The sequence below is a fragment of the Neofelis nebulosa genome, chromosome 14 (genome assembly GCF_028018385.1).
Source record: "Neofelis nebulosa isolate mNeoNeb1 chromosome 14, mNeoNeb1.pri, whole genome shotgun sequence".
Taxonomy (NCBI): domain Eukaryota; kingdom Metazoa; phylum Chordata; class Mammalia; order Carnivora; family Felidae; genus Neofelis; species Neofelis nebulosa.
In genome coordinates this window covers 60309675-60381763 of record NC_080795.1, presented here as the reverse complement: position 1 = coordinate 60381763, position 72089 = coordinate 60309675, and positions in this window count along the sequence as shown.

The window sequence follows — 72089 nt, the reverse complement described above, 5'->3', positions numbered from 1 at the left end:
ATCACAGGGGCTTGCTATGTGCCCAGTCCTGTGCTTTGCACTTTATATACTTTATTAAACAATTACATTTGGTAGCTATTACTGTACCCATTTTACAAATAAGCAACTGAGAGTTGCAATCTTGGAGCAACTTGCACAACCTAAATGATTCAAACTCTAAGCTCTGATCCATCTTTGCTCTTTTGCCAGAATTGAACTTCTTAAAAGAGTTTCACTCACTTTATAGCTACCAGAGTCACCTTAATCATCCTTGAGAAAACGTCATCTCCCCTAGCACAACCCCCCCCCCCCCCCCATTTGTCTTGATTTGCTTAGCCATGAAGAACTCAAACAGAAATGCCAAGAAAACAGTGTCTAGGTCATTTATTGGCAGCTATGGTTTTGGTTTACTGCTTCCTGCTACTCAGCCCTTCCGCTTCTCCAAAGACAGCCAGTGGGTTCTGGCACTTACTCTTCTTTCCTAGTTGCTCTGATGCTCTGTGATTGAAACTAGCAGCTCCATGGTGACCGGGGAAAACAAACGAGCCCCATAGCCCATACCAGCCCTGGGAGCACTTACTGAACAGATTTTGAAAAGGAGTGAACTCCGTTTAGCTCCAGAGTTCCATCTGGAAATTGGCACTGATAGTGATATTAGCAGCATGTCCTGCCTGCCTTCCACCCAAGGATTCTGCAGCACCAGGCAAATGTTCAATCATTCTGGACTTCTCTCAGAAACATGTGAGCATTATGATATTATGATACTTATTTTAATGACGGGGACTCCCAGGCTCACGGGGAGAAGTTATGATGCACCAATTCCCATCTCGGGGTCAGTTAACTACAGAGCAGAATTGGAAGGGCATTCTTGCTTCAAAAATATACCCAGTTAAAGAGAGTTTCAAGAATCTAGGTTTGGTTTAAGAGAATTTTAAAGCCACAGCTAGAAGAGCAAGGAAATATGAAAGCTTGTCTAGAATACTATATTAATTTTGATCCTACTCAACCAAGAAAAGTGATGCCTTATAATAGAAATACCAGTGAATCTTATTTTTATTTAACAATATCTTTCCTTGGAAGCACAGGGACACTAAACACAACTGTGCAAAGCCTTCTGAGCCTTCTCAGAGAGGGATTGAATAAATTGCTCTGGAGGTATATTTGCAAGGGAATGAGCTAGGATCCCTCTAGATATAGATTGGTCACTCAGTCCATCAGTCGATTGGTAGGGCTACATTTCTAAGAATAAACAAGGAGTTGTGAGATATTGAGAGACCCATCACTCTATTGTCCTGATACTATTTTATGAAGTTAATCTTTATTTTTCTTTTAGTTTTCTAGAGATAAGTTCAGGCTTTGAGATCAGGGATTTTTCCTAGGCTCTAGAACGCTTCCCCAGTAGCCTGGCTTGAGGTAGGCAGAAAGATTAAATGATCTTGTGACTCTTTTGGGAACTAGCCATAAAAGACTAAGTTCTAGAAGATGGGGAAGAAGTAAATAATAAATATTTTGCTTTTTGAGTATCTAATAACTAATTGAATAAAATCAAATGAAACATTAATGATTTCTTTTACCTTGAAATAAATATTCATATTTAATATCAAAACAGGACCAAAATTTAAGATTTTCCCCAGGTTCAACTGAAATTGTTTTCTTCTTCCTGTCATTAAATTAGAGCTCCCCAAAATGCAAGAAACTCATGCACTTAGTGAAATGGTTTCAAAACATTTTTCATTAAAGTGCTGCATCCTAAAAAATTTTTCAAGACCACACCCCTAACGTTTGAATATTTATAAAGTACATTCAGAATAATAGAAAAATTGAAGAGATGACAAACATTTTAAGATAAATTTTATTTTACTTAATAGTGGTGCATTGTTAATGATAATAGATGTCAACTTCCAAAAGACCATTTCTTTTGCTGATGCCTTCTTATCAGCCATTACTGTTTTAATGACTTAGTATGGCACACAAGGAGTTCATCTAAAGAATAGAGAACATGCCAGTGCTGGCATTTTCTTATTTTCTTAAACTTCTGTGTTTTTGATGCCATATTCAATTCATGGTTTCTTTGTAGGAATTCTTTCAAGGCACTTGTTTATTTTATGAGTTCTTTTTGAAAATGACATTCCATAATTCATAAATAATCATAGTACACAGAGGGCAAACAAGGCAGATACCACATCAATCCTTCCACACTGTGGGCACCCCATTTTGTCCCAGGAGACACAGGGTGATTTTTTTTGTTCCTATGAAGTAAATGAACAGCAATAGAGAGATCAATTAAAAACATGAGTGTCCATCTGTACTTTGAATGTGGGTAGGGCTTAATTTCTTTTCGTAAAATTAGGTTTTATGTATACACACACACACACACACACACACACGCACACACGCACACACACACACTGATGTAACTACATATGTTTTCATCCCACATCTCAACAGTTAGTAACATTCACATGCGTTCTGAGTTGCAGACATTCCGCTTTGGGGACCACTCCCCAAGTTTAAGGACAGTAATGGCATCAGCAGTAACATATATAAAACAAAAAGTACTGTTTAACAGGCACTTGCTACGTGCCAAGAACTGAGCTAGGCAATTATATGCATTCACTTCTTACAATTTCCCCAGGCATTGGTTTTATTGCTTAGACTTAAAAAGAGAATAATTAGGCCCAGAATGGTTGAGTGATTTACCCAAGCTCACACAGTACTTAGTGTCTGAGCAGGACCAAAATATCTTGTAATCCATGAGACTATATTTGTTCTGAGAAACAGTACTTAGCTGAGAATAGGCCTCTTCCCTACACAGAATTCTCTTCAATGGAGGGCCATCTTTTGTGATTTCTGAGTGAGGAATCCTGACCCTTCTAAATCTGCCCAACTACCTGTTGCAGTTGAAATTCCCTTAATGCAGGTTAAACTTTTACTTTCACAATTAAAAAATGGTAACATCCAGACTGACTCATGTACACTACCATGTGAATGAGAGATACCTGATCCCGTCTTCCACTAAGAACAGAGGAAATGCAGGACCAGAGGCTTTTGGGTACTAACAGCTGGAGGAAGTGCTCGAGAGCCTAAAAGAACACAAAATGGAAGATTTGGATGCTTGAATACAATCTGTGCCTGTTTCCCACTTTTGCCTCAAGCCAGATCTGCAAAGCAAATATGTTGCAAATTCTGTGTCCTTTTATATCCGTTTTCTTGTCCTATGTTATTTGTCTTTCTGTGTAAACCTCTGGTCACCTTGGACCCTTGACTCTTATTTCTTTTATCAAAAGGGCATCAGCCTGCTAGCTTCTGTGGTTCTGTGGTTTCTCCATTGTGTTTTCATCAAATTCCTCTTGCCCTTTTTGTCCCCTTGTCATCTGGGTGCATGGGAAGGTTTCTTCTAATTTTAGATCCAAATTAATTTGCATTTCCCACAAATCTGATATTTGTCTCACTTCTCTTATAAATTATTTACACTGGGAAGGCTGAATCATGAAACTGAAACTAAAAATAATGTTACTTTCATGTGTTGATTTTTAAATGGAGGCATAGATTATATTTTACTCCCCACATATTTTTTTTCCCCACCATTTGCTTTTGCCGATATGACTGCCTATTATGATAAGAGAGGGTACAGCATTTTTCACATTCATCTCCCAGTCAGACTTTTCTCATTCAACAAATAGTTTTCAAAGGATCTACTGTGGGCCATTACCTGGTAGACTCAGCAGGGGTTGTATAAGAGAAAAGCAAAACGTGCTGCAGTCTAGAACTTCTCTAGAGGCCATAGGAAAGCCTATTACAAAAGCAAAGTTCACTGAGTGCCCTAGGTGGGGACAAAGTGCTTGGTTTCTGGGGAGGGAACAGTCACATTTGATTGGGACAGTCAGGTGATATACTAGAGGCACTTCCTGTCATGACTGCTTAGCTCTGGCAAACCCCCCAGAACACAAAGGACCACCATTTTCCACATGCTAACCCTTGACCCTTTGTCTTAGAAAGTTGGTTGAAACAAATGTGGGTACTTGATCCACGGCAGAGCCATGAACATCGTTTTTTTCCCCAAATTCTGTTATTTCAAACTGAGCAGCAAAAGATAGGAGTTGTTTGAAGGGGAGCCATACTGTCAATCCTGGAGTTAAGTACCCAGGCTCTCATACCAGGTTGAGTTCAGTGCCTTGCTCTGCCGCTGACCAGCAGTGGAATCTTGGGAAATTTATTTAACCTCTCATCTTTAGTTTTTTTAATTTGGAAAACAGGAAAAATTATGTGAACTTTCTCAAATAGCTGGTATAAAATGTAGATAAGGGAATTCATTTAAAGTGTGATATATATTCAATAGATTTTAGATTTTAAGGTTATTATGGCTGTCATTGTTATCATTAAGGAGCTATCTTCTGAACATCATGGACAGGGCAGATAGGTCCCTGAACCTCTCTCCCTTCATCAAGGATTGGTTAATCATCAACTCCTTTCAAGGTCTCTCAATAGTTTTCTCCATGAAAAAAAAAAAAAAAAAGAAAGAAAAAAAAAAGACTAACTTATTTTGCTGAAGTTATTCTGGATTGATTTTTGTTGTTGTTGCTACTTGAAATTAAAAACAAAAATTCTAGATCTTCTAAGGTAGTGGAATATATCTTGAATTTTCCTTTAAAAATTTTTTTTGGTCATTGCTATTGTTTATTCCTTGTGGCCATTTTCAGGGTATTAAAATTTTTTAAAATTCAATTTTATCCACATTTTGGGTGTATATCCACATCCATTAGCAAAATGTGTTAACTTTATAAACTTTGTGACACAGATGGCAAAATAAAATAAAAAACAAAAACAGACAGATGGCTATAGATGACCTAAATTTGTAACAGAAACTTATGCATGTGTGTGTGATTATACATATATGTGTGTGTATGTGTATAAATATATATATATTTATACTATATATATAGTGACCACATTCTATAAATCATTCAAAATTCTATAAATCATTCAAATGCTTGCAGTACAAGCATTCCTTGTGCTGTACTTCCATGGAAGCCTTATGTTATTCAGAAAGGAAAATACCTATTATGTTCAGAGTTATCCACATATGACTGCCTTTGAAAAGTGGTCAGGTGATATGGCTATGGGAGGAAAAATAGCAGATAAAAAATAGTTGATTTACATACACACACCTGACACGTGCACAAATCGTCAAATGAAATAAACCTCATAGTTATTCTATGGAATTGTATTGAAATCAGTGATTATTATGCTCAGGATTTTTGTTCTAGAAAAGACACCTTCAGCAGTTACATTAGTTACACAGAATCCTACAGATAGAAGCAGTACTCTGGTTGAATGTACATGAAATGACTGAGCCAACCACTTGTTATTTTAATTAGGTATTACTATATCCTTCATAAAAGGATCATTACTTCATAATTATGAAATTCCTTTATGAAGTAGTCCAGGACTGTCTTTATCATATGCTAGCCCACAGTTTTATTTTTTTCTTGTTCATTTAGTTGTCTAGACCTGGCTTCAGGTTTTATCAAAAACAATGATAACCAAAACACAATAAGAAATTAAAAGCATGAAGTTTACATTTATCATGAGATAATTCTTATTGGACAAATACTCCTGAGGAGAGATTGCATTTTAAGAATCCTGGTTGTTTAAAAAACAAACAGGAGTGCCTGGGTGGCTCAGTCGGTTAAATGTCCGACTTCGGCTCAGGTCATGATCTCATGATTTGTGAGTTCAAGCCCCACTTGGGCTCTGTGCTGACAGCTCAGAATCTGGAATCTGCTTCAGATTCTGTGTCTCCCCCTCTCTCTGTCCCTCTCATGCTCATGCTCTGTCTCTCGCTGTCTCTCAATGATAAATAAATGTTAAAACAAAAAACAGCAACAACAAAAACAAAACCAAAGTCAACCATTATAGTTGTGGTTGTACTCTTTTTGTGGCAATGGAAAAAAAACCCAACTTAAGAGTAGTTAGGGGTGCCTGGGTGGCTCAATCGGTTAAGTGTCTGACTCAATTTCAGCTCAGGTCATGATCTCACATTTGTGAGTTCAAGTCCTGCATCAGACGCTGTACTGGTGGCACAGAGCCTGCTTGGGATTCTGTCTTCTTCTCTCTCTGCCCCTCCCCTGCTTGCTATTTCCCTCAAAATAAATAAAAATAAATTTTAAAAAAAAGAGTAGTTAAAATGAGATTTATTGGTATTAATGATTTTAAAGCCCATATGGCTGCCAATTGGATTGAGCTCCAATTAGATTGAGGTGGTGAACACAGTAACCAAGGTCACCTCCTACCTCTGCTCTGCTGTCTCACCTGCCAGAGTTACCCTGACTCCATGCAGTTATTCTGGCCCCCTGGGGTTCTTGATGCATGGACCACAGTGAGATGTTGTCTGAAAAAGGGTTGGGCAGAGGCAAAGGCTAAGGACTGAAATACTGTGACAGAGATCAATGACTTAAACCTTAAGTTTCCTTTTTCCATTCCTTTTTTTTTTTTTGCTTCCGTATACACGTGGAGATTATGCAATAAAAATAGCCGCCATTTGTCAAATGCTTATTCAGTCCCCAGCATGATGCTAGATCTGTGGGGCACATGTGGGAGTTAATGAAGATGAATAGGTGATGTGTGGTATTAAAGGAATTCAAGTGGAGAAGCCAGAAGGTCAATGCTTCCTCTGGATCTGGAGCATTCACCCTAGGAAGGCCAGTGAAGATTATTCAGAACTCTGAGTTGTTGGATGTGTCCCTATCACTCTGTGTCTACAACTCACCCTCTCTTCTCCAGCCTTTTCCCAGGAAACTCAAGCCACATCCTTTTTTTTTTTTTTTTAATTTTTTTTTAATGTTTATTTATTTTTGACAGAGAGAGAGAGAGACAGGGCATGAGTGGGGGAGGGGCAGAGAGAGAGGAAGACACAGAATCTGAAACAGGCTCCAGGCTCTGAGCTGTCAGCTCAGAGCCCGACGCGGGGCTCGAACTCACAGACTGCGAGATCATGACCTGAGCTGAAGTCGGACGCTTAACCGACTGAGCCACCCAGGTGCCCCAAGCCACATCCTTCTTAATGTAGCCACAGTTTCCATAGAAATTCCAGATGGAGAAACCGTTAAGTATAAATTGAGCAAAATAATAATTAACATTTTAAATTCCCATCTGAAAAAGAAAAGTTTATTGATGGTAATCTCTCTATATAATGTCAGAGTTCATCAGATCACACAGCTTTTAATTAGTCTACAATTTTCAACACTTCATGTTTTGTTATTAAGCCAGTGAGATATATTATTAAACACGGAAATTTATTTCCTACTGGCCAAATACTCAACTTGTTGCTTTCAAAGTTCTACAAGTTATGTGTAACTAAAAGAAAATAAATTCTTCCATAATGCATTTTAAATGGAATGTTAGAACAATGTCAGCAAAGATGAAGTAGCATGTTGCTGCTAAAAAATAAAAATATTTTCACTCTGTAAGGATGTGGTTACCCTGGAATACACAAAATCCCATCCTAGACAATAAACTTACTCATAAAGAAAATTTAGAGAGAGATCTTTTACTCCATGGGATAAAAAAATTCAGATTTAAATGACTGCAACCAAAGGAAGTTTCTTCAAGTTAGCCAAACTCAAAGCATTTGGCTCACAAGATGGATTAGTTTTCTAAAGGAAACCACTTTTCTTTATATGGGATTCCTTTTGCATACACATTCAGAGCTTAAAAGGAACAATTTTGACTGTATGAACCCATCAGTAGCATTTTCTCTGAATATGTCTTTTTTTTAAATTTTAGTTTTTTTAATGTTTATTTATTTCTCAGACAGAGAGACAGAGCATGAGTGGGGGAGGGGCAGAGAGAGGGAGACACAGAATCCGAAGCAGGCTCCAGGCTCTGAGCTGTCAGCCCAGAGCCGCCGAGGGGCTCGAACTCAGGAACCATGAGATCATGACCTGAGCCGAAGTCAGCTGCTCAACCGATTGAGCCACCCAGGCGCCCCTCTGAATATATCTTTATGCTGGAAAAAACCTTAACGCCTCCCCCCACCTAAGGAATGTAGAACTACATTAAAATAAAAAAATTTTGATTCAGTCAGCCTTTTTTGATAAAACTGTCAAATATTTCTTACCTAAAAACAGCAATGTGATATATGAGGAAGATGAAAGCCAGACCAAGTGCAGCCTTGGCTATGCAGAAATTTAAATATTTAGCACCATTACACGGTTATAATCTGTCTAGCTGGTATACTGTCCTATACATTAGGGCCTCTTGGGTTGGACTGCATGGTTACAAAGCATGAAACTGGAAGACTGGCTTTCCTGTGAGGAAGTGTTGACTCACTGAGGTATAGATGTACTATATGGTCAGAGAGACTGAGGGAACCTAAGCCATATTTTAACCTCATAGGATAAAAAAAATGTATTAGAAGATTCAAATATTCATGAGTTTCCTAAATTTATTTCCTGGTCATAAGTTTCAAGTGTTAGAGTATCTGAATAATTCCATTTATAACCTAATCTGGAGTAATTCTGTATTCTTCCCCCATCACTCCCCGAACCCCCCACCTCCCACCCCCAACAGACCAACCGCAGGAGAGGGTCCGATTTGCTATAAGTACAATACTGATCAGAATGAAACACACGAAGGGCTTGTTGACTATCCTTTATTTTTATGCTATGTAATACTGAGGGTGCACTAACCATGTGTCAGATGAACTTTGGTGTAGTTTCTATTTGGATATAAAATAAAAATTGTTCATGCCTGCTCTGACTTTCTGGTTCCTCACTTGAGTAGCTCTGTTAATGGGTGGCCACTTTAATAAATTAAAAGAACTAACGTAACTTAAATATTAGTTGGCTTGATGTTCTGAACTTCATAGCATTAGAATGCAAGCTTTCACAGGGTAGACATTTTTGCCTGCTTTGTTTCTTCCATGTCCTCAAAAGTGTACAGTGCCTAGCGCATAGTAGGTGCTCAATAAATACAGGTTGAATGAATGAGTAAATTTGTTTTTGCAAGATCCACATGGAGAAGAATTATGAGGTGGTGCTAGGAAAGTGTATTCCCTAAAGGTCATTTATAAAATATACCAAATTGAAGATAAAACAAGGGTTTCATTTCATTCAGCAAACCTGGCTGATTAATAGTGACTTTCTTGGACCCTATGTTGAGAAGAATTCCGTGGCTTATCCAAGCTCAGTGGGAAAGAGTGCCGTAATTAGCTGATGGCGTCTGCTGTCTGGGAAGGGTGGTTCACGTGACAAATATTTGCTGCTCCTGCAATACTTTCCCACCTTGCCAGGTGTATGCTATTCAGACTTTGCCATTTTTAGGATGGCCTCTCATCTGACTGAATGAATGCCATTTATTATAGATATGTGTTGATCCTAAAGGTTTATACAGGTGTTAATTCAATTTCCTTCTCTCTATAAGATTCTATCATGTTTACATATTGCCAGAACAAAAATCTCTTTCTAAGAAATCCTATCTGCTGTAGAAACCTACTTTCTACTGAGTGTGCAAAGGAGCCTAAGATTATGTTCTATTCTCTCAGTTCCAGGAGAATATTAATGTCACACTCTCTCACCTGTAACAGAGTTCTAGGGCTCCCACCTCACGTTAGCATAATTTCAAGGTTCGAGGGTAGTTGTCCAAGTCTGTTGAAACCCACTTTCTTACAATGCATTTTCTCTATTTTTGTTTTCGCCAGAAGGAACAAAATTTGATTTTTGTCAGCTGTCAGATAGACCAAGATGTTAGGGGGGGAAAGAAGGTCTTCATACTTTCAATTCTTGTAACAAAAACAAGTGATTAGGCCATTGGTTGTCTGCCTGGGGAGAGGTTTATGTTTCTAATATTACATAGCACACTTCTCTATAAGCAGGAAGGTTGGTAATTATACTTAATTCAGATGGAGCCAATAAGCTATTGGCACCTTGGGAACAGCCGGCTGAAAATCCTAACTCCTTTATAAGCGTGCTATCAAGTGATTCTAACAGGCTTTATTGGCATTTCTAGACATATTGTGGGATGTGCTGCTGTTAAATTCTCAGGTCATGTTTGTGAGTGTGCAACACTGATGCGACCCATGGATTCCACTGCACAACTAGTTCTGCCAACACGGCTTTGACCTGCGAAGTGATTCAGACTATTTATTCAGTCACAGGGTTGAGTCTCCTCTAAGTTAGAAAACTACCACTTCGGCAAAATATGGCAGATCGCAGAGTGGTTTATAGCCATCTTAGCCTGTAAATTCAAACCAATATATATGTATTTTTTATCAGAATTAGATCAGTCCTGCCAGCTCAGTTTTCCTTTAGCAAATGTTATTTCTGTGACACCCGAGTGTTTTTATTTCCACTGACATCGACTCAGACTATATAAAGCTATAGTACATCTGCACACTTCTGATATGAAGAATATTTTTCCTTTTTTAGGACCTAAATTTAATTTGTGTTTTAATTATACCACGTATAAGTATGGTTTCAGTCTCCAGAATGGCTTCTCTCCCTTTACCACCCACAAGAGCAAAACTGGCCTGTGGGAAATTTAATGGATCCAACTGGTGAAAAGATTAACATGGGAACAAAGGCAGCTTGATCTACTCCCTGGTTTGTATTTGCAACAGCTCATAATGTTTATCTCACAAAAATGGGCTCCCCAGATCCCACCAATCAGATATATTGACTGTGAAACTCATGCCTTTTATGGTCCTAGTAAGGTAGCCCCAGACACTGGAGCTTGTGTTGTATAAGTAGACTCCTTATGGGTCTACCTGAGTTCAGATGTTGTTTTATTGGCATCAGAAGCGTGATCCTCATTCTGCTCTGCTCTTACAAGTAAAAGCAGCACCCAACTAACTTTCCCAGTTGTTACTGATATGCTGCTATATGTTTCAGAATCATCTGGGGTGCTTGTTGGAAACACAAATTCTTGATCCTTACTATACCCCAGTACTGAATTACAGGTCCATGACTGCTATCTTTAGTCCAGCTGCCTTGGCCCATAACTGTAGAAAGCCCTAAGAGAAAGATGAAGCTTCTCCTTTACCTGATATAAACCACCACTGGATCTTGTTTTCAACTTGAGATTGACATTCAGCCTTCATGCACAGATATAGCTAAATAACCTATTAAAAGTTATTTCCTTTTTTTTTTTTTTTTTTTTTTTAAGAAAAGCAGACTTCCACACTCAGTGCCCCATTTGGATGTGTCTGGAGTCTTGGAAGCTTGACTACCCTATGTTGTCCTACAGATGGACCTTGAGAGCTTGTTAGGAGGTTCTAGCATGGGAGCTCAGCTACTAGTATGTCCTTGACTGAAGAACAGTCCTCCTCCATCAGGGAAGGTCGTCCTCTTTGACGTAGTGCACAGCTTTAGGAGGGACACATGTGGAGTGGTGAGGGAGGAAGGAGACACCTGCCTAGCCAGTCAGATTAGCTGAATCGACCCTGGCCATCAATGGGGTGACAAATGCTGCAGCCAGATCACCCTCACATCCTTAAAAAATATTTACAATCAAGTTGCTACATAGCCACTTCCTGGAGTTCGTTGAGTACCCTATTTCTACACCAGCTTCTCCCCTGGAATCCCTCTGGCCAGTCTTCAACCCACACTCCAGCAACCAAAGGGTTAACACCAGGCACAACAGCTTTCTCCTCACTCAGCTTTTCTGTCTGTGTGCCCCTGTGGCAGACTTTATTCCCATGGCTATAACAATTACATCTTTGGTGTCTAATCATCAATTCTCATCTTCTGGTCGTGCCTTCTTCTGGGCTTAGCCATCAGCTCCAAATATCTAACTATCTGCCTGGTGGGCATTTCAGTGGCATGTCCATAGTTAACAAAAGCACATCTGTGTCAAAAAACAAATTCAACATCTTTCTGTCTAAATTCAGCTCCTCCTCCCAGCTTCCATCCTGATCGCTGATTCTTATTCATTCTGCCACGATTTGCCCAGTCAACTAAGCGTGAAACTGAGTCATCCCTGACTTTTTGCTCTCTCCATTCAATTAGTCATCCAATTGGTTGAATTTTACTCTAAAATTTATCTTGCAGACATCATTTCCTTTCCATTCCCACTTGCCACCACTTTACTGCAAACTCATTGCCTCACTTTTAGATAAACAGTAATTTCCTTATCCCAGTCTTTTGCTTTATGCCACCCCCAGATGAATCCTCTTAAAACATCATTTTGATCATGGCAAGTCTCTCTTCAAATGCCCTCAACTGGTCACTTCCCTTGAAGAAAAAGTCACTTGTCTTAGACTGGCACATAAAACTTGTATAACTCCCAAAAAACTGTTTTAGCCCTCTCCAGCCTAGCTTTCTGTGGCAGATCTTTTATTAGATATTGTATAATTTAACTATAATCCTTACTGTTCATATAATAAATTAAACTCTAGCAGGAAGTACTCAAGTGATAAAGCCAGGGTAACAACCCAGTTTCCCTGACTCCTTCCACTACCTCACATTCTTGCCAAGCCTTCCGTAGAAACTCCAGACCTAGCTTTGTCAAATATCCACTTTGGTTTTTACCCTTACTGTGTTTGTCTTACTGATACTGCATTGACCTTTTGCTTACCTCCCCCTCATTGTTTTTCTCAAGACTTGTTCTGATTCAATTCTGCCTTGCTCCTTCTTTCTCTCATTATACCAGGGGCCTCATCACTTAGTTGCCCAGGTGAAATTATATTTGTGTGTTTTGTATATCACCTGTAGCCGCAATACTTCCTCATAGCTGAAGACTTTACTTCCTATTTTTTTGAAATGCATAGGAACAGTCATGAAAGGACTTCTATATTAGAGTGGTTCTCAATCTGGGATGCACCTAGAATCTGCTGCATACCAAAAGAACAAAAACAAAAGGGAGCAATAGTTAGTCTGGAACCCAAACCAATTAAATAATAAGCTCAGGGTGTTGAGTAGAGGAGAAACTAGATATAAATATTGTAAAATATTAATGAGAACCACTGTTCCACAAATACCTATCACCACATTTATCTACTTGTCTGTATCTATTCTAATATGCTCTGCTTCTCTTTGGATGAATGCTGTGCTTATAGTTGAGGTCATCCCTTCCACTTATGCAGAAGATTCATCCTCTCTCATCTACTCGTGGATATCACTTCAATATCTATCCATACTCCCACATTTTTATTAACATGCAAATATGCCATGTTTTCTCCTATTTGGAAAAATAGTAAGTTAACTAACTAAAACTCTCTTGACACTTACATTCTCCCACCTATCACCCTATTTTTCTGCTCTCCTTTACCATAGAACTCCTCCACACCCCTATTTGAGAATTATTCTTTTCATTGTCTGCAGTGATTTTCTGTTAATTCATATGATAATTTTCAGTCCTTACCTGAATTAACAGCAGTATTTAATTCAGTTGATCCGAATTGATTGCCAAGTATCAGCTGATTGCCGATACTCTTGCTATCCTTGGATTACAAACCCCTCATTCGTTGCTAGGCTTCTTCTTACCTTATTGGTTGTTCCTTTTCAGTCCCCATTGGCCCTTGCTCCTCATCTCCCCGTGTCTAAATATTGGAGTACACTGGACACCAGTCTTGGATTTTTGCGCTTCTTTATTCCTTTGGTGACCTCATCCATTTCTATTTTAAACTTTTTTGTAATTCAACTGAAATAAAATAAACTGCATATGTTTAAAGTGTACAATTTTGATCAGTTTTGACATATGTATACACTTTGAAATGAGCACCATTATAATCCAGATTACAAACATTTCCATACCCCCTCATGAATGTCTTTATTTCCCTTTGTAATCTTTGCTTTCTTTCACTCCAATCCACAGGTAACCATTGATTTGATTTCTGTCACTGGAGATTAGTCTGTATTTTCTAGAATTTTATATAAATGGAATCATATGATATATACTTCTTTTTTTTTTAAGCTGGCTTCTTTTATTCAATATAATGATTTGGGGAATCATCAGTATTGTTGGGTATACCAATAGTTTGTTGCCATTTTCCTGTCATGTGATATTCCATTGTATGGATATGCCACAATTTAACTGATACCCATTTAACTGTTGTTAGACCTTTGGGTTGTTTCTGGTTTGAGGCTATTACAAATAAGGCTGCTGTGAACATTTGTTTACAAGTCTTTGTCTGAACCTATGTTTTCATTTCTTTCAAGTAAATTCTTAGAAGTGGAATGATTGGGTATACTTAATTTTTGAAGAAACTGCCCAACTGATTTCAAAATGTTAGTACCATTTTATATTCCCATTAGAATGTATAAGAGTTCCAGTTACTTACATCTATGTGAAGAAATTATATTAAGGCAGCCTATGCCCTGAGATCTAAATCTGGTTTGCCACTTGTGTTTTAAAAAAAAAAAAATTTAACGTTTATTTATTTTTGAGAGAGACAGAGCATGAGCAGGGGAGGGGCAAAGAGAGAAGGAAAACCAGAATCCAAAGCAGGCTCCAGGCTCTGAGCTGTCAGCACAGAGCCCGACGCAGGGCTTGAACCCACAAACGGTGAAATCATGACCTGAGCTAAAGTGGGACGTTTAACTGACTTAGCCACCCAGGGGCCCTGCCACTTGTTTTTTTCTTTTCAACGTTTTTTTTTTTTTATTTTTATTTATTTTTGGGACAGAGAGAGACAGAGCATGAACGGGGGAGGGGCAGAGAGAGAGGGAGACACAGAATCGGAAACAGGCTCCAGGCTCTGAGCCATCAGCCCAGAGCCTGACGCGGGGCTCGAACTCACGGACCTCGAGATCGTGACCTGGCTGAAGTCGGACGCTTAACCGACTGCGCCACCCAGGCGCCCCCCTGCCACTTGTTTTTTTAAGTAATAAAGCTATGCGCATTTGTTTAGTTATCATCTATGGTTGCTTTCATACTATGACTGCTGAGTTGAACAGTTTTGGCAAAGACCATACGGCCAGTTAAGCCTAAAATATCTGGGATCTTTATACAAAAATGTTTGCTGACCCTTGCTTTATATCGTCTTTTTTTTTCTTTTAACTATTCTAATGGGTTATAGTGGTTTCTAATTGTGGTTTTAATTTGTATTTCCCTGGTGACGGAGATTGAACATCTTTCATGTGCTTATTTGCCATTCACTTAGTTTCTTTTGTGACTCTCTTTAAAAAATATTTTTCCCATTTGCGTTTTTTGTCACTTGGTTTTGTTGATTTCTTATTGAAGTATTAGAGTTTCCTGTGTACTCATGAAATAAGCCCTTTGTCTGATATATATGATGTGAAATTTTTTTGCCATTTGGTGGCTGGCATTTTAATTTCTTACTGACGTTTTTCATAGGATAAAGCTTTTAATTTTAAGGAAGTCCAATTTATTAATTTTCTTCTTTATGGTTAATTTTTTTTTATTTCTATCTAAAAAATCTTTAACTGTGCTAAATTTACAAAGATTATATCCTATGTTTTTGTCTTTGTTTTATCTGTTTAGGCATTACTTTAGGCCTGATGTTCATTCACAGTACATTTTTGCCTATGATGTGAGGTAAGGGTCAATTTTTACTTTTTTCCATATGGATATCCAGTTGATCCAGCAAGATTTGTTGAAAAGTCTTTCCTTTATAATACAGTTGTATTGTACAATTGTACAATACAATTGTATTGACTTAGCAACTGTGTCAAAATGTAATAGACATATGTGTTTTTCTCAACTCTCTTCCATTCAATTGATGTATATATCTGTCTCTTGGTCATTACCAAACTGCCCTGATTATGGTAGGTTTGTAATAAGCCTTGAAATCAAGTGGTTTTTTTCCCCCCTCAAATGGCTTTACTATCCTATGTCCTTTGGATTTCCATATATATCTTGGAATATTTTGTAATTTCTTTTTTTAGAAAAAAAAAATCATGCTGGGGTTCTGACTGGTATTGTATTGACTCCACATGCCAGTTTTGGAAGCATAGCCATCCTGATTTTGAATCTTCTAATTCATAAGCACAGTATGTATTTCCATTTATTTAGGCCATCTTTAATTTTTCCCGGCAATATTTTTTGCTTGTTTGTTTGTTTAATGTAAAGATCATGGGATTTTTTTATTAGCCTTATTGCTAAGTAGACAGCATAACAGTATTTTTTGACATTGCTATAAATTGTATTAGTTTTGAAATTTCATTTTTCAGTTGTTTATTGCCAATATGTAAGAATGGAATTTATTTTTGCATATTGTGTCTTATGAACTTCATGGTCATGTACAAGTTCTAGTTTTGGTTTTGAAGATTCCTTGGGATTTTCTCTTTAAAAAAGTCATATCATCTACAGACAAAGTTTTACTTCTTAATTTCTGATCTTTATTATTTGAATTTCCTTTTCTTGTTTTCTTGTACTGGCTAGGACTGCTAGTACAGTGTTGGTTAGAAGTGATAAAGTGAGCATCTATGCTTTGTTCTTGATATGAGGGAGGAAAATATTTAATTTTTTTACCATTAGCTATGACATTAGCTGTATGTTTTTTGTAGCTTCTCTTTAATAAGAGAATTTTCCCTGGTATTCCTGGTTTGCTTAGAGTTTATTCATGAATAAATGTTAAATTTTGCCAACTACTTTTTCTACATCTATTGAAAGTATTTTATTTGCCCTTTATTTCCTTGATATGGTGAATTACACCAATTGATTCTCAAATATGAAATAATCTTGCATTCCTGAAATAGATTCTGCTTGATTACAGTCATTTTAGTTTTTACACTTGTATGTAATGTGGCATTTTTCCTTAGCTGCTTTCAACATTTATTTCTTTATCTTTGATTTTCAACAGTTCAATTATGATGTATCCAGGCATAGCTTTCTTTGAGTTGATACTGTTTGAGATTTGGTAAAGTTTTTGAATCTGTAAATTTATGTATTTTACTGAATTGGGGAGCTTTCAGCCATTATTTCTTTTTTTTTTTTTTTTAATTTTTTTTTCAACGTTTTTTATTTATTTTTGGGACAGAGAGAGACAGAGCATGAACGGGGGAGGGGCAGAGAGAGAGGGAGACACGGAATCGGAAACAGGCTCCAGTCTCCGAGCCATCAGCCCAGAGCCTGACGCGGGGCTCGAACTCACGGACCGCGAGATCGTGACCTGGCTGAAGTCGGATGCTTAACCGACTGCGCCACCCAGGCGCCCCCAGCCATTATTTCTTCAAATACTTATCTTTCTGCCATCTTTTTGTCCTTTCTTTATGGGACTACATCACTCATGTTAGATCAGTAAATATTGTTACACCGATCCCTTTGGCTCTGTTTATTTTTGTTTACCTCTGTATGTTTTGCTTCTCCAACTTTGAGACCTTTCCATATGCCGCCTGCTTTTACGTACATTTTATTGTCCTCAGGTGGCTATTTGTACCATTTTTTCCAAAATTTTTTTATTTGTAATTGGAGGAAAGGTTGAGTTCTAGTATATTTTTTGTTGCCATAGCAGAATCAGACCTCCATTATCCAGTTTCATAAAACTTTAAACACCATCCTGTATCTGATGACTTCCAAATCAATTGGATAGATCCAATCAGACCTCTTCCCTTCACGCCAGGTATTGTATCCAACCATCTGTCTGACATCTCTAACTTTAATGTCTAATAAGCATTTCAAATAAATTTGCCTAAGGTGGGGGCGCCCGAGTGGCTTAGTTGGTTAAGCAACCACCTCTTGATTTCGGCTCAGGTCATATTTCTAAGGTTGTGAGATACTGCCCTAGGCCCTGCTTGAGATGCTCTCTTTCCCTCTCTTTCCCTGCCCCTTCCCTGCTTGTCTGCTCACATGTGCTATCTCTCTCTCTCTGTCTCAAAAAAAATTTTTTTTTTCAATAAATTTGTCTGAGTGAAGCCCTGATCCACCTGAATTCCTAAAACTTGCTCCTTCATCTTTTCAATTTCTTTGGATTCGTCCTTAACATTTTCTTCTCGTGCCACATCTGAACCATTGGCAAATCCTGTTGTCTGTATTTTCAAAATATTTAAGTATTTCCATCACTCTCCCCTTACTAACCAGCTTTACTCTTGCCATTACCATATCTCACCTGCATTATTACAATTGTAGTCAGACTGATTTCTTGCTCATAAATGTTGAATTAATGGTCCACCAGCCCTAGATGCCTGATACATTTGCACAATATTTAATTGTTAGGACTTGCCTTACAATGTTGACAAGTAAATGATTGAAAAGGTGAACATCATTTTCAGCTAATTGGATCTGTGGTTATAAATCAGGAAGGTAAAAATCCACAAATCTTACTAAAATGGGTGGGACTCTCTCCTAGGGCTCAGCCTAAGTAATTGCTGAATTAAAAAATTCTTTAGCAAAGATGTATTCATATAAATCACACATTGTATTAGCTTTACTTACAACTGGGCCACACCCAAACACTGGGAGTGTGTGTATCCCTAAGCGGTAAAATCATATCATCAGAGTCTCGTTATCAAGTTTCCTTCAACTTTGTATGGTGTTTGAGAGGCCTTGAACTGTCTGATTGATTAGTGGATATATTAGAGACACTTCAGAAAAATATTTACCAAAATTAGCAATCAGAAGTTATAAGAATCATTTACGGTATTTTCTGAGCTTGGATATGTCCATTTTCCTACTTTATCCCTCTTCACCCTCACCAGCATTCTGGCATGTTCCCCAGAGGGTATGTATCAATCTCTGAGAGATAGAAACATTTGGAAAACTTACCCAAATAATTTTTGTAACTGCAGAACCCTTTTTCCTCTACCCTGACTAAATTGAGTCCTGTTGGTGATAATGCTGATTTTTTATGGCTCTTATTAAACTGTTCAAACCTATATACATACACACATATTTTTACAGCACCTCTTCTAGAGGAACTCTTTCTCTCCCATTCCTCTTCCTATTTTGTCCTGCTACTATTTCCTACCACTTTTTTTAAACTAACTCATTTTGTCAAAACAAACTGAGTCCAAGTCTTTAGGCAGCCCATCCATATTTCAGTCAGCAACTTTTAGGATCCAAATTAGGTGTAATTTTGTCTCCTCTAGAAGTTTAAACACTCCAGTGACTCAGTTAGTTTAAGGCTTTTGTTGTACTAGATTATCCCACATAAAGACTGTATTGTAACTAAATCAACAAAGACTTCTTTGAAGTTTTTTGTGGGGGAATTTGATGGGAAACCATAACTCTTCCATTACTAGGAAGAGTTCTATATAATGAAGCTTCTCCCAAAATCTATTATAATATCACTTTGTTCTAGTTACAGAACTTTTCTCATTTCTTTACCACTTAGCTATTCTAGGCTTATAACTTCCAGAAAGACCAATGTCAGAAGTTCCAAAGTACTGTCTCTGTTTATAAGACCTGTATCCACACAAATTCCATATAGTTGTTTCAAAGTATTTGAATTCTATTTTCATATCTATAAATAAGGTCAGGCTAATAAGCATCTGTGAGAGGTCAGGAACAAAGAAAAGGAGTAAAAAAAATATTATGGGTACCTTAGCTAATCCCTCCATTTTTATTGAAAATAAGAAAATTGTAGAACTGGGGATTGGAATCAAAGATGAAATCAAATGATGATTTGGGGCTGGTTTCTTGAGATGGGAGATTTGTGGATTCTTCCATTCTAAAACCTACAAATCATTTTGAACCTTTATATAGATATAGTCTATGTTATAGTAATTAAATATACTTTTAATAGATAATTAAAGGCAAAAAGCATATCTACTGAAAACAATTCAGTCAAATACTCTTGCTTTATTTAAGGTCAAGTACTTAAAAATAATATGATATACAGTTCCATTTAAGTAGGATGAAATAAAGGGTATATTATAATCAAGATTTTATGTGCCTAATGTTTGTTGTTTAATATATTTAAATCAGAGATTTGACTTTATATATACATATCTTTTTAAGTCGATATTTTGAAATACTATCTTAGAACTGAGATTACCATGCAGATCTCTGAATATTTATAAAAAATAGCATAAATTAGGCACGCTGTCTAGTTTTTATATTATCTTTGAATGTTTTATAAAGTAATTTTATTGAAATACTGGTATTTTGTTTAGTGATGACAATGGAGATGCGTAAATGGAATCAGTTTCATTTTGGAGACAGAATTACAAGATTTGCAATGGATTATATCTAGAAGGAGAGGATAGAGAGGGTTTATAAAGAGTAACTATTTAGGTTCTGGCCTGAATATTCGGGTGGATGTTGATGCCATTTCATTAGATGAGAAGAACAAGGAAGAACAGTTTAATACCAGGAAAGGTAGAGAATAATAAAGTTAAACAAAGATCAAGAAATGAATTTGCATATAATGATTTTAGTGATCAGGCTATCTACCACTCATCATGTACGTACTAAGCATTTAACATCCATCATATTTTTCAGAAGTGTCAATAATTCTGTGAACTTGATGGTGTTCATCTTATAAAAGAGGACATTAGGCTTAGAAACGTAAAATAGTTTGCCTAATACTAGTGAATGGTGGAGCAGGATTCACATTCAAATTTCATTTACAACAAAACCCATCCTCCTTATGATTAAGCTGTTACAGATAATTACACTACAAAAAGGGTAATGTATTTCTCACTTATATTATTTTAGTTTAGAGGTCATGAAGATAAACATAGTAATGAATTTATGTAAAAGTAAAGAAATTTATTTCATGACAAAGAAGGATTTTCATGGTAATTCTGGGAAGGGAGTTACCACTAACAACTATTTCAAAACATAAAGAAAATTTGATGGATGTCAGTTGTAGATCCTATGTTACAACTAGCGAAAACAACAATAAAAATGAGAACATAAAGTCAAAATATCTTGGCCACCATTTGATTAGATCAACATACATGGTTATGCTTTATGATTATTCACCAACAATTAATTTTAATATATCACTTAATGAGACGTCTTGGTGGCTCAGTTGGTTAAGCATCTCAATCTTGATGTTGGCTCAGGTCATGATCCCAGGTCATGGGATTGCATCCTGCATCGGGCTTTGCACTGAGCATGAAGCCTGCTTAACATTCTCTCTCTCTCTCTCTCTCTCTCTCTTACTCTCTCTCTCTCTCTCTCCCCCTCTCTCCCCCCCTCCTTCCCTCCCTCCATCCTTCCCTCCCACTCTCTGCTCCTTTCCCCTGTTTGTGTGCCCTCTCTCTAAAAAATAATAATAATAAATAATATGTCACGTAATAAAGTTCTAAGTGTTTTGAGTACATTTCTGAAATATTCAGAAAATAATTATTTCAAAATTCACTGGATTAGAGTCATAAAGCTAGATTGACAGATCTATGGCCAACAGATTTGACATTATGCTCTTTGCTAAAATTAATAAACAAATTTGCTGAAACTAATAAAACAACATGGAACACTGAGAAGCATTTTGACCTGTTGAAATGCTAGACCTGAGTTTGCTCCTGAATCTATTAATTGTGGGCTGTGAGACTTTGGACAATTAGCTTAAACTCTTTGAATCTCTACTCAATTATGAAATAAGATAACTTTTGCAGGTACCTGTGAGGATTTGAGAGAAAATGTGTACAGTGAATGGCAATTTAATTATAATTAAATCTTATTTTTGTGACAACAGTGATCATGATGGTGTGATGTTGATGATGACAATGATGCTAATAATGATAACTATTCTTATATCTCAGTAGAAATGTGGTTAGGAACATGCACTCTAGTAGAGTCTTTCATTCACAGCTCATTTTGGCTACTTACAGATCATCTATAAAATGGTAGTAATAGCTCATACTTCACAGGATTCTTGTAAAGATTATGTGACTTAATTAATATACAGCAGTTAGCATTGTACCTGGCATTTAGAACGTATCTAATAAATGTTGCTATTGGTATTTTGTGTGATATCAGAGTAGGCATTATGTTAACAATAATAAATCTAAGTAGACATAGTAAAACTCTGTAAGTAAAAAAAAAAAACTCTGTAAATGATAAATTTCTGAAAGAAAGATCTTATTAGAATTACCTCTTAAACACACCTCACCTACCTTGGTGAATCTGCCTCAATTTCTATGACAGCAACAAATGATGTTTTCATATTTCTTAGTTTCCACATTTGCTTTTATTTATCTTTAATGAATTTAAGGAATGCATGTGAAAGTGCTTTTAATGTCATAAAGGACAAAGTAAATATAAAATATCATTCAAGCAATATTAATAATTACAAAACATTCTAAAACCTATGTACTATTTTTCTATATTCTATTTACTGCTTACCAACCTATTTATCCATCATTTTTTCATCTTTAAAAGCACTCCCTTGTAGTGTCACTTTGTACTTAGAATAATGCAATAAAATTAGTAGGCAATTGATATTATCCCTATTTTGTAAATAAAAGATGGGGCATAAGAGATTAATTAAAACACCCACATATAGGAAATTTATTTCATGGCAGAATATCATCTGCAAATCAAGATCTCTAACTTACCTTTTATTAGAATGAACCTGCTTAAATCTGTATTTTACATCTACTTTGAGTCATCCATCATAGTCTATTCATTCACTCATCCATTTATTTAATTCTTCTATTCTTTTATTCACTCTGTTCATTCAACAAATATATGCTGATGCCACTCAGAATACCCAAACCTTCACAGATACAGAAACACTTAGAAGAACAATGGAGTAGAAATCAGAAAACCTGGGATCAATACCTGACTCTACCATTAACTCCCTGTCTGATATGAGTCTTCTCCATATGGATGGCACACCAGCATCTTCTAGTTTAAATGCCCTCTCTTCCTTTGTGAAACGTTCTGAGATCATCCTATACTGTATAAACAGTTTTTCTGTGCTTCCATAGCATGTTGTTCCTATTTCTGATCTCATTTACCGCCTATTTAATACTGCCTTGCATAATAGTATTTGCCCTGAGTGAGTTAGATTTTCACAATAGAGAATTAAGAGAGTAGGAGAGGAATAAGCAGGAAGAAGAAAAGACAAACCAGGTAAGAGCATGACATGAGTTATTATATGGAATTGGAATCCTATACGGCAAGACTTTGTCTAGTTGCAACAGAGCCCTACTCAGATTGGCAAAATATCATCTTGTGGTTGCAAAAAGCAGAGACTTACTCAAGTTTTCTTAAGTACTTAAGTGATATCAAGATTATTCTAAGATAGGTGGTGTGTAAGCATAATAATGGCCCCTCCTTAGATGTTCACATCCTAAACAGCAGAAACTGTGAACGTGTGATATTGCATAGCAAAGGGAAATTAAGGCTACCTCCTTGACTAGGGCAATCAAAGAATAGTTAACTGGAGTAAGGTTGCTAATCAGTTGATCTTGAGATGGAGAGGTGGCTCTGGATTTTCTGCATGAGCTCAATGTACTCACAGGGTCTTTGTAAGTAAAAGAATGAGGCAGAAGAGTCATTGTCACAGGGTGCCTGGGTGGCTTAGTCGGTTGAGCATCTGACTCTTGACTTTGGCTCAGATCATGATCTCACAGTTCATGAGTTCAAGCACTGTGTTGGGCTCCTTGCTGACAGCACAGTACCTGCTTGGGATTCCCTCTCTCCCTCTCTCTGCCCCTCTCCCTCTCCCTCTTTCTCAAACTAATTAAATAAACATTAAGAAAAACAATAAGAGTCATTGTCAGAGTCACAGAATTTTGAAGATGCTCCACTGCTGACTTTGAAGAAGTAGGAAGGGGCCATAAGCCAAGGAATGTGGGCTGCCTCTAGAAGCTGGAAAAGTCAAGGAAACGATTTTTCTCTAAAGCGTGTGGAATGGACACAGCTCTGCTGGCACTTTGATTTTACTCCACTGCGACCCATTTTGGACTGTAAGATAATAAATTTGTGTTGTTTTAACCCACTAAATTGGCAATAGTTTGTTACAGTAGCAATACGAAATTAATACAGGTAATAATAAGACTACAAGTATCTAAGACATATATCCAAGTTTTGTTTTGTTTTGATGTTTATTTATTTTTAAGATAGAGTGGGGGGATGGGCAGAGAGGAAGGGGGACAGAGGATCGAAGTGGACTCTGTGCTGACAGCAGAGAGCCCAATGTGGGGCTTGAAGTCACCAACCATGGGATCATGATCTAAGCCTAAGTTGGACACTTAACTGACTGAGCCACCCAGATGCCCCCATATATCCTAGTTTTATAGAAATCCAAGAACACTGGTATGACCTTGTCTCACAGGAAGACTAATCTTCCTGGGGCTTGAGTGTGGAACAATTTCTTCAGTGACCAAAACATCCTTTGAGATACAGCCTTGCCCTAGGTTTCAATTTATCTATAGATTTTACTATAGGAGGATTTTGTTGACACTTCCTCTTGCAGTTTTTCAATAACACGAGTCAGCCTTTCTGTGTTTTTGCTTTTCTCTCTGTGTCTTTCCGGTTCTAATCACAGTGCCAACCAGCTACCTCACCCTCTGCTCTACTTACTCACTGATCATGTTGGCTACAGGCCTTTGCTGTCCGCCTGCCTTAGTGTGTTCTCAATTTTTGGGCTTCCCTACCAGTAATTCTCTTTCCATATGTCTATTACCAAGTGAAATAATTGGATTGATTTAATTAATCAATATTGACCTTACAGGTCACAGATCTGATAGCAGGCAATTTTAGTAGCTGCTGGCCAGACTGTATTGGCTGCTTTTGTATCAGGTGTCTACTGTTGGTACAATAACCTTGGCAGATGGGGAAGTGCCATGAATTACAAAACATAGCCATTGATGGAGCTTACCCAATAGGGACTCTGTGTGAGTGTGTGTGTGTGTGTGTGTGTGTGTGTGTGTGTGTAACAAAGCAAAAAAGACCCTCCTTTTTTCAATACAGAGAGTTAAAAGTATGGGTTCTGGAATGAAACACCCTGTATCCAGATCTTGGCGCAGCTATGAGACTGAGGACAAGTTGCTTAAGTACTCTAAGTCCACATTTCTACATTTATAGAAAGGAGATAGGGTACTATCTACATCATAATTGTTGTGAGGATTAAATGAAATAATCCAATTAAGATGCTGGGCAGATGATAAGTCCTCAGCAAATTCCAGATGCTATTGTTATTGTTTTTATGGCATCATCGTTCTTAGGAGGATTAAATGACAAGTTTATGTTCTTTACTGCTGCATATGAAAAGGCCTTGTCTCCTGAGTAGAGCAGATGATTGATCCTTGGAGATGGGAGATGGTATCTTATATTGCTTTGGAATCACTCAAAGGAAGTCATGCGGTTTCTTTATTAATAGATGTTATACAACTTATTCCCTTATTCAGTCAATATTCACTGAGCATCTATTATGTACCAGAATCTGTTGTTAGACCCAGAGATACAAAGATTAATAGGATAACAGTATTTGGCCTAAAGGGATGCCCCAGTGTTCAAGATGATAGGAAGAAAAAGAAAAGGGATCATGGAGACATAAGGAAGGTCGACTCAGTGAGCACAAGACTTGTTGACACTTGAACCTTGCTGAGAAGAAGAATGGGAAGCAACAGAGATGTAGTGACCTTACAGATGATTAGATCCAGTTCTCTCATGAATCTTTCCTTCAAGGAACCCTTGGTCCACTTTCCCACAGTGAACCTAGAAGTATGTGAGCCCTTAGATTGGTTTAGAAGCAATCCCCTGAGTTCCCCTGTGGGAATCTGTCAGAGCTCAGTGCATGATACCTTAGTAAATGTCTACTCACTTAGAGATTCTAGCATGGTTCATCCTGCCATTGGCCGAAATTATGAACATCAGGCCAGCATCCAATACTTTGAAATCTCTGAGATCAAATTTGACACATCATTGTCTTTTCTGTGAGAAAAGACATAAATCATAAATATTTCCCAAGTCTGAAGCAGTCTATACACAACCATTGTGGCTTTCCTCAGTTAAGCACACGTGCATTATAGCATAACCATTCTTTATTCTGTCTCCAAAGTGTCAGCCTATCATACTCCCAAAGAGTTCATAATAATCTAGTAGATTTTTTTTGTCAATTGTGTAAAGTCCCCCATCATTCTTTTGAAAATGTATTTTCCAAAAGCAAGGCATTATGATCATATTTAAGAATATTTTATATTATCTGTTAATTAAAATTGTCCGAATGATATAAACTTTCACAAAACCTTAGCGTTTATTTGCAGACCAAATTATTTAAGATGTCAGGTACCATACCTCCTATAACCTCACGTAAGTGCTTTTCTCCCATAGCATCCTGTGCATTCCTTTATTATTGTACTGACAACACTATAAACAATAATGTGTTTTAGTTTCATCCAGGAAATTGTGCACCCTTTGACAGAAGAATCTCTCTCACTTTGTTTCTCTCTTCCTATATTTTCTATGTATTTAGTAAGCAAAGTCTTTGTATTCCTAGTCCCTAATGGGATCTAGCATCAAGTAGGGTTTCCATAAGTGCTTGCTAAATTAAAAAGAATTAGTCTTATTCAGTCATTCATTCAACAAATATCTGTATGTATCTATTATGCCTGGTCCTGGTCAATGTAGTAGGGTACATTAGTTGGTAAGAAATATTTAATCACTGTCTTTATGGAACTTAGGTCTAGCAACTTATTTTTAATAAATCCTTATAAGAATAGTTCCATTTTACAAATAAGTGTGGCTCATATGGTTTCCTTTGAGTGGTGAATAAGCCATGAATTCAGAAATTTTCTATTCATATAATGTTTCCAATCAAATCAAGTTAATAATAGTTATTTCAAAAGTGGCTTCCAATTCTTGCAAGGTTACTTGTAATTCTTTGGAGCTTCATGTCTGCTATTTTTAATGGCTTTCTGCCCAAAGCAGCTTAGCCTAATTGGGAAGGGATGTGTTCTTTTTTTGATAAGGGAATAAGTCTCATGAATGATAATGGGAGTTATGTGTGAACATGAAGAAAAACTTGACTCTTAATACTGTGGATTGCATAACAGCTTTTCAGAGACTGCTTCTATGATTGATTGTCTCTCCCTAAATGCTTCCATCTATCAGTATGATTTGAGGAAAGGGTTGCTTTTTTTATTCTGGATAAGTCTTTCAAAACAAAGACCAACTAATTATTTGAAAATTCCAAAACACACTTTAGGATAGTGTTACGGAGTGAAAACACTTCCATTTGGATATCCCATAGGAGCTGCCATTCATTAATGTTTAAAACAGATGCTTCAGTGAGCAACATATTTAATTAAATCCAAACCTGTTGTTATTATTCCAGAAAATATTATTATTAGCACAAGTTCCAAATGGAACTCACAGCAACTTCTGGTTGGAGTTTGGGAAAGATATTTTAATTTTTTAAAGAATTTACTTGACGTAGAAATCACTGCAGTAATCTAGATACATTTTTTTTTTTTTTCAACTCAAGTCCGTGATCGTTGTGAGAGTTAGTTAATTGCTTAGAATCATTGCTACTTTGATAGAGTGACTGAGCAGAGCAGCTGACCGGACAGGCCACATACATCATCATAAAATGTTGGAATGCGCACACGAAGTATCTGTCTGTGCTTCTTAAAAAGGACAAATAAAAAGAAAAAAAAGTCTTCAAATTTTATAACACGGACTTAAAAGATTGGCAGATGTGTCACTAATTATATAATTGCTGTCTTATGTGGTTCTAATAAAATTATTTGAGCCCAAAAAATGTCTAGCAGTGAATTATTTAATATAATACACAGTTATAACAAAAATAATTAGTATTTACTTTAAACTCTAAATTGTCAACAAAAAACCTCAAGTAATTATTTTCATAGTGCTGCATAATGAAATAAATGTGTAATTAGTGACAGATGGGACTTTTAAAACATAGGAAAAAAATCTTATCACCTGTTTTGATTTTTTTTTTTTACATGAGTGAAGTTAGAATTTGTGAAATTGAGGTACAAAGAGAATTAAAAGAATTAACTCTAACTTAATGCAGTAGTCCTTGTTCATGTTGCCCAGGGTCCTATGAATTTTCTTTACAATGTGTTTGGTTATGAAGCCGAAGATAGGTTTGAGCCGTGTCATGCCCACTGTTTCACACTGTTTTCAGTGAACAACATTAGAATCCCTTAGATCATAGAAGTACCATTTTATTTGAGGCCAAATTTTAATAGTAGGATGAAATTTTAGGCGAAGTTACCAGCACTTATTTGTTTTGTATGACAACTTTTCTAGTCTTTCCAATGTTTTTTTTTTTTTTTTTTTTTTTTTTTTTTCTGTGCAAAATGAAGACCAGTATCTTTCTGTGGCCTACAAGATGGCTTGAAGAATGGCTAAAATAATCAAGATGGTCTCATCTTGTCAGTCTATAAACTTGCTATGGGTCTGTTGATTATGTTACTGTACTGAATATGAATGTTTATATACTTCTCATCAGCACCCACTTACCAGTGGCTATGCATTTTTATCATCTTATTTCTGATGTTAACTAGATTATGATGTGCTCTACCAAAGAGATCTTATTTTCATTTTCTCTGCCTCCTTTTTCCACCTTTTCCTGGCCCCATGACTTTGGAATTCATCCCAGCCCTTGCTTATCAAGGATAAGGATAAGGATAAGGATAAGGATGACCCATCTTTATCAATTTAGGTGCCATGGCAATGATCATAATAACATGAGTCCTGCTTTTTATGGGTTTTCTTTTATACTTTAAGTCTTTTAAAGAAATGCACTATGGAACTACATCCCAAACATGTGGTTGGAAATACAAACTTACACTGCAGAGCTGTAAACTTTTGGGAGGCTTGGATCACCTGTCATTTGTTTTCTATCTCTAAAACCAGGCCCAGTGGCAAATTAACAGGTGCTCAGCAGGTTTTTGAATTGTTTATTAACCTGTGTCATAGATCACGGAGGGTGGGGGGGGGGGGCGGGAATAAGAAAATGATCTCATACTACAGGTTAAGAAATGTATATATATGAGAAATTTCAGGTATTTGAAATGATCCAATAAGCAACATTCCTTTTCTGACTAAATTCGGAACCAACTGAGAGATATAGAGGAATCAGATGAATATCAAAATATCAGTCTTACTATTGAGAAACATTATTTAAAAGGAAAAAAAAGTTACTTCTGTGGCTAAATGGATTTGCTAACACTCTAGTGATGTAAACTTATACCCCTAATTGCAGTCCATTTCCACAGGGACAGGCCTCTTTCGGCATGGGAATTAGCAGGCCAGAAATGTCCTTCTCTACAAGTATGTAGAACCTCAAGTCCCAGAAGGAGCCATGCCATCCGTCTCCAGTCTGTCCTACCAAACTCACCTACTAGATAAATGAATCAGTGCTCCTTCTCTGGAGAATAAAGATATGGAGAAAGTTTGGAGGTAATGCGTAAAGGAGATTTCTCCACTTGGAAACCTGAGTAATGGGAAATAAGAATTTCCCATGAAGTTCTCTTTGTTTTTGTTTCTTGAACATAGAGGTTTGGCTTCCCTATGTAATTGTTATCTTTGTCATTGATAAAAGCTAGTCTGCAGAAAATAACTTAGATTTGTGGTCTTAAGTACTCTCCTAAACCAAATTTTCTCCAAAACTGCAGACTCTCCCATAGAGCGAGTGCCTTACCACGTGGCAGAATAGCAGCTCAGAATGCACCCTCTCCAAAGTCAGGAGACGATTAAGAAGGTGCTCTTTCAAGACCAGTTTTTTAGTCAAAATTCAGCAGAGAGATAAGTGAATCACCCCTTCTGTCTTAGTAGTAAGTGAGAGAGGGGGCGAGATTAGCCAGAAGTCTTACCCTAGTTTACATTCTGCCACAAGAAAAAATAAGGAGTAGGACATGTTTGCAGGAAGGAGCCAAATAAAAGTTTTAAGCATGATCACAATTGGTTTGCAGAAATGTGACTCTGAAGAATGTATTCTGAACAGACAGGTCTAAAGCCTGGGAGACAAGGTAACACATAGTGACTGAAATCTCAGGATTAGATGACTCAGGGAGAGTATGCGGAGAAAGAAGTGAATAAAATAGAAAAGAGCAGAAAATGAATCCCCAAGAAATGCAAATGTTTACCAGATAGCTGGAGAAAGAGGAGCCCAAGGAAGCTGAGAAAAAGCAGCCAGGAGAGTTTGGAGAAAAAAACTAGAAGGAAATTGCACAAAGGAAGGAGTGGCCACTAGTGTGAAACCTTCAATGGTCAAATAAGATAAGGACTGGCACGTCTCCCTGGGGTTGAGCAATGTGGAGGGAATTGAGAACATCTGTAAGAGTGTTACCAGAATAATTGGATCAGAAGCCACATTGCCTTGAATTGAGAAGTCCATGAGTGTTGAGAAAGTAGAAATGTTTTCTAGAAACTTGACTACAAATGAAAAAGTTAATTTGAAAGTTAGATGGGCACTTCAAGCCCAATTGGCCACAGTCCCAAGCCACATTCCCTAACAGTGCAAGCACTAATTGAAATGATTTTTATACTCTGCCTGACTTCTGTATCTATCTCTCAATTAGCTCCGAACTGTGGTGGGGTCTGGGCCGTGGGGGAACAGTAGTGTTATTTATTAGGCACTTCCAAACTCAAACAACAAAGGGATGTTGAATATTTCAAATAGAGGTTGAAATCATTTGTGTGTGGGGAAGAAGATGTTGAGGAAGAGCAGGGTTCCAGCCTGAAGGTTTCTCTTTTCTTTGAAGTGGGAGGCAAGATCAGCTAGTGATAGGGCAGGAGGGAAGCAGGAGGCAGGAGGCTAAAGGGACATGATAGAGGTTCAGAGGAGATTCTGTGTGAAACGGGAATGAGCACTGACCAAGAACAAATAGGTTATTGTAAGTGCCTAATTAAAGTTATTTTCTAATAGTGAATTTTTAGTGGACTCCATGTACATAAATCGGAGAGTGATTCCAAATTCGGTCAGCTTCCCAAAAAGAAAATAATTCTGCAATTGTGACTCTTGGCTTCTGAGAAGCTAGTTATTCTTGGTTCCTTTACCGTTATAACACTATTCTCAATTCTCCTGTTCTCTAATTTTAATGTTGATGTGCCCTAGGGACTCATCATTGACCTTCTTTTATGCCTCTACAGTCTCTCTTTAATAGGTTTTCTTTGTTCCCATGGCCTCAACCTAAATGTAAACAAACAGCATCAAAACTTAAACTTAGCATTCTGACCACACTGGTCAGTTGTCACAAAGCACCAGAAATTCAACAGTTTAAATGACAAACTGGGGCTCCCAGAAACCCTGCTCTTGCACCATCTCAGTTACCCTGACCTTGTTCATCTTCTTTATCTCTCATAGCTCTGAGTGCCCTAGTACGTCATGTGAGAGGGCTTTCTAAGCCAGGGCAAAACAATAATTAGCAAGATCTGCCTGACATTCTGAAGTCAAATGTACATGATTCACAGTTACTCACTGAGTGGATGATCTATGTCACTGTTACTCTCCTAATTGTGTTTATCTAGATATAGTCTATCCAACATAATAGCAGCTAGCCACATGTGGCTACTAAGCACTTGAAATGTGGCTAATAGCCATGTGGGATGTGCTGAAAAGCAAGTACATGCCAAATTCCAAAGACTTAATACTGAAAAATAATGTAAAAAATCTCATTAATAACTTTATGTTGATTAAATGTCAAAATAATATTTTAATTAATTTTAACTCTTTCTGTATACTTTTTATGCAGCTACTAGAAAATAGAAAATTAGATTTATTTCTCACTATTTCTGTGTACAGGATTGGTCCGGAGGTAACTACTTATTCTGTATTCTGATTAAAATCATTTATACAGCCATATTTTGTTGAAATTATACTGGATGTGTATAATGCTTTTCGATAATCTATCCTTTGAAACTTTTTCTTATAGCAGGTAAATTTGTTGACATATAGTTTTGAGACCTCCCTCCAAAGCAAGTGTACTTACTAGATACTTTCTTGGTTAGGGAATCAGCGGTTGACTTAGGCTTAGCCGACCAGATGCTTAGCCAAATCCCTAGATTTGGAACTGGAATTTGGGGAGGCAAAGAAGCTTGGAACATGAGGTCTTCATTACATTATTAGAAGGCAGCCACAGCGGTACTCAATTTTCATTGTCTGTCGCAGGCTGTTGCATAAGCTGAGGTGACCATTCCTTAGAAACTCTGTAGCAGGGCTCACTGGACTCATTTCTCACTAGATTTTGTTTCTGGCTGTTAGTTTCTCTTCTTCCTGCTTGTTTTCTAAGCCTAGTCTCACAGCCTTCTGTGAACTACCCAACGTTGGTTCTATCAATCCCACTTCTTGAATAATCCTGAGTAGATTTTGGTACTCAATAACAAATGCTGACCTATTCTGCTCACTGTATTCTTGAAAGACGAATAAGCTACAGGAAAAAGATAGGAAAGTTGGCAGCAGACTCAACACAAGCAAAGACACCGAGGCTAGAAATGCCATACCATGAGGAACCACAAGATATTAGAATTAGAAGTCTAGCAGATCAAGTGCAACATGCCAAGGTAGGGAAGCTGTCAAGGATAAAAGCATGAGGATATTGCATACTATGCTAGGAGGTTATTCTGTGGGTGATAATGACCACTAGAATATGTTAAGCAGAGAAATAGCAAGGTCATATTTGCAATAAAGGTAGATTACTCCATCAGTTAGGAATGATTTGGTTGCAGACAAAGAAAATCTGATTAATAGAAGTTTGATCCTTAAGGGCACATGCGGCATCCCTTACAAAAAGCCTAAATGCAGTCCGTATACGGCAATATTGTCTTCAAAGTCCAAACTATTGACATTGTTCTCCCCACTCACTTTCCTCTGTGTGCTGGTGTTTCCTCAGGTTGATGTTTCATGGTCACAAATTGGTCACTCCATGTATCGTGTACTTACCCCAGACATCTAAATCAATAAGAAAGGGACAAGCCACTATTCCCAAGCTGCTATGTCTTTTGTCAGGGAGTAAAGCCATTCCCGAAATTCTTTATCTGATGTCCCCTTATTATTTCACTGGAGAAAATCAGATCACCTAACCACTCCCAGCTAGAAGGGAGGCTGAGAAAATGAACATTTGGTAAGGAAAAACAAACAGAAAAACCCCTATGTATCATTTAGGAAAAAGTTACACATGGGTAATTTAAAAGTTAAAATGGGTAATTTAAAGAGAATTTAACAAAAGAACTATTTACAAAGAGATCATCAAAGAGTTGAGAAACTACAGAAATAGTACATTCACTGGGGGCTTTTGAGAGGAAGGGGCTACACTCTCTCTTTGTCCTAAGTGACAAATGGAGGAAGTAGCTACTGAAACTGAAGACAAAGACAGTTGTGTGGTGAGAAACAACTGATGGGAGTTGTAGTCTTCGGTCACATGATATAGCCAGTACACAGTGACTTCATGAGGAAGGAACTGGAAAAGAAAATACCCCAGCCTTACTCATTTCCCCTTGTCTGACCACCAGGTGGCTCATTGGCTAAATCCAACTCAAAGCCAGATGACAAAAGAGTCCATTAATATTGTCCATTGAGATCAACCTCATAGAGAACAGTGTGAGGAAGTAGGGATTTGGATAGATAGATGGAAAGTCTTCAGTACAAGGTTGCCTTGCCTGTATTAATCTTCTGGATATGGACCCATAGCTCCCAGAACAGACTGAGGTGCTGCTAAAGGCAAGAAGGGAAATATTTGTGGTTCATGCAACGAACACAGTCTGCCATTTTGACCCTTGTGACAGCTTAGAGATGGATATAAGATGGGAAGTTTATCACAACACTCCCTTGCAAAAGATGATAGGAGCCAGTGACTGTTACTTGACATAATTGTCTAAGGAGGATTTCATGTGACATTATAAACCTAATTACTTCTTGGTTAGGATATGCCTTTACAAATTTAACATATTTGCTAGACTTAGAGAATTGACATACGCTTCAGATGAGTACATTTTCATCCATCTTAAATTTTGTAAAAATTGAAATTTGAAAATGCATTGCAATAGATCTCAAATCACACAGATTGTATTAACTGGTAGAAAGAACAGTGAACTAGAAATAAAGTTAAGTGGGTATTACTCAGGGAGAATTCAGTTGTTTAACAGGGCAAGTGTCTGAAGTGTACTTTTGTCATCTGGAAGGCTGGGCCATTATATTAGACTGATCTCCTCATTAATCTTCATACCTTCAGCTTCTAATTCAATACCTGCCTTTCTCCTGTTCCCCTATCCTCATCTTTAATGTCTGAAAGTCACTGATTTATACTCTATTTCTAAAATTTTGTTATTTGAAAATGTTATGCAAATGAAACCATACCATGTAACATTTTAGAATGTTGTTTGTTTGTTTGTTTGTTTGTTTGTTTCACTTAGCTTAAGTCCCTGGAGATCCATTCAATGTGTGCATATCAATACTTCACTCCTTTTTATTGCTGAGTCGTGTTAGGTTTGTAGGTATCGTTTTCAGTCACATTACTCTTCAGTCAATTATGCTTTTTAACTAAGTGCATTGAGTATTTGTGAGCCAGTGGCTTAGGTGAATTATCATATGCTCACCTAAATCCTTTTTATTCAAAGTCATGGTGGGCAGATCAGCAACCTCAACATCAGGTGAGACTTGTTAAAATGTGGGCTCTCAGGTCTCACTCTAGACCTCCAGAATTACAATGTGCAGTTGTACGAGGCTTTCAGGGGACTTGTATGAGCAATAAACTGAGAGGAGCACTGATCTATATCACACTGAAGACATTAAACCAATGCTTATTTGACGGTAGTTGTCCTGCAGATTATAAAGTTAGGTCTCTACTATACCCCTTAGAAGTGATTTCATGTCTTTTCTCTGAGATTTTAAACCCCCACTTAAAAAAAAATTAACTGGATTAATTCCCCCCAAGCTTCATCGGACATATTACCAGTCTGTGTGAAAATATTCTCCGCCTTAGCCAATCTGGCAAATCCACTGGAGAAAACTGGGAACTGGCTCATGGCCATTCTATGTGCAGAGCGCCACCATTTTCACTACAGAAAGCCCCATTGTCTAGAAATAATAGTGAGGTTTTGCCCACAGCAGAAATCTGCATTCAATCCTGCTGTCTCAGGAGTGGAATTTCGCCTGAAGCCAAATTCTCAAGTCTTCTTAATTTTGGTGAAGATATGTGTTTTTGCAAGTGCAAATTCATGAAATTAAAGTTGGACTTTTCCTAGCTTTCCTCTATCCAGTGTTTTATGACAGGAAGGACCTTTGAGTATTTTCTCAAAATAGCAAATGCCAGCAAAGCTAAGTGAAGTTTGCTATTAAGCTCACCACCCAAGTCTTTGTGAGAGGTTGGCCTGGAAACATAAGGATATCACTGTGAATTTTGATAAACGTCCAGAGTGTTCCAGTCAGGTGTAGCCAGTGGACCCAAAGTAACATCACCCTGGAGAGACTATTGCACCTGAATCCATGAGATGCCTTTACCTCTGGTCCTCTTGGTAATATTCTTAGCTTCTGCTTTCTTGTGTCAATTATAGATGCGGCATTCAAGATAAATAAAAGGGCCCAGGGAACTGTGAAGACTGCCAAGTAGTCTGATTTAAAAAAAAATAAAAGATTTCTATTAAAGATGTGTAAAGTGGCTCCAGTGAGAAAAATGCATGCTGAAATGATTGCAAATAAACCAAGTGGCATGTACTACAGTTTCATTATTGCAAGAAACAATTCAATTGAAAAGGTTACTTTGACTATTGTTTTAGTTGGAACGATGTTTGTTTTCATATTCCCAGTTGCTAAATGCAGACAGTCAGAATTTCTAACAATAGCTACAGTATGTGGCTGTAACGGCAGTGTTCTTGCCTGACGTAGGTAGCGTCAAAATAGTTTCAATCCCAAAGGTAATTATCCTCTTCCATCCCACTCACTGTATATAGTGCTCTGATGGACTCATGAGTCAAGATAGAGTGCATTTCAATACATTGTGCTATTTAAACTGGAAGTGTGTTTTAAAACTGCACAATGTTGGATGGGCAAAGAGGTGTTAGCAAAGAGATGAGAAATAAGTTTTATTTTGAAAACCTTAGTTTGTCTATTGGCCTGTAGCAAATTTCCGTCACGTTAATTTCCTAAGTTTTTAAGCTAGAGCCAACTAAAGCTGAACAATCATTGTTTTCATACAGTTATTAAGAAAATGCCCTTGTCTCACTAAAGGGAAACAAATGAGTTAAATGAATTAAATGAAGAAAGTAAGTGTCTTGGGATTAAGAAGCCATCTCTATATAGTATTCAATATAGAATTTCAATATATAAGGGTTTTTTTTGTACCTAGGATTCATTTCCATCGCTCTTCTAAAGAAATTTCTTTAAGCCACTGATGTTAGTGAAGGAAACATCCCAATCCAGTTTTGAGTGTTTTTTCCCCTGATACATTCTTGAATCCCGATATTCTAGAACTATTTGGAATGGTTCTTGGCTTTCTCCTGAATCACATCTGGGAAAGGTCACATGTTTCCTGTGTGTATCCTCATACCGCTTGTAACTTTCAAAAAAAAAAAACTTAACTAAAAGTTTACCTTTTGTGTGGCTGGATTTTGTGCATTTTAAACTATTACTTCAAGGGTATTATTCTATTGACAGAGAGGAGGAGTGAACTGACCAAGTTACCACTAAGGATGGATGCTGAACAGCTGGCTGATGCCGTCCACATTTCTCAAATTCTCACACGTTATAGAGCTTCCAAATTGCTCTTAAACAGTAATTAACATGAAAATTAAGTCCACAGATCCCGAACAATTTACTTTTTTTTTTTTTTTACAGGCTAAAAATATTTAAGGTGAATTTTATTTTTTTTACTGTTAGCTATTTTATCGTTGTGACTTTCCTATAAAAGAAGAGCGAAGTACCTTAAGAGTACTTTTCAGTGAGTACTTTATTTTATAAGGCCAAAGTCATCAAGAGGAGTTCAGTCTTACAGTCAATCCCTAGAGCCATTTCCATAAAATCTGAAGATGAGCATTCCATCAAGTCTTTAAAACTAACCCTCCTCCACCTTGCTTATTTTTTTAGTTTATTTATTTATTTATTGAGAGAGAGAGAGAGAGAGAGAGAGAGAGCACGCATGCAAGTGGAGGAGGGGCAGAGAGAGAGGGAAAGAGAGAATCCAAAACAGGCTTTATACTGTCAGTGTGGAGCCTGATGAGGGGCTCAAACTCACAAATGGTGAGATCATGACCTGAGTTGAAACCAAGAGTCAGATGCTTAACCAACTTAGCCACCCACGTGCCCCTCCGTATTGCTTATTTACATATTATTGGGCATCATTCTCAACCCAGATTATTCTACATTGCACATCTATTGAGGCAGGTGACTTCTCTCCTTGGTGTCTCTGGAAGTGGTTAGGAAGGTCTTCAGAAACTGCAGCATACTCTCTTGCTGCTTTGCCACTTATTTTGATGTTTTCAGACTTGCATGGGTCTTGAGCTGGAGGAATGGAATAAGATTCCTGATGGTAGGTTGACCAGAAAGACTTCTTCCTCTATCAGGTTTTATATTCTCACATTCCTACATTCTTCCTTAATTAATGATACTGATCTTAAGACAATCAAACACATTGTTTCTCGTTTTTTTTAAGTTAATTAATTTATTTTGAGAGAGAGAGAGGAAAGAGGGGCAGAGAGAGAGGGCGGGGGGGGGGAGAGAATCCTAAAAAGCCCAACTTGGGGCTTGATCTCACAAACTACGATATCATGACCTGAGCCGAAATCAAAAGTTGGAGGCTTAACGGACTGAGCCACCCAGGCATCCCAATTCTCAGTTTTTTCCTATTACTTTTTCTTGAGGAAAAAGTCAGTTGCACATACTTATTATTGTCAGTTGCACAGAAACAGGACATTTCAAGGCTTAAGTGATTCATTCTCTGTTATTTGTAATTGTCCTTTTTTCTTATATGACCTTTCAACGTGTATTTCATCATTGTTTAATTTTTTTGTTGATTTCTATTTCACATTCATATATTTCTTTTCACTTGCAATTTAAATATTGTTGAGACAATTATCAGTCAAAGACCATTTAGGAAAATAGGATCCATACCAAGAAAATGAATTGAGAGTATATAATATGGAGATTAGTTACAAAGATGATAGAGGATCAGTCAGACAAATAGGGGACAATCAGGCAGTCCAGAGATCAACAACATCTGAAAATAAAATTCCTTGAGATGGGGCAACAGAGGGAAGAGAGTTATTTTCAGAATCTTAGTAGAGTGAAAGTGAAAGTGATCTTGCCAATTCCTTGAGGAGTATGCCCTGTCTTCATCTAGAAAGCAAAATACTCATATACTTTACTTACTATATTGACATTAGTCGATTATAGAAGACATTGGTCATTATTGATGGCTTCCCAGAATTTAACTTTCTTATCCTACTTAGAAAATGCATACATATTGAGGAAACCAGTGTTTAATGTCCTATAGAAGCTGAAAGTGCTATGTTAGCTTACTCAGGCTCTTTTAGAGATAATGTGCAAGCATGTGACCTAGGTTCTACTAGTTGTACTAACTCAGTAGTTTCAGGGATCATGAGGAACTCTCTCAGCATTGCTATCAGAAAGCATCTCAAACTCCTGGGGTCACAATGGCAGAGGAGTGGGGCAGTGGCACTGTACTGTGCCAGTGAGCCTAGAGCGGGCGAGGTGTAGTATTTTCTGGTTAGAGAGGGTGGCCATGTTGTCCTTATCATACTGGTTCTCCTATGTGATTTGGGACATCATTCCTTGCTATATGGCCCTTACATCACTGTCTAGCAATTCATTCTAGCAGCTCATGATTTTTTAAATAAGCTATTCTGAATAAAAATGTTACAGTTGGTTTCTAGCTAAGAACACTCGCTGATATAGTATGTTTATGTTTTGGTTCCCTGCTTCATTGAAATGCTGAGAGTAGAGTCTTGTCTTATTCATCTTTGTATACCCATACCCACTGTTCAGCAGTATCTGGAATAGAGTAGGAGCCAGAATTGGACTGAATTGAGCTTCACTTGTTCTTTCCCATGCTCACCAAGTAGCTTTCTATATAATATTTCTTGCAGATTTGCTTCCAGAAGGGAGCAATACATTGAGAAACTGAAATAACACTGCAAAGCAGATCCAAATACTCCTACTACTCTTTGTAAAGAATTCAGTGACAATTCAGTGACATTCTAGTTAGAATGTGATAGCTATGCTTAGCATGAATCAGTCCCCAGAAGTCTATTCCTTAGAGTGGCAATGACAAAATCATATTTCTGAGGCTGTAAAACTAAGGTCATCCTTAATCTATGGAATGGCCACTTTGTAAGGTATCACCTAAATCACCAGCCAACCTATCTTCATAAAATTTCCAAATTAGAAAATCTATAACTTAAGCAATATTTGCTACATTCCCCAGTATTTTTCACCCATTTTCCTTTTCACCATATTTCCCTTTTCACTTTTACCACTCTTTGGCAGAAATAAAGCTGGATAGTTGGAAAGATAAAGACATATTTATCTTTCAATTGCATAACAAAATACTGTGCTGTTGCAAACATTCGGACTATCCTATTGCTTTGACCATAACAGCACTTGGCTGCCAGCAAAGTTTTAAAAGCAGCAGAAAGGAATAGGAAGGCAGTTATTGATTGCACTCCAAAGTACAGCAAAAAAACTTTGTGTGCATATCTGCATGTGAGTGCGTTATGCACAGAGGAAAGAAGAATAGATTATTTGAAATTACTACTTGGGACTAAAACTTTGAATTTCTGAATGAAACTTGAGACCTTGTTCAGAATCTTTAGTCAAAAGAGTTTTGTATGTTTACTCAAAGTTATAGACACTTCTAAGCTCACCAAAGTCTTTTTATCCATATTTCACCCTCCCATGTCCTATGAACAATTAATCATATGGAAAACACTTTACAGTTTGCAAAACTTTCACATGCATTGGCTAATGTGAGTTTTGTATAATAGCCCCATACAACAGTAAGAGGTAAATTTGTGGGTGGGCAATACAAGGAGCTGAAATTTTATAACGTTTCTCCTACCCCTTTATTCTCATGGTGACCCAGTGATGGACATGAGACTCATTATAACATTCATTCATAGCTTTATATTTTCCTCTGTCCATTTGGAAGTATTCTTAAGGTTTCTGAGAAGAAATTGATTCTTTGGTTTTATGTGTATCAACTGCAGCATGTTCAGGATGAGTCTCTCCATTTGAGAGGAAGATTTTAATTATTTTCACTTCCACTAAAATGCGTGACTACCACTAAACTTTACTAGAGTCATGAGATATAGCTGCTAAGTTGCTTTCTCTTCCAAGATAAGTTTTTAATATGTTCCAGGGCAGATAGCAACGAACATGAGCCTTTAAAAATAGCCCGTATGCCAGGCTATTCTTAAACCACAAAAGAAAGTTTATGTAGGTGTAATACAAAGTGGAGGTTTTCTCTATTCTACTGTCAGATGAGGGTCTGAGAAAGCAATAAATTGCTGAACAATAGTTAAGTAAGCTGTTAGAAAATGTGATAAAAAGTCTTATCCAACAGGTGTAGTTACGTAAATAATGTCTATTTTAATGGATCTGCACTTTAGTTATAAAATCTAGACACTTTGGTTATAAAATTGTGTAATTGGTACTTAGAATGTGAAGATAGGAGATAATTACTAATATGTATTGAGAATCTTGTAATCTGACAGTGTGACAGGTCCTTTACACCTTTTATTAAAAATTAATTCTGACTCCAACAATCAGAGTAAATATGAGATGAGGAAAAAGAAATCTTTAGCCATATGCCAAATGCCACACACATATCAGTAAATGGCTGCATTATAAAAAGGAGCTGATGATATTTAAAATGATAGTTGGGGGGGCGCCTGGGTGGCTCAGTCGGTTAAGCGTCCGACTTCAGCTCAGGTCATGATCTCACGGTCTGTGAGTTCGAGCCCCGCGTCGGGCTCTGTGCTGACAGCTCAGAGCCTGGAGCCTGTTTCAGATTCTGTGTCTCCCTCTCTCTCTGCCCCTCCCCCACTTGTGCTCTGTCTTTGTCTCTCTCTCTCTCTCAAAAATAAATAAAATGTAAAAAAAAATTTTTTTTAAATGATACTTGGTAAAATGTTGTTTCTGGTCATGGGAGACTCCTTGTCTATTTCCTAATTGAATAATTGCAAATAATCGGGTTATGTATGCCGATACCTATGTAACATAGCCTACTAAATGGTATGACAAACATCCAGTAACCAGAAGCCTAGAAATGACCCTCTTCTTTCATGATCTTGGGCAAAATTTGTGGCTTCTGTTTTGGCCTTTCTGTAATTTTTTTTTTTTTTTTTTTTTTTTTACTTAGTGAAATAGGAATCTTCTCTAAAAAAGGGATTATTTGTGAAAAAATATTAAATCTCTGGCTGCATGTTAACTTAGAAAAGGGAGCCAACTTCACTATTATTTGACTTTGGAAAGCCCTGGGACTTATGATAAGAAACCAACTAACCTAATTTCAAACTACATTTCAGTCATTGCAGCTTTGAATATCTCAAATCTTATAAAGGTGATGAAAATGAGGATAAGACTGGTGGACATAGGAGACACTCCAAAGAAATCCAGTATGGAATGAAAGTCATTTGGACTTAGAGCAAAGAAAAATTGAATCTCTGATATTAAAATATCAAATTATTAATATTTTAAGGATAACTTTAAACGTATAACCCACCTGAAGGTAATAAAAAGTAAATGTAACCTTGTTATGATTGTCCCTAAGAGCGTATACATATGCTGTATATGGGTTATGGCCAATAGAGAAATTCAAAGATTAGATTTGTGAACAGGATTCTGTTTGTATTTAATAGAGAAGCTAATATTTTGTAAAATTAAATCCATATCTTATAGGTATCTAGCAGACATATTAAATAAACCTATATCTTTACTATAAGACATGTCTTATGCAATATTTAAAAAATAGTTTATGATATGAATGGCTTGGAGACAAAACAATACTAAAATCGCTAGCATTAAGAAGATAAATGTAAATCGAATTTAACTATGAACATTCTGTGTACAACATTAAATAGTGTCTCATATCTCTTTCTGTAGTTAAATAGGCAGAGAGAAGTTTATTGGCATATGTGGTTGTGACAGTAGAAGCAAAAGGATCTAGAAGGAGGGAGTCCATTGCCTATAAGGAAGAAAATAGGACTGTAAGGTATCTTTTAAATATTGATCTTCTGACCTGCCTTTAAGAACTCCAGCCTTAAATTATGGAAAGAGAAAGAACCATTTCCATTAAGGTCTCCATAATATACTAGAGTGAAAATTAATGCTGTTATGATGCCCAACAGGAGTTTCTTCCTTCAACTGTTAAGTATCTTGGTAATTTGAGTTCTCCAGGAAATGCAAAACACAACATGGCAGACTCCCAGAAATTAAAGGATGGGATTTTGTGTGAAGCTGGATGCTTTGTGTTAAAAGTGAGGAGAGGAGTAGTCCCCATAAACTTGGGAAGTCTGGGGAGACACAAATTAAATTAGAAAGTTTAAGATAGAATCCTGTCTTTAAGGAGGTTATTACTTACTAGAAGAAGACAAACATGAAACGATGAGAATAAGTTCAATCCACCTTTTAATTAATAAAATTATGTTTTGGGTATTTGCTATTCATCACCAGATTTGAACGAATGTATAAGATGATTTGCCTTAAAATGAAGTGTGTGTGAAATTCACCTTTGTTAACCCAATGTGCATTGTTGAAGCAGGTGGTCAAGAGTTTTTGCAAGTGTTGACTTGAGGTGAAGCTGCTTCACACATAGGCAACTCTTTGTACTTGTGCAAAAGGGTGAATAAGAATAGAGATTTATTCATTTAAAATCCTTGACTCTCCCAAAGTTGAGAACAGAAATAATGAATTATAAAAACCTTTACATTTCTTTTCTGCCAGTAGTTCCCAATTCTGGGTATATATCAGCATCATATAGAAAACTTTTAAAAGTGCATATTCCCAGATTGCACTGTCATAGAATCTAAATTATGAGGTGTAGTTGGGCATAAGTGTTTTTGTAAAAATTCCTGAAAGTTATTTCAATATCCTTCCAGGTTTGCGAACCATTATTATACAGCATAGACAAGACATGGGAAATCAGGGAAGGGAAAAATCCATAGAGGCTGGACTTTGCAGGTAATTCGCCTTTGAAGAACAGAGACCTGGATATAGTAGGAGGAGGAAGGACGAGATCTGAGCCAGGGATGAAATCCTAAACTATATAGAAAGAAGAGTGCATTAGGTTAGTACTAACAGGTGTAAGAAGCCAACCTCCAAATTCTGACTTAAAGTAGTAGAAGTGTATTTTTCCTTCAAGTAATGATCCACTGAAGGTGTTCCTGTTTGGCTGGGAGTTCTTCACATGGTAGATCAGAGGGTTTCAGGGCCATCTATGTTCTAATTTCATCATCTCTGAGGACTTTATCATATCTTATACAGGTATACCTTGGGGATGTTTGAAAGTTTGGTACTAGACCGTCACAATAACGCAAATATCACAACGAAGCAAGTCAAATGAATTTTTTGGCTTTCTAGGGCATATAAAAGCTATCTTTACCCCATACTGTAGTCTATTCAGTATGATACTCTGTAGAAAACCACCAAAAAAATTGCTAGAACTAATACATGAATTCAGAAAAATTGCAGGATATAAAATCAACGTACAGAAATCTGTTGCATTTCTATACACCCATAAAAAGCAGCAGAAAAAGAAATCAAGGAATCTATTCCATTTACAATAACACCAAAACTGTAAGTTACCGAGGAATAAACATAACCAAAGAAGTAAAATATCTGTACTCTGAAAACCATACAACACTCTTGAAAGAAATTGAAGAGGACACAAAGAAATAGAAAAACATCCCATGCTTACAGACCAGAAGAACAAACATTGTTAAAATATCTATACAACCCAAGGCAATCTACACATTTAATGCAATCCCTATCAAAATACCACCAGCATTATTCACAGAGCCAGAACAAATAACCCTAAAATTTGTATGGAACCACAAAAGACCCTGAATAGCCAAAGCAATCCTGAAAGAGAAAAGCAAAGCTGGAGGCATCACAATTCCAGACTTCAAGCTATATTGCAAAGCTGTAATCACCAAGACAGTATAGTGCTGGCACAAAAACAGACACATAGATCAATGGAACAGAATAGGAAACCCAAAAATAGACCCACAACTATATATATGGTCAACTAATCTTCAACAAGGCAGGAAAAATATCCAATAGAAAAAAAGTCTCTTCAATAAATGATGTTGGGAAAACTAGACAGCAATATGCAGAAGAATGAAACTGGACCACTTTCTTATACCATACACAAAATAAATTCAAAGGGAATGAAAGACCTCTAAGTGTGAGACAGGAAACCATCAAAATCCTAGAGGAGAACACAGGCAGCAACCTCTTTGACCTCGATTGGAACAATTTCTTACTAGACATGTTGCCAGAGGCAAGGGAAACAAAAACAAAAATGAACTATTGGGACTTCATCAAGATAAAAAGCTTCTGCACAGCAAAGGAAACAATCAACACAACTAAAGACAGCCTACAGAATGGGAGAAGATATTTGCAAACAACATATCTGATAAAGGGTTAGTATCCAAAATCTATAAAGAACTGATCAAACTCAACACTCAAAAAGCAAACAATCCAGTTAAGAACTGGGCAGAAGATATAAATAGGCATTTTTCCAAAGAAGACATCCAGATGGCCTACATGAAAAGAGGCTCAACATCACTCCTCATTGGGGAAATACAAATCAAAACCACAATGAGATACTACCTCACACCTGTCATAATGGCTAAAATTAACAATACAAGAAACAACAGGTGCTGGCAAGGATGCAGAGAAAGGGGAAGTCTCTTGGACAGTTGATGGGAATGCAAACTGGTACCACTATTCTAGAAAACAGTATGGAGGTTCCTCAAAAAGTTAAAAATAGAACTACTCTATGATCCAGCAATTGCACTACTAGGTATTTACCTAAAAGATGCAGAAATACAGATATGAAGGGGTACATGCATCCCGATGTTTATAGCAGCATAACCAACAATAGCCAAACTATGGAGAGAACCCAAATATCCATTGGTTGTTGGATGGATAAAGAAGATGTGGTGTATATATATATATACAATGGAATATTACTCGGCCATCAAAAAGAATGATCCTTGCCATTTGCAATGATGTGTTTGGAGCTACAGTGTATTATGCTAAGCAAAATAAGTCAGTCAGAGGAAGACAAATGCCATATGATTTTGCTCATATATGAAATTTAAGAAGCAAAACAGATGAGCATATGGGAGTGGGGGGAGAGAGAGAGAGAGAGAGAGAGAGAGAGAGAGAGAGAGAGAGAAACCATGAGAGGCTCTTAATGATAGAGAACAAACTGAGGGTTGATGGAGGGAGGTGGGTGGGAGATGGGGAAGGAGGGCACTTGCAATGAGCACTGGGTATTGTAAGTGATGAATCACTGAATTCTACTCCTGAAACCAATATTATACTGTATGTCAACTAACTAGAATTTAAGTAAAAATCTGAAAAGAAAAAAAAATTTAAAAAGTATGCAATAACATTATACCATAAAAATGCATACATCTTAATTAAAAATACTTTATTGTTAAAAACTGCTACTCATCTTCTGAGCTTTCAGTGAGTCAGAGTCTTTTTGCTGGTGGAGGGTCTTGCTTTGATGTGGATGGCTACCGACTGATCATGGTAGTGGTGGCTGAAGGTTGTGGTGACTGGCAATTTCTTACAATACGACAACAATGAAATTGCCATCAATTGACTCTTCCATCATGGATGATATCTTCGTAGCATGTGATTTTGTTTAATAGCATTATACCCACAGTAGAACTTGTTTGAAAATTGAAGTCATTCCTCTCAAACCCTGCCACTACTTTAGCAAAGAAATTTATGTAATCTAAATCTTTTCATTTCAACATTCTTCACAGTCTTTCCCAGGAGTAGATTCCACCTTAAGAAACCATTTTCTTTGCTCATCCTAAGAAGCAACTCCTCACCCATTGAGGTTTTCTCACAAGATTGCAGCAATTTGGTCCATCTTCAGACCTCTCTTCCAATTCTAGTTTTGCTGTTTCTACCACATCTCCCGTTATTTCTTCCACTGAAGTCTGGCCAAAGTCAAAATCATCCACGAGGGTTGGAATCAACTTCTTTCATGCTACTGTTAATGTTGATATTTGATTTCTTCTTATCAATCACAAATGTCCTTAATGTCCTCTAGCATGATCTTTCCCAGAAGGTTTTTTGATTTACTTTGCCCGATTCATTAGGGAAGTCACTATCTATGGCAGCTAAAGCCTTATGAAGTATATTTTTTAAATAATAAGATTTGAAAATTTAAATTACTCCTTGATTCATGGGATGCAGAATGATTTGTTGTCTTAGCAGGCATGAAACCTACATTAAACTCGTTGTACATCTCCACCAGAGTTCTTGGTAACCAGATGCATTGTAAATGAGTAGTAACATTTTGAAAGGAATCTTTTTTCCTGAGCGGCAGGTCTCAACAGTGGGTTTAAAATATTCACTCAACCATGCTGTAAACTGATGTGCTGTCACACAGGTTTTGTTTCCCATTTATAGAGCACAGGAAGAGTAGATTTAGCATAATTCTTTAGGGCCCTAGGATTTTTGGAATTGTAAATGAGCATTGGCTTCAAGCTAAAGTCAACAGCTGCATTAGCCCCTAATAAGAGAATCAGCTAGTACTTTGAGGCTTTGAATCCTGGCGTTGACTTCTCCTCTATGGCTATGAAAGGCCCAGGTGGCATCTTCTTCTAATATAAGGGTGTATTGTCTACATTGAAAGTTGTTTATTGTAACCACTTTCATTGATTATCTCAGCTAGATCTTCTGAATAACTTGCTGCAGCTTCTGTAATACTTGCTGCTTCACTTTGCACTTTTGTGTCATAGCCTAATAAACATTTACTAGCTTCCAGTTTTCTTCTACAGCTTCTTCACCTCTCTCAGCCTCCATCATCCTGAAGAGAGTTAGGGCCTTGTTCTAGATTAAGGTTTGGCTTAAGGGAATGTTGTGGCTGGTTTGATCTTTTATCCAGACTGCTAAAACTTTCTCCGTATCAGCAATAAAGCTGTTTCCCGTGCTTATCGTTTGTGTGTTCACTGGATTAGCACTCCTTCAAGAACTCTTCTTTTGCATTCACAGCTTAGCAGGCTGATTCAAGAGGTCTCACTTTCAGGCTGTCTCAGTTTTTGACATGCCTTCCTCACTAAGTTTAATTACTTCTAGCTTTTGATTTAAAGTGAGAGACAGGCCATTCTTCCTTTCACTTGAACACTTAGAGGCCACTGTAGGGTTATTAATTGGCCTAATTTCAATATTGTTGTGTCTCACAGAATAGGGAGGCCTAAGGAGAGGGAGACAGAGAGGGAAATGGCCACGTAGGAGGAGGAGTCAAATACATACAACATTTATCGATTAAGTTTGCCATCTTATAATGGAGGCAGTTCATGGTGCTTCAAAACAATTACAATAGGAACATCAAAGATCACTGATCACAGATCACTATAACAAATATAATGATGATGGAAAAGTTAGAAATATTGCAAGGATTACCAAAATGTGACACAGAGACATGAAGGGAGCAAATCTTGGTGGAGAAATGGTTCCAATAGACTTGCTCAATGCAGGATTGCCACAAACCTTCAAGTTGTTCAAACAAACAATCCCCACAGCATCTGCAAAGCACAATAAAATGATGTATGTTTGTATATAGCCAGTGAAGAGAAAGTCCACCTGCTTCTTAAAACCCCTGACCTGGAAGAGATCCCTATTATTTTTTCTTCTGTTGTTGAAAAATAGTGACATGACCATCCCTGAGTTCAAGGGGAGGGAAAACCTACTAATCACGGTCCCTGCCTGGGTAGCTGTCTCTCAATTAGCATGACAGTGTGGCATAAATTTGTGTGGACAGTAAACTACTTCTGTGACAGTGGACAACAAATACTAAATAACAATTAATTCTCTTAGTGTGATTCCCCTTCAGATATTAACCCTAGTTTTGTGCATTTCATATTTTTGTGCTAATTTATATTTCTATTTGACCACTCTTCTCATTTTCTACTTTCCTTGATGCATAAGATGGAATTTATTGTTGGTGTGCTTTTGAACATTCACTGACTTCATGACAGCCCCATTATGAATTTGAATATGTGAAGATGGCTCCTGTAAGTGATTAATCAATAGGCACAGTGCCATCCTGGGTCACCTCATCCTCATGAAAGAGACTGAGCAGCTGAAGTAAAAGAGGATGGTACCTGGGCACATTTGATTTGTTTATTGTCATTTTTCCATTATAAATAGAAAAAGATAATACAACCAGAAGGAATTTAGCTAAGCAAATATGCATTGTTTATGTGACACCTGTCATGAGAATCAAGTAACATTCATGAAAATGGCCAAATGAGGGCCCTTCCAAAAGGAAAGATGTGAGGAGAACAGTCTTTAAACCTAGAGAGGAAAGGAGAAGAGAGGATAAAACTGGGAGTTCAAGCCCCCTGAAAATTTAAATTTTGTAAGATAAGTAGGTGTGTGAAGAAGCTAAAAGTAATTTTATTTCTTTTGTTACACATTTGATTTGTGTTAAGAACAATTGGTACTCTCACATAATTAAAGCAGTTCTGACATTTTGGTGTGTTTCATTGTTGGGCTATGCACAGAATGTTCCTACTGTCTTTGTTAATGTATTTTGAATAAAGATGGGTTTTATATTCACTCTGACCTTGTGATACTACCTTGAGCTGCACACTACTTACTGTATAAAAAGATAAAAGAACTTTACAATGATCAGCTTGGCTATTAATGAAAAAATTGCTTATTGCCAAAGGGAAATGCATTTTGCACTACTCTAAATTGAATGACAGTTTATCCTGTTAAAATTATTTTTGTAGGGGCAATGTGGCCTCAAGAAAAATCTGTTATCTTGTGATTCTTGTAGATAGGAGCATATTACTCATTATTTGAAAATGCTTTGGGGAAATAAAATTAGTGGCATTTGTCAATATTAATCTAATCTTCTCTTGATTACACTCTCTAAAAAGGAAAGACATGGGTATGTGATTTTTTTTTTTAAGAATACTTAAAATTTTTAAATAGCATAGATTTGGTTTTGGAATGTATTGCATTTTTTTCTTCCAAGAATGCTTCCTGTCCTATGCATGTTTTGTTCAGGATTAAATTAAAGTAATAGTTAATTATTCTTGTATTCACAGCATAACAATTCGGCAACTTTACATAAAATCTCCAGAATACAGCTAAGAAAATTTAAGTCCTTAAGTGGCCAAGATTGATGTCATAAAGTCCATGTTCAGATATTTCCTCATCTGAGACCATCACAGACCCTCAATCAGGGTTTATTTAAGTCTAATTCGTCAATAGTTATAACTACTGTGAGGATATAGGAAGTTGATTAGACAAGACAAAGAGATTTCCAAAAAATTTTTCAGAAACATACAGAAACATCCTGGCCCTAGAAAGTTAAATCTTCATTTATTCAACAAATATTCACAGACTGGGCACTGCTGTCAGCGTGGGGTTTAGAGCAGGGAACAATAAAGTCATGGTGTCTTCCTTACTTGAATTTCATTCAAATGGAGAAGACAGACAATAAACAAGTAAACAAATAAGTGTGTGAATTCAGTGGCAAGAAGTGGTTTAAAAAAATCAGGGAAAGGGGTTAGATCGTTACTAGGTGATGTTATTTTATATAAAGTCATCAAGAAATATCTTTCTCCTAAGAATTATTTGAGCAGGAACCACTGCACGTGGTGATCTTTTTTTTAATTTTTATTTATTTATTTATTTAAAAAAAAAATTTTTTTTTCAACGTTTTTAATTTATTTTTGGGACAGAGAGAGACAGAGCATGAACGGGGGAGGGGCAGAGAGAGAGGGAGACACAGAATCGAAACAGGCTCCAGGCTCCGAGCCATCAGCCCAGAGCCTGACACGGGGCTCGAACTCACGGACCGCGAGATCGTGACCTGGCTGAAGTCGGACGCTTAACCGACTGCGCCACCCAGGCACCCCTGCATGTGGTGATCTTAAAGGAAATATTTCCAGAAAGAAAAAGCAGCTAGTGTAAACATATTGAGGCTGCCCTTTCCAGGACAGTGGGGTCAGAAGTCCCCAACGTTCCCACTTGGGTCTTCCAAAGGTCTGAGACATTTTGTGCCTGCTGTGGTTGCAGCATATAGAGGTCAGGAGCAATTGGAAGATACAAAATCGTAGGAATTCTCAGGTAAGGCCAGGTAGCTACACACACAACCAAAGAGTAGGAAGGAATCATAACGTGAAACCAAATGGAAGAGACTGTGGCAAGCTAATGAGATGGCACACTCAGTGAGTGCTCAGAGAGAGTTGTACTTTTGCTTATGTGTAAATGCTTCTTAGAAAGGGATGCTGCCTCTGCCTTAGAAGTCCTTGGAGTTAGGATAATGGGCCCTAAAACTATTCTTGTAAATCATTCAACAATTGTTCCTAAAGACTCTGAACCATCAAGAGAAGATTAAATCAGGTTGAGTATGCACTGTGTGAAAAGTAGGGAAGTTTAAAAAAATTTTTTTTTACATTTATTTATTTTTTGAGAGACATAGAGCACAAGTTGGGGAGGGGCAGAGAGAGGAGGAGACACAGAACCTGAAGCAGGCTCCAGGCTCTGAGCTGTCAGCACAGAGCCCGACATGGGGCTCGAACTCACAAACCATGAGATCATGACCTGAGCTGAAGTCAGAGCTTAACTGACTGAGCCACCCAGGCGCCCTGGAAAGTAGGGAAGTTTTATTTATTACTATTATTAATAGTCATCCTCTGAAGAATAACCAATTTCCTGAAAAATCTCCATTGCCTGGGGGTTGTGATATCTGTGATTATACAGCTATTTGTGTTCTTGGGACCTAAGTATGGTCAGAGGGGCAGGGAGAGAGAGGAGTCTGTTGAAAGTAAAGTGGAAAAAAATTTTTTTTAATTATTGTTAACTGAAGACTATACTTTACCCCAATTTCCTTAGTTTTTACCTAATGTCCTTTTTCTGTCCCAGGATCCTTTCCAGAATATTACATCACGTTTATCTGTCATATATCCTTAGGGTTCTCTTGACAATGACAGTTACTCAGACTGACTTTGTTTTTGGAGACCTTGACAGTTTTGAGGAGTACTGGTCATGTATTTTTAAGGCACCTTGTTTTGGAATTGTTCTGATACTTTCCTTACGATCAGACTGGAGTTACGGAATTTGGGGAGGAAAACCACAGAGATAAGGTGCCATTCTCATCAAACCCTATCAAAGGAGCATACCGTCAACCTAACATCACTGTCCATGTTCATCTTGATCATCTAACTGGGATAGTACTTGTCAGATTTCTCCATTTTTAAGTTACTCTATTTCCTCCTTTACATATTTCCTCTTTGGCAGGAAGTTACTATGTGTAACCCACATGTCAGGGGTGGCAAATCATATTCCACCTCCACCTTCTTAAGGTTGGGGTATCTACATAAATCATTTGGAATTATTCTGCAAGGAATATTTGTCTATTCTCTTTCTTATTTATTTATTCAATGACTTCCTCATATCGCTATTGACTGTTGGTTATTTATTTCACACTTCAATTTATAATCCAATATCATTTTATTTATATGTTCAAATTTTTCTAGCTTTGGCCATTAAGAACTCTTTTATGAGGCTGTGTCCTTTCAACATAGCTCTATCAATTAAAAGAAAAAAAATTGGGCACTTTCTTAATTTCTGGTAGTACAAATACTTCAGGCTTATTATGAATATTTTGTATGTCAGTCCTAGAATTTGTTATTTCTCCAAGGATCCCTGGTTCCTTTTATATGAGAATGGTATTAGAAACTAAGATCTGAGCAATACGTGTGCTCCTTGGCTACTGAGATATTCTTGGTACAAGGCCCTCTCAGTTGATAGAGCGACATAATGTATGGGTGTGTATTAATTAACCTGTATATATACACACATTTATAAATAGTTCATTTGTAGCCATCTGTATCTATATTAAGTTAAACATGTATTTCACACTGATGTCTCCAACCCTAATCCATCACCAAATCGATCATTCCAGCCTTCTCCTTTCATGCATCTGTAACTCCCTCCCGATTCCCAACTGTGAGAAAAACCTGGCTCCTGCTATCTGCCATCCATCTACTTAATGTTCAATTCCAGTATACATTTGTAGTGTTTTCATAATTTTCAAATTCATACTCCATTGGGATGCAAATTTAGCAACATAAGTCTTACTCCATTCATTTCTGAAGTTTATTAGGTTAGGACCTTTTCCCCCTTCAAAGAGATTATTTCATTCATTTATAATACAGTTGAGTAATTTTGCCACATTCTGCATTCTAGTTTTGAATCCCCCAAGTTCTAAATTATATATGTTTTAAATTTTATTTCATACTTCAATTTATAATCCAGTATCATTTTATTTATATTTTTGCTAACATACATTAAGGTTTACTGTTTGTACTGTGAAGTTCCACAGATTTTGACAAATAGATACAGTATCATACAGAATGGTTTTATCGTCTTGAAAAAAGTCTCTTGTGCTTTACTATTCAAGTTTCTTTCCACTTGCTGAATGCCTTGCTACCGCTGATCTTTCGTATCATATTTCTAATTTGCCCTTTCCAGAACATCATAGAGAATCATATGGCTTCTTTCAGTCTTTCATACTGAATTCTTTCACTGAGAAATATATATTTGAGATTATCCATATTTTTAATGACTTTGATAGCTCATTCCTTGTTTATCACAGAAAAATATTCCATTGTTGGGATGCACAAGTTTGTTAACCATTCACCTGTTCCAGGACATCTTGGTTGTCCAGTTTTTTTGTGATTATGAATAAAGTTGCTCCAAATATTCACATCCAGGTTTTTATGTGGATAGAGGTTTTCAAATCACTTGGATAAATACCTAGGGTTGCAATTACCAGATTGCATAGTAAGATTATGTTCACCTTGTAAAGCTGCCTGTCTTCCGAAGTGACTATACCATTTTGCATTCCCAGCAGCAGTGAGTGAGAGTTTCTGATGCTCACCTCCTCACCACCAACTGGTACAGTCACTTTTTCTTAGATTTCAGCCATTCTAATAGGGGTGTATTTGTATGTTGTTTAAATTTGCATTTTTAATAACAATAATATTGAAAATCTTTTCATATGCTAATTTACCATCTATGTACCTTCTTTTGGGGAAATGTCTTTTTAAGTATTTTACCCATTTTTCCCCTCTCTGAGCTGCATGTTTATTTAGTGTTGATTGTAGGTTCTTTGGGCATTTTAGCTTTAAAAGTACTTGTACAGGGGCGCTGGGTGGCTCAGTCGGTTAGGCGTCTGACCTCAGCTCAGGTCACGATCTCACGGTTCGTGGTTTCAAGCCCCAATGCCGGGCTCTGTGCTGACAGCTCAGAGCCTGGAGCCTGCTTCGGATTCTGTGTCTCCCTCTCTCTCTGCCCTTCCCCCACTCACACTCTCTCTCTCTCAAGAATAAATAAATATTAAAAAGTATAAAAATACCTGTACATACTATAGGACTCACTCAAAAATTAAAATGCACGGATCAAACAACTCATTAACTTTCTGTGTTAGTATACACAAAAGGACGGTTTGTGATTTTGTAGTTGTTCTTCCTTAGCACTCAAACATTAACTTAGTATTTTGGTTAATGCCTATTGCAATCATAAATAACTTTGATATTTAAACTTTGGGTTGTCTTCCTCCTGTCTCCTTTCGTGTAAACTCCATTGAGACCCATCTTTATTCTGTTGCATTCCCTTTTAAAAAATGTTTATTTATTGGGGCCCCTGGGTAGCTCAGTTGATTAAGCCTCTGACTTCGGCTCAGGTCATGATCTCCCAGCATGTGGGTTTGAGCCCCACGTCTGGCTCCAGGCTGACAGCTCAGAGCCTGGAGCATGCTTGGGATTCTGTGTCTCCATCTCTCTCTGCCCCTCCCCTGCTTGCTCTCTTCCTCTCTCTCAAAAATAAATAAACATTAAAACATAAAATAAAATAAAAAAATAAAAAATATGTATTTATTCTGAGAGAGAGAGAGCATGAACAGGGGAGGGGCTGAGAGAGAGCGAGAGTGAGAATCCCAAGCAGGCTCCATGCTGTCAGCACAGAGCCCAGTGTGGGGCTTGAACCCATGAACCATGAGATCGTGACCTTATCCAAAATCAAGAGTCAGAAGCTTAACCAACTGAGCCACCCAGGCACCCCATGTTGCACTCCCTATTTTTAATCAAGACAATGATAGTCACTCAGTAAATGTTGGTTGAATAAATGAATGAATGAATCTGGAAATGAAATAGTGATTACATGAGTTGAGTAGAGACATAGTTTAACATATTCACTAATTTTATCACTTACATAGAGATGTTCAGACATCATATGGAAACACCACTACCAGAAACTTATCAGGCTGCCTGTTTCCAGGTAAACAAATGCTATTTAGAGGATTTTAAAGGACACTATTTGTTTCAATAGGCAATGCACAATGGAATCTAATTTAACTATGCAACTTGAGACTATGGGCTTAAACAGAACTTTTCTTTTTATATCTTCATGTGTGTATTCCTAAAGACATAACTTATTTAATATGATGTGCAAAATATTTAAGTAATGTCTATTCCATTCTTCAAACAAAGAAAATATTTGGAAACGTAGTTAGCATGAAAGTTATTGAAAGAAGCATTTACCTGAACCAACTTTCTAGTAAATATCATCTTGCTGTTGTTGCTTTGTTCAGATACACTTGCGTGCTTTGGATGATGGCTGAAATTACCTACAACAAACCTGGAATCACCTTGTTTAAAGAAATTTACAATACATGCTACAATTTCCAAATCAAGAAAGAGAACATAGTTTTGATAGAAAGGAGAAAATACAAATATACTATGAATTCAAATAGCTGACTTATCTTCATGGAAAAAATACACAGTGAGATCAGAAGATAACATGGGCAGTCATCTATGTTTTATTTACCTACTAGAATGCACAGTTGAATAGTAAGCTATGAAGTAACTGAAAACTCCACCCAATACTTACTTAGTAAAATGCCTTAGCAGGTTACATTGTATGAATTTATATGCCACTCTACCTGCGGGCAACTGGACTTCTTGGCTCCCTTCACACATCTCATAGCATTTCACCTGAGCAGATTCAACTGATATTATTTAGAGAAGGACCACAAACTGGTTTTGAAAGATTAGAAATTTCAACTTTACTGTGCTTCCGTATAGTACATTCATATGAAAAGGTATTGAGAATAACACAGAAATATGTGACTTATTGACACAGCAAATATGCAACATGAATGGGTTTGCTAGTAATTGCATATTGACAAGACACTCTTTGTGTAATGAAAAGGATTTTGCGTCTCTTCAGTGTATTTGCTTGAGAGTGCCATGTGATGTTGACATACCGTATGTCTCCGTGTTCCAAAATTTTTTTAATCACATAGTGTGTTCTTCCATGATGTGAAAGCTACTATCTCACTCAAACCCATTATACAAATTAGCAGGCTTTGTTCTTTTCATGTTTTGCTGGTAGGCATTAACATGGATGCTATGAACATATTGGAGCTGGAAGTAATGAAGTGGAATTGCTCACATCGTTACTTTAAATTGAAATGCAGACAGTTCATCTGCTTTATAGAAGTCATGAGATTCTTTTACCTGAAAGGTTAAAAACATTGAATATCAAAATTTAAACAACTACAAAAATCTACATTTTTAAAGCTGCATTTTTTCCCTCAGACACTACCTGTATGATAGTTTTTGAAAATCCCTTATATTCGTCTCTAGTTGCTTCAGATCCTAATTGGAGCCTCTGTCTGGAAAACCAGCATTTTGAATTGGAAAGCATATCCTCTTGGAATAAAGGTTGTATTCCTTTTTATTTTCTTGTGTTACTATAAATTAACTTTTTAGCTCATTACTAAAGGCAAAATGGGTATGCATCATTAGCTAAGCGCTAATGATCTTGCATTAGGGGAGAAAATTTGAACTAACCAACTTTCTACCATCAAACTAATTTTACTTAAAGAAAGCTTCTTATGGTGCTACATAGGTGAATACTTTAAAAGATCATTTCTTAATAATACTAACTTTTAAAATCTGCTTCAGTGTAAGAGGATGTTCAGAGAAAATATGGCATTTTGTAACACAAGCTATTTTAAAGCAGATGGGCTGTGTCAATCTCCAAGACAGTTTCTGCACTTGTTCCTATAGAAATCATAAATGTGCCAGAAACTGTGGGCATGTCATGCTAGCAAAATATGATAAAACATGGGACATTTTTCATTTTCTGAGAATATAATAATAGTAATAACTGTGCTTTATAAGCTCTTTCCTACTAATCAAATATGCAGAGTTGGTAGTCAGCTCTTGAATCCTTTTGAGTGTGTGCTTTTGAAATTATTACCCACTTACAGAATCATAGTAATATGCTAAATCTAATATCTTCGTTTCATATACTGTGAAACTGAGGCTCGGCTGATGATTGAAAAGAGGTAAGGAGGGGAAATTTCAGATTTCCCCCCTTCCCACCTTTCCCACCGGCCAGCCTCACATTCCAAGATTTGGCTTTGCTGTGTTATCAGTAGAGGTGAACTTTCCATTCTCCTGTCCAAATCCAGTCATTCCACTTGTGTGTCAGATTTTATCTCCTCTTCTTTACCCATGGGAAGCAGTACAGCCATTCTCACCTTCCTTTCTGACATCATTAATCTTTTCTCTTTACTGGCCATTCCTAATTATCTCATCTTTGAAAAAAAAAAGGAAATAAAAGGCTCTTCCTCAAAATTCTCTTTACTTGATTTTCAGACCACCATATGCTGTCCCTACCCCCTTGCTTATTGCTCTATTACAGTCTGGATCATTCTCTGTCTCCTTGACCACTTAAATGTCAGAGATCTACAGAGCTTGGGCTTTGGTCCTTTTGTATCCTACACTCACTGTCCTGGTACTCTTAACTGGTATTAAAGCTTTAAAGATCAGGAGTGCCTGGGTGGCCCAGTCACTGACTCTTGATCTCAGCTCAGGTTATGATCTCACGGTTTGTGAGACTGAGCCCCATGTTTGGCTCTGTGCTGACAGTGCAGAGCTTGTTTGGGATTCTCTCTCTCCCTCTCTGTCTACCCCACCCCTGCTTGCACGCACATGCTTTCTCTCTCTAAATATATAAACTCAAAAAATTAAAATAAAGATCATCATTGTGGTGATAACTTCCAAATTTACATCTCCCAGCTACTTTTCTATTGAAATTGTTCTCACATATCCAACTGACTACTCATCGTCTCCAGTTGGATGTCTAATAAATGTCCCAAATACAACAGTCTGTAACTAGACTCTTATTTTTGTTTTGGGGGACTTTTTTCTTTTTCCTAAAAGCTGTTCCACCATAATCTTCCCTATATCAATAGATGGTAGCTTCATTCTTCCAGATGCCCAGGAAAAAAATTGGAATTGCTTTTGACTCCTGTTTCTCTCACATACCACAACCAATCCATCAGAAAACTGTGGCTTCACTTTCAAAATATATCCATAATTCAAGCATATATCTCAATTACACTGCTGCTATCCCAGTCCAAGTCTTTATCATCTCTCACCTCGACCTTGGCAGGTGCTTTCTGACAGGTTGTGCCAGGTCTAGGGAGTTGCTCTCAGGGAATCTACCCTTCTTACAGCAGCCAGAGTGGTTCTTTAGATACATGCATATCTTGTCATTCCTCTACTAAAAATTCTTCAGTAATGTCTCATTTCTCGGAGTCTGTGTACATATAGACATAAGTAAAGATATGATTAAATTTTAGGACAGTCAGTTCACAAGTCCAAAGTTTTGTGGAAGGGGATGAGCAATCATCTAACTTAGTTTTGGAAGGCCACTGTATGCTTCATAGGTAACACCCATGGTATAAACTGAAGGATGAATAGGCATTATCCCAGAGACTGGATGGTGGGGGGAGGGATCAGCATAGAAAACACTCAACGTTCTGAGCTTGTCAAACACTTTTTGAAATACAAATAGTTTACATCTATATATTTATTTAATTTTCCTTATAAGCCTTCCAAGTAAGTAGTGTTATTATTCTTATTTTACAGATGATGACAGTGATGTACAGCCAGCTATTAGTAGAGCAAAGATTCAAGTTCACTCAGTTCCTCTTCAAGGTTCAGGCACCAACTAGTGTAATTGTAGAAGTTAGCAAGACCCAGATCTTGGAGATCCTCAGAGTCCTAGTTAAAATTAGACTTTGTCCTAAGAGTCATAGGAGATATTTTTCCTACTTTGGGCTGATCACTAAATTAAGAAAATGAACTAGATAGGAATAAATTGTGCAGTACTACCTTCAGTTTAATACACTGCCTAGATTAAAATAAATCCAAACTCCTTTAGTGGACTCATGAAGTCTCTTATAAATTTCAGCTGCTTGGCCTCCTTTGAAGCCATTTTTCTCTTTCCCCCCCCAGCCCTTACCTTTGCATCTCGCCTCAGCTGTGCTCTAAACACTCCATGGACCTCTTCCCAGAAAAGTGTGCCTGCACCCCAAAACTGCATACATTTTAACAGTTTGACAAATGGAAGGCTTCCAGCCTGGTTAAGAGTTCAAACTCCAAAAACGGCAACTTGTTGTTTCCTGACCCACCAGTTCTGATTAGCTCTTTGGTCTCTTTCCTCTTTCTAAAAAAGAAAAACCAAATCTTTTTCCCACATAGAAACCAACTACCAGTTACTTAGTGCTCAGTTTAATTATCATAGATCTGGAAAATTTCCTGTAATTCTTATCTTTCTTATCAAATGGGTACAGATAAACGGCCATATGTTATTCAGAATGGGCTCAGTTATGCTATACTATCAAAGCCCCTGAACTTGAGGCTTTACACATCCGAGAGTTCCTTCTATGTAAAGGCCACTGTGAGGCAGTTCTGGTGACTCCAGTGATCAGACTACTTCCATCTCATTATGCAAAAATCTCAACGTGAGGCTTCTAATTTGCCTAACAGAGAAAAACAGGTGCGGAATGAACTTCCGGTTCAAAAATGCTTCTGCCTGGACCTGGAACGTGTCATTTCTGCCTTCATTTCATTAGCCAGAACTTGTAATATTGCTTTGACTGTGAGGGGTATAGAGAATATATGGAGCAGTTGACAGTGCTTCTACAGGTAATAGTTAAAAATGAGGTAGTGATTAGTCTGTTTTCTCTCTCTTGTCTCATTATATGATAGCTATGGGTTTACATATCTGTTTCTTCATCCGAACTATGAGCTCCTGGAGGACTTTTTTCTAACTCCTAGATCAATTAAGGTTGATGCATTTCACTTCCACGAATGTTGTTGAGTTGTATTTATTAGACGTGGTTTGTGTTATAGTCCAGGTTCTCAGGAAAGAGATACTGAGAAGTTTGCTAGGAAGTGCACTTGGGATCAGCAACTATGGGAGAGTGAAGACAGCACCACTAGGCAGAGGGAGAGGTTGAGCTCTGACACAAGTTCAGTGGAGATTTCCAACTGACTCCACTGGACCTCTAACACTGAGATGGCCCCAGTTTGGAGCACCTACATAGCTCAGTTGGTTGAGTGCCTGACTTTGGCTCAGGTCATGATCTCATGGTCCATGGGTTCAAGCCCCACATCGGGCTGTGTACTGACAGCTTAGAACCTGGAGCCTATTTCAGATTCTGTGTCTCCCTCTCTCTCTGCCCCTCCCAGCTTGCACTCTCTCTCTCTCTCTCAAAAATAAACATTAAAAATTATTTAAAAAATTAGAATTGCCCCAGTTTGAGCCTATGAGTCCAGTTTTACATGCCAGCGTCAGCCAATCGCTGGATGTAGGCTGGCACAGGGAAGAGATATGCCTCCTCATGGAAGATCGCATATTATATTATTTTACAATGGTAATGAAACAGGAGTCCTCTCTGATAGCCTAATGCACTCATGTTGTTTAAAAGTGGAAATTACTGTACTTGACAATTTGGGGCTTAAGAGTTTTGTGACTTTCAGTCCATTCACTTTGTTATAAGTCAAATTCTATTATAATTTTTTTTAACCATACATTCAGGACTCAATACAAAATTGGGTTCCTAAATGGTATAGACTAATGCCACATTTTCATCTTAACATGTATTTACATCCACAACTACCTGGTTGTGTGGGTAAGTTAAGCTTCTGAGTTGAGAACAGGTTTCACTGTTTTTTGTCTATTCAAAAATAGCTCATATGAACTAATGTTTAAATAGAATTTACATAAAAATATGTTATGCCAAAATCGAGCCAGAATAATCGTTAGCTTTTTAATAGGTTCCAATAAATGAGGATGAGTTAGGATTGACATAGCATTTAAGCAGACAATACTGATTTTATGAATGCCATGCAAATATTTTTTTTTTCAAAACCACATGGTTTATTTAACTCTACTCCATGTTTTCTTTTTTTTTTTTTACTATCTTGAAAATGGAGATTTTTTAAAAGTTTGAAATGAAATAATATGTGATGGATAAGATACAGACACTTCAAAACATCTCAGACTGGATTTGTCTTACCAATATGTTTAATGTCCTTTCCTTTGAATATTCACAGGTAGAAAGCAGCTGTATTGCAGATACACAATTGTCTGCTATGGTCAGTTAGTTTGAAGGTAGTGAAACAAAAAAACACCAAAAAGATAGGTCCTTCTGATAAGGTTGCTTACAGTGTTTTAAGAGACACATATTTGAATATAAGAGTTTACTATTGTGTGATACCGTAATGGATATAGATTCAGAGTATACCAGAAACACATTACAGGGAACAAAAATTCTATATGTGAGAGTGTTGAAAAGATGAAGTAATTTGTCTAACAAAACATTTAAAAAATTTAGTGACTTACAACAGCAAACAGTAGCTTTCATGCTCATAGTTCTGCAAGTTAACTACAGTTCAGCTGATCTTGGCTTGCCATGTCTGGGCCAGGCTGGGCTCCAGGCTTCTGTTAGGGTCATATCTGCCCCATGTGTCTTCATCTTAGACCTGGCTGAAGACGAGTGATGACTGAGGTGTGCTCTTCTGGCAAATCACACACATGCAGGAGGCTAAGCCAAATTATATACATATGTTTAAAGATGTGCTCACATATGGGGTGCCTGGGTGGCTCAGTTGTTTAAGTATCCAACTCTTGATCTTGGCTCAGGTCATGATCTCACAGTTCGCAAGACTGAGCCCTGCATCAGGCTCTGCAGTGACAGCGCGGAACCTGTTTGAGATTCTTCTGTCCCTTTCTTTATGACCCTCCCCCCACGCAAGCATGCGTGCATACATGCTCTCTCTCTCGCTCTCTCTCTTTCTCTCTCTCTCTCTCTCTCAAAGTAGATAAATTTTAAAATATTTTAAAAATTGGGGCACCTGGGTGCCTCAGTGGGTTAAACATTTGATTCTTGGTTTCAGCTCAGGTCAGGATCTCATGGTTTTGTGGGTTGGAGCCTTGCATTGGGCTCTGTGCTGACAGTGCAGAGACTACTTGGGGGATTCTCTTTCTTTCCGTCTCTCTGCCCCTCCCCTACTCATTGTCTCTTTCTCTCTTTCTCCAAATAAATAAACTTTAAAAAATAAAAAAAATAATAATAAAGGTGCTGCTTACATCTAGTGGCCAAGCTCAACATTGATGGGCCAAGGAAATATACCCCACCCACACCAGTGAGAAGTACTCCAAAGTCACATGAGCAATCCAAGGATGCAAATTCTCTGATAGATGTATGATTGAAGATCCAGGACCAACAGACCAATCTATCACAAACAGATTCCAAGGGGATGACATAGCTGAATCTTGAAGGATGAAAAGGAGTTTACTAATAAAAGTCACATTGAATCCAACTTAACATTCTACTCTGCTACTTTTCCTACAACTTTAAGTTATGTGTTTGGAAAGTGTGTAATTGCTTTATTCTTTCCAAATAGCCACACTCTACAACTATCTGAAATTTGTTCATCCTCAATGTCATTGTCAAATTCACTTATCTAACCTCTAACATTGGTCAGCCTCTACATAAGCTCCCCTCCTATTGTTCAAAGCTCTTTTATTCACTGTCTGCAAAGACCGCTAGTACCTTTCAGACTGCATTAATCTCCTCTATAAATCTGTTCTCTTTTTGTTTTTATATAATAAATAATTGTATTTATTTTATTTACGCATAACCAAAATATCTCTCCACCCTTGAATATATAAAACATCTTAAGTTGACTCTCCAAGAATCCCCTGAATTGACTTACAGATGAAACTCTTGATTCAGTGTGTCAGTTTTTTTTTAATATACTGAACTGTAGATAATACTGAATCTGAAAGATGATAATAAAATGAGATTGCTTCCCTTTTTTTGTACGTTTGCTGGGTTTTCTATAATTATTTATAGTCATAGCTCTGTCACTGGATTATTTGAAAACAAATCAGTGCTATTGCTTGTTCCATATCTAGTCCTACTTTTCTCTGAAGAAAGTGATCTTTATTGGAAAAGAGTGCTTAGTTGAAACAAACAACTCTTTTGAAAGTAAGGAGTTAACAGGATTTGTAACAAAAAGTAGTGTTAAAAAGAGATGAGAGTCTGTGGACTTGAGATCAGCAACCAGAAAATCATTGAGATTCATGAATGTAAAAGAAATACTTGCATTGCCAAGGAAAAATTAAAAATTGTTGTCGAGTTCAGACAAACTATTAATGCATATGTAATGTGGAGGCACAGAACTCCTGGTAAGAACTAGCCTTAGGCAAGATTTCATTTTCAAACAGAGAATACTTTATATTATGATTCTACAAATGAATGTTGTCTAAATATTTTTGTTAATTGCAGAATATTTCACGATAATAAGGATCATCAAGTGTTGAAAATGTAGTGATTCATTTGACATTGAAAAAAAAGGAAGTACATGCATTTTAGGCATAAAAATTAAGGCTGTTCTGGGTTTGAACTACATTCACACCTTGGAAATCAGCAGAAATCAAGGTCCTTCACCTTATAGAGGGTAGGGAAAGAATTTCCCTAAATATTTTGCAGCACAACTGGAAGGAAACCAGGACTCTAATTCTCTTTCTTCTTCACCAGTGTATACTCGGTGCCTTACACAAAGCTTTGCATATAAAATGTTGATTAAATATATCGTAAGCAAATAGATATTTAATGAGTAGCCATGAAATAGAAGTATGTTGAGCACTGGAGTGGATAAGAAGGAGAAAGAGTACACAAAGTGTTATCCATTCAGTTAGTATTTGATAATGCAGTTTTAAATGCTGGGATATGCTATCAAGAATGAGACAGGAAAATCCCCTTACCTCAGGGATTTTATATTCTAATTGGGTGAGACAGAAAAACAACAACAACAACAACAACAACAACAACAACAGCAAAAAGCAAAAAGAAACAAATAATTGAATATTAGGTCATCTGCATCTAGAGTTATAAAGCAAATAAGGAAGCTAAAGATAAATAGGGGGATTCCTATTCTATGTGGGCTGACCAAGGGACAGCTTTCTGGAAAGGTACCACTTGAGGTGAGACCTCTGTAGTGAAGAGACAGCTATTTGAGGAGCCACTGGGGAAAGTGTTTCAGACATAAGAAAGAGCAAGTTCAAGCTCACTGTGACAGGAAAAAGCTCTGTGGTTTGAGGAACAAGAAGGAGGCTTGGTGTGACTCAGGATATGGAATGTAGTAATGAAAGAGGGAGTCAGGGACTAGAATATTAAAGCCTTGTTCCCAAGGCAAGGACTTTGCATTTTATTTAAAATACAATGGAAATCTACCAGAGAAATTTTAGGAGAAGGAGGAGGTTATATGATTTAATTTGTAATTTCAAAAGTCACTCTGACCGCCTTGTTGAGAAAGACTCACAGAGGGGGATAGCTTAGACCTAACAGTCATTAGGAGTTGATTGCCCATAACCAAAGCCAGAGATGATGGTGGTTTGGGCTCGGTGACAGTGGAAATAGATTTTAGCCATATTTTATAGATAGAACTGACAAGATCTCACAAATAGATCGGATGTGGATGAGGAGGAAACTGAGTAATCAAGAATCATTCTGATGTTTTGGAGCTGTAGCTCCAAATGGTGGATGAGGGGTCATTTTATGAGATGGGAGAGACTCCCAACTAAGAGACAAACTGGTTTTGTTGTAGACAAGCAAAAAATAAATGGTTAGCGAAAGGTTACAGTCTAGCTGGCAAAGAACACACATATATACACACACAGTGCTGCAGACAAGTTAAAAAGTAGCTAAATAAATTATAAGACACTGAAGGAACACAGAGGAGAGAGCTATTATCACTGAGTGAATCATTTCACATGTTTGACTGTATGTTTCAGTATATCTAACTTGCAATGATGTAGATACAAAAGACACTTGATTATTTCACATTGCATGACATGTGGATGTACATCTTTAGTCCAGCCACTCAATAATATCAGAAAAGTCAATTAGTACTTTTTTGGCTTTTCTTTTATGGTTTCAAAATGGCTTCAATAGCTCTAAATCCTGTTCTTACATGACAGAACCTCAGCTAAGAAGAAAGAGGATCGGGGTGGGGGCAGGAAAGAAGCCCAGTTCTCACTGGCTTTTTCCTTTAATCAGGAAAATTTTTCCTACAAGCCCTCTAGCTGATACCTATTATATCTAATTGGTCTGAGCTGGGCCACGTACTCTTCTCTAGATCAAACACCGATAACGGAAAATTAAATTTCCAATATTAATTGAGATCAGTGAAACTTGAGCTTTTGAGTCTGGGGTCTTTGCTGCCTAAAAAAGTATAAGGATTCTGCAAGCAAAAAAAAACAAAAACAAAAACAAAAAAAAAAAACAAAAAAAAAAAAAGGACTATTTGCCACACTGTGATCAGAGATCCAAGGGTTGTTTTTCAACTGGGCCTTCAATGATAAAAGGCAAAATTGTATTTGCAGGTTTACTCTGTTTTAGGCTAAGCAGAATGCCTGGCACATAGTAAGCATTCTATAAATATACATTATTAAGTGGATAATTAATATCTGTGGAATAAATCATAACTTATAAATGAATAATACCTCTTATACAAGAGGTCAGAGAAGTAAACTAACTTGCCCAAGCTAATTCTGTAATAGTTGTTAGGGCGACATTCACTCAGATCACTCTTGTCCCAAGGCTGAACTATGCTCATTGAGGTACGTTGATATTCACTAAAGTCTAATGATACAATTGACCTCACAACTCTAAAAGGAAGCTAAATCTAGGGTCTGAGAAAAGGGGAAATTCTCAAAGAGAGTCAAGAAATTCTAGGAAACTAGCCATTAATTTTTTTTTTTACTTCCTTTAACTCCTCTAACTTAATTCCTTTGTTTGCCATTGGCAGAGCACTTCAGTAGCCCACCTCTAAAACTACCAAAACTGCAAAAAAATAAAAAAATGTGTATCTTTCTTGATCCTCCACAATCTCTTAACCTGCACTCCAATGTTATCATGATCTCTAGTTCAAGTTTGTCCCATCACGTTTTTATATTTTCTCCAATAAAACTAGGACCTGTGGTCATTCTGTTAATTATTGTGTCACAGGCAAACCTACTTCCCTCACGGACCCTGTGGATCAATTATAACCTCGTGTCAATCCAACTTCCTGTCTCATTTCTTCCTCTGACAATGTCTAAGAAAATCCCAAATATATATTGCCCTGGTCCACTAGAAGTGAATGTTTCCTATCTCATTGCACCATTTTATTCAGCAATTTATTTGCTTGTATCCCATAACTAGTGCTTCTTACTTCCTAGAGTAGCTCGTTTATATCTTTTTTTTTTTTTCTCTCAAGTCCCCTTCCTTAGGACTTTTTCAAAAATATTCTATTTCTTCTTCTTGGACTATGGTAAAATTGTCCTTTGCCAGCTCTTGGTAAATTTGCCATTTAGACATTTAGCATGCGACTTGGTTGGTCAATGAAATATGAGTAGAAGTAACATGTCACTACCTATGGAAGTTTTAAGAGCCATCCACCATGCATCCTTTCCCTTATTTTAGTGATCACTAAAGTATGTGTCTCTCCCTATTCTAAAGTATGTGTCAGGATCCAGCCTTCATAAATTCAGACCCTGAAGAACTTGGATAATTTGTGTTCTCCCAAGTATTCTATGCTTCTCATGAAGAAGCAACAAATCTTTGTTGTGTTGTCATTAAGAGTTTGGATTTGTTTGTTACCACAGCATAATTCAGCCCATCCTGACTGATATAGCCACCTTGGAGAACTTCACATAATCCTCTCCTTGAAATTTCTCCTTTGAGTTCTACCATTCCATTATCTCCCCATCCTCAGGCTATAATTTTTATTACTAATTCTTAGTCATCATGATAATCTCCCCCTTTTTCTGCTCAACCTCCGTATTCTTTTGCTTTTGTTCAACCAGCCAGGGTCAGCATCTTTAACTTCTATCTAAAACTTGATAACTCTAATGTCTGTAACTCTAATAAAGTCTCCCCTCCACCAATATTCAGCTCCACATGTCCAAATACTGTATAGACATTTTCACCTGGACATTTTCCTCAGCTTCAGTTTTCTCTAACTGTTCTCACTAAAGCTCTTTAAAGAACTAAAGTTCTTTCTGCCGAATTCCATCTCTTTGTAAATGTTGCTTCATTCATGTACTGAACCAGAAATCTGGAAATAATCATAGTTTTAGTCTTCCAAGTCACTCCAAATAGCCTGTGATTATATAAATTCTACACCTGAAATAGTTCTTGTCTTCTTCTTCTTTGCCTGTTCTCCTATGGGAGTGCATCATCTGAAGTAAGCCATGACAATTTCAATAGCCTTCTGAAGCTGTCAGAGTTATATTTATAAAATATTAGTTAGATCAGATAACTCTCATATTTAAAAAATGACTCTGAAACTTTATTACCAGTGGCACAGACACTATATTCCTAGCATAGCATAGGAAGTCCATCAAAGACCATTCAAGTCCAGAATCACCTTCCTCTATTCCTCTTGCACATTCCAATCAAATTTGTACAACTAGAGATTTATTTCTTCGTTCATTTGTTTATGACATTTCCTCATCTGAATTGCCCTTTCCTTCTTCTTCCTGAATGATCACCACTGAAGTCTTTCTTTAGCAGCTCTTCCTCTGACAAAATGAATTATTTCCCTTCTGTGCTTCAATGATAAACTGTACATAACATTTACTGAGCAGTTGCTGCCTGCACTAGTTTCCTAGGGCTGATGAAACAAATTACCACAAATTTGATGGCTTAATGCAACAGAAATTTATTCTGTCATACTTCTAGAGTCTAGGAGTTTGCAATAAGGTATCAGCAGAGCCACACTTGCCCTGAGGCTCTAGACAAGAATCTTTCCTTGCTTCTTGGTAGCTTCTGGTGGTTGCCAGCAATCGTTGGTATTCCTAGGTTTACAGATGCATCACTTCAATCACATGGCTTTCCTCCCTGTGTGCCTCTTCTGTGTCTCTGCACCCATATCTCCTTCTCTTTTCTTTTGTGAAGATAACACCCATTGCATTTAGGTCCCATGATAATCCAGTATGACCTGGTTTTAATTGGATTACATCTGCAAAGACCCTATTTCTAAATATGATTTCATCCACAGGTATCAGAGGTTCAGACTTGAATACATATTTGATTGGGGGGAGAGAACACAATTAAATGCACTACACCACGTTTTAGCATTGTGCTGAGTGCTTGTAATACGTGAAGTCAAAACATATGAAAATGCCGCTTTTGTATATCAAAGAGAGCTGATTTCTGACAATTTCATAGGGTTCAACCCATTATTAACACATTGAGTTTTCACATCTCTATCAGGTAATTCTAGTTTTAGTCCCATTTTAAGGGGAGGATACCAAGGAAGTTAATTACCTTGTTCAAGGTATATAATTTTTAAGTGACAGAGCCAACAGTCAAACCTACAGAGCCTAACTCCAGCATCCATTCTCTTACCCATTATAATATGTCACTTCTCTCTGGTCATATTAAATCTTATTGCACACAACTCTATTATATCACTTATCACATAACTTATATTTATGTTCCCCTTTTATTCTGTGAGCTGCCTTAGGAAGTTCTATTCACTATGTATTCCCAACATTAAATATAGTACATGTCACTAGATAGAAAACAAATGTTCTTAAAAAAAAAACCATAAATGAATAAATGGTCTGAAAATGTACCCTCCTAAAGAGGAAAGAGAGGGTACTTGGGAATATTAACATTTCTTGCCTCTCCCCAGCCATTGCATGTTACTAGGGACCATACAGTAGAGACTGAGAAGCTACTGGGAATTTAGTCTTGGTCTCATGTGACAAAATAACATCTTCTCATCCTCATCTTAAAACCACCTTTGTCTCATTCTTAGCTCCAGTTCTTCTATTATGAGTACTCCTCTCACCCTGCTTTATATTTAAATTACACTTAAGTCCAGGTTAAGCCAAAATAAATCGATTGTTTTCACCCAGATGTGCAGAATTACTGAGCTTTAGCATCTATAACAGTTTTTCTTTCATTTTTTTTTAAAATGTCAGTATGTACTTTTTGATTTCAAAGTAAATGTAAGTGGTTTTTCTAATTAAAGAAAAATCAACTAGAAGAAGTGTATTAATGTGTGATTATTTAAAAAAAGGAGTTCTACTCCGGGATGTAATAAGCTGGGGCAGTGTCACTCTCAACTCTAATGAGTAAGAGCCAGATTAACTTCAAATTCACAGCTCTCTTCAATCCCATCAAAGAGCTGAAGTGGTGAGCAAACAAGGAGGCCAGAGTCTAAGGAGAGACAAGTCTTACATATACACCTGGGGTCCATACAATCAGATATTTCACACAGGCTGAATGTGGGCTGGCTGGAGAGTGTAAAACCCTGGATACTTCAGAAATCGGTGGAGGCCATGCCTCCTTGCAGGCTCTTTGTCCATCAACCCATAAGGAGCTCACAGAAAATATCAAAAGGGACCTACGAAAGTTTTCATTGTGGTGTAAAAGTGGGGGATGAGAACAGCAGTCTTGCAGGAAAGGCAAGAAACCCCATAACAGTCTTCCTTCCTGCCTCACTTAGGAAATAAAATGACTGCACTTCAGTTAGAGGAGCAACAAACAACCTCATCCTAGGGCACTGGAAAAAACTCATTACAACCAGGAAAAGGGTACAGAAAAAGGAACCTGACTCTGGAGGAGGGACAAGAATAAATACTGGGCTCAGAACTATGTGGAGATGAGGTACAGGCACACCTGGAAGACCGCAACCTGAAACTTGGAACATGGTGCCTGAGTAAGGTGAATTTAGTCAGAAAAAGAGAATGTTTCCTTCCCTCCCTATCACTACCATACAACACCATGCTAACCAATTTTGAATACCAAGTGATTACTGCTGGGAGAGGAAAAAGCAACAGAAGCATGCAAAGAAATCCTCTCTAAGGCACGCTGCAAAAAAGACCTAAAGCCGAAGGCAGTATAGATATTGTGTGGCAAGTCAACTCCCACTATCTATGCAGAATATCACTACAGAAACTTGAAGTCTGCACAAGGTGCACTTGAGGTGCAGTGAGGGTAATTCTAGCAATGACAATTTTCATACCCAGATTAACCCAAACCCATATACTAAAGACCTTGAACAAGGAAATGTGTCCTCATTTTCAGGAATAAAATCTATCAGCCTTATTCTCTAATGTCCTTGACACAATGACCAACTTTCTTTAAAAATAAATACACACGGCATACAAAAACAGAAGGAAAAAACATACTTCCAGGAATCAAAGCATAGATCAGAATCAGATTTAGATATGGTACATTCATTAGAAATATCTCACAGGGAATTTTAAATTACTATAAATAAAAGGTTAAAGGCTCTAATGTAAAAGGTGGACAACAAGGTGAATAATTTCAGCAGAGAGATGGAAACTATAAAAATAAATGAAATAGAAATGTTGAAAAATGAAAACAAAGCTAAAAAAGGTAATGAAAATGAAGAATACCTTCAGTGGACTCATCTGTAAACTCTGCACAATTAAAGGAAGGAGAAAAGTGAACTTCAATAGAAATGACCCAAACTGAAACAAAGAAAAAAGACTTAGAGGAAGAAGAAAAAACAAACAAGCAAACAAACAGAACATCTAAAAGCAATCATATCAAATGTCCTAACATATGTGTAATTGGAATCCCAGAAAGAGGAGAGAAAAATAAAAAGGCAGAAGAAATACATGAAGAATTAATAACAGAGAATTTCCCGAAATTAATGACAGACAGCAAATCACACATCCAAAAAGAAGAAAAAAAAGTCTCTAGGCATATCATATGTAAATTGTTGGGAACAAAAAGCAAAGAGCAGTCTTGAAGGCAGTGAAAGCAGACAAAGGAAAAAGAAATGTGTAAGAAACGAATAAGAATTAGGGCAGACACCAGGTCAGAAAACAATTGAATGATAAATTTAAAGTGGTGAAAGAAAAATGAACTACCAAACTGGAATTCTATATTCAGAAAAAATTATTCCAAGATGAAGAGTAAATAAATCTTTTCTTAGGTAAACAAAACCTGAAGGAATTCATAGCAAGCAGACCTATTCTCCAAACACTGTGAAAGGAAATTCTTCAGGCTAAAGGAAAATTTTATCAGAGAAACCTGGACCTAAACAGTGAAATGGAGAATGCTAGAAGAGAAACAAAAGAAGGTAAAATAAAACTCATTTTATTTATTTTTAATTAAGATAACTGTCTAAAGCAAAAATAACACCAAAACATTTTTATTTATGTATATGTAAATTATGTATGTGTAAATTTTGATTGTATGAAAATAGTAGCACAAAGGATGGGAGAGAAGAACTGGAAATATATTGTCATAGATCATACATTGTATTTAAAGCCATATAATATTATTTGAAGGTAGACTATACTTACTTAGAGATGTTTAATTATAAACCCTAGGAAAACCATTGAAATATTTTTAAAAGAGATTTAATTAGCAAATTAATAGAGATAATAAAGTGAAATAATAGAAAAACACTCAATTGACCAAAAAGTAGGGGGAAAATAATTAACAGATAAAACAAATACCAAGCATATCTATAATCATACGAATCTAAGTAGCCTTAAAAACATCCATAAAAGGCATTGTCAGGACTGGATGAAAAAGCAATACCCAACAAAATTTTGTCGACATGAGACCTACTTTAGTACATTTTTATATTTTAATTCATTTTTAATGGACTAAATTAAAAGGATGCAGAAAAGAATACCATACAAACAAACAAAAGAAAGTTGGAGTAGCTGTGTTAATATGAGACAAATATAGTCATTAAAAGAAGGAATATTATGACAAGGAGAGGATGTTACTTAATGAAAATGAGCCAATTCTCCAGTAATACATAACATGCTCAATGTATAGGTGATGAATACCAGAACATCAAAATATAAGAGGCAAAAACTCAGGGAATTGAAAGCAAAAATAGAGAACTCCACAAGAATTGGAAATTTCAACTGTCTTTTCTTAGTAATCAGCATAACAAGTAAATAGTCAATCAATAAGGATATGGAACACCTGGACAAAAGTATAAATCAACTAAATACAACTGACATTTATAGAACACCTAAGACAGCATAATTCAGATTCTTTTCAATTACAAACAACACTTACCAAGAGAGGGTATTTTCTAGCCTATAAAATAAACATAAGATAAAAACATAAGAAGTTTTTTGGAAGGACCATATTGGAATTTAACTAGAAATCAAGAACAGAAAAATAGTTGGTAAATCCTCAAATATTTGGAAATTAAACAGCACACTTTTAAATAACTCATGAATCAAAGATGAAGTCTTAAATTGAAAAAATATATTGTACTAAAGGAAAGTGAAAGCACAACATATCAAAATTTGTAGGTGTAGCTGAAGCAGTACCTAAGGAAATTTACATCAATTCTTTAGAGAGGAACAAAGATTTCAAATCATTAATGTAAGCTTCTACCTTAAGATTCTTGAAAGGTAACAGCCAACTAAACCCAAAACATGCAGAAGGAAGTAATAGACATAAGAGTAGAAATCAGTGAAATTAAAACAGAACAAAAATGGAGGGGAAAAAATCTGTGAAACCAAAAGATGATTTTTTGAAAAGATCAACAAAATTTAAAAGCTCTAGCCAGACCAAGAAAAAAGGGAAAAGACACAAATTAACCATATCAGGACCAAAAGAGGGAATATCACCAGAGATATTAAGGGGATATTAAAGAATACTGCAAATAACTCTAAT